Source organism: Tuber melanosporum (genome assembly GCF_000151645.1).
Source record: "Tuber melanosporum whole genome shotgun sequence assembly, scaffold_63, strain Mel28".
Classification (NCBI taxonomy): domain Eukaryota; kingdom Fungi; phylum Ascomycota; class Pezizomycetes; order Pezizales; family Tuberaceae; genus Tuber; species Tuber melanosporum.
The window spans coordinates 376,112-444,864 of NW_003299110.1; the positions used below are offsets into that span (position 1 = coordinate 376,112).

The 68,753-nt window shown below is 46.9% G+C and overlaps 12 protein-coding genes; 5 read left to right on the plus strand and 7 right to left on the minus strand.

Moving 5' to 3' along the window:
• Window positions 1–1,919: 1,919 nt before the first annotated feature.
• Window positions 1,920–3,442, minus strand: GSTUM_00009942001 (uncharacterized protein). XM_002840985.2 has 3 exons: window positions 3,149–3,442; window positions 2,942–3,072; window positions 1,920–2,874 (listed from the first exon to the last, which is right to left on the minus strand). The coding sequence occupies exons 1-3, from the start codon at window positions 3,372–3,374 to the stop codon at window positions 1,957–1,959; spliced, it is 1,275 nt and encodes a 424-aa protein (XP_002841031.1). The 5' UTR covers window positions 3,375–3,442; the 3' UTR covers window positions 1,920–1,956.
• Window positions 3,443–4,865: 1,423 nt separating this feature from the next.
• On the plus strand, window positions 4,866–7,510 carry GSTUM_00009943001 (uncharacterized protein; the record flags this gene model as incomplete). XM_002840986.2 has 3 exons in its annotated part: window positions 4,866–5,059; window positions 5,114–6,893; window positions 6,966–7,510. Exons 2-3 carry the CDS (start codon window positions 6,389–6,391, stop codon window positions 7,508–7,510), a joined length of 1,050 nt encoding a protein of 349 aa, XP_002841032.1. The 5' UTR covers window positions 4,866–5,059; window positions 5,114–6,388.
• A 4,948-nt stretch (window positions 7,511–12,458) lies between these two features.
• GSTUM_00009945001 (uncharacterized protein) lies at window positions 12,459–13,744 on the minus strand. XM_002840987.2 has 1 exon: window positions 12,459–13,744. Exon 1 carries the CDS (start codon window positions 13,619–13,621, stop codon window positions 12,566–12,568), a length of 1,056 nt encoding a protein of 351 aa, XP_002841033.1. The 5' UTR covers window positions 13,622–13,744; the 3' UTR covers window positions 12,459–12,565.
• A 429-nt stretch (window positions 13,745–14,173) lies between these two features.
• Window positions 14,174–14,989, plus strand: GSTUM_00009946001 (uncharacterized protein; the record flags this gene model as incomplete). XM_002840988.2 has 2 exons in its annotated part: window positions 14,174–14,670; window positions 14,730–14,989. 2 exons carry the CDS (start codon window positions 14,174–14,176, stop codon window positions 14,881–14,883), a joined length of 651 nt encoding a protein of 216 aa, XP_002841034.1. The 3' UTR covers window positions 14,884–14,989.
• Window positions 14,990–15,016: 27 nt separating this feature from the next.
• Window positions 15,017–15,942, minus strand: GSTUM_00009947001 (uncharacterized protein; the record flags this gene model as incomplete). XM_002840989.2 has 5 exons in its annotated part: window positions 15,017–15,197; window positions 15,270–15,447; window positions 15,473–15,589; window positions 15,665–15,827; window positions 15,875–15,942. 5 exons carry the CDS (start codon window positions 15,940–15,942, stop codon window positions 15,082–15,084), a joined length of 642 nt encoding a protein of 213 aa, XP_002841035.1. The 3' UTR covers window positions 15,017–15,081.
• A 19-nt stretch (window positions 15,943–15,961) lies between these two features.
• On the minus strand, window positions 15,962–17,523 carry GSTUM_00009948001 (uncharacterized protein; the record flags this gene model as incomplete). The annotated part of the gene is given in 8 exon segments (XM_002840990.1): window positions 15,962–15,970; window positions 16,096–16,115; window positions 16,175–16,404; window positions 16,461–16,586; window positions 16,654–17,249; window positions 17,267–17,319; window positions 17,385–17,419; window positions 17,465–17,523. 8 exon segments carry the CDS (start codon window positions 17,521–17,523, stop codon window positions 15,962–15,964), a joined length of 1,128 nt encoding a protein of 375 aa, XP_002841036.1.
• An 809-nt stretch (window positions 17,524–18,332) lies between these two features.
• Window positions 18,333–21,396, minus strand: GSTUM_00009949001 (uncharacterized protein; the record flags this gene model as incomplete). XM_002840991.2 has 7 exons in its annotated part: window positions 18,333–18,833; window positions 18,905–19,672; window positions 19,724–19,873; window positions 19,931–20,410; window positions 20,489–20,875; window positions 20,931–21,065; window positions 21,121–21,396. The coding sequence occupies 7 exons, from the start codon at window positions 21,394–21,396 to the stop codon at window positions 18,447–18,449; spliced, it is 2,583 nt and encodes an 860-aa protein (XP_002841037.1). The 3' UTR covers window positions 18,333–18,446.
• A 181-nt stretch (window positions 21,397–21,577) lies between these two features.
• GSTUM_00009950001 (uncharacterized protein) lies at window positions 21,578–24,584 on the plus strand. XM_002840992.2 has 6 exons: window positions 21,578–21,823; window positions 21,877–22,144; window positions 22,197–22,389; window positions 22,438–22,758; window positions 22,814–24,263; window positions 24,328–24,584. Exons 1-6 carry the CDS (start codon window positions 21,715–21,717, stop codon window positions 24,375–24,377), a joined length of 2,391 nt encoding a protein of 796 aa, XP_002841038.1. The 5' UTR covers window positions 21,578–21,714; the 3' UTR covers window positions 24,378–24,584.
• A 2,549-nt stretch (window positions 24,585–27,133) lies between these two features.
• On the minus strand, window positions 27,134–29,353 carry GSTUM_00009952001 (uncharacterized protein; the record flags this gene model as incomplete). Its single annotated transcript, XM_002840993.1, has 13 exons — window positions 27,134–27,310; window positions 27,379–27,561; window positions 27,625–27,692; window positions 27,755–27,776; window positions 27,866–27,965; window positions 28,049–28,364; window positions 28,414–28,494; window positions 28,567–28,788; window positions 28,843–29,001; window positions 29,057–29,091; window positions 29,148–29,209; window positions 29,271–29,294; window positions 29,348–29,353. 13 exons carry the CDS (start codon window positions 29,351–29,353, stop codon window positions 27,134–27,136), a joined length of 1,455 nt encoding a protein of 484 aa, XP_002841039.1.
• On the minus strand, window positions 29,354–30,138 carry GSTUM_00009953001 (uncharacterized protein; the record flags this gene model as incomplete). XM_002840994.2 has 4 exons in its annotated part: window positions 29,701–30,138; window positions 29,514–29,634; window positions 29,439–29,446; window positions 29,354–29,365 (listed from the first exon to the last, which is right to left on the minus strand). The coding sequence occupies exons 1-4, from the start codon at window positions 30,022–30,024 to the stop codon at window positions 29,354–29,356; spliced, it is 465 nt and encodes a 154-aa protein (XP_002841040.1). The 5' UTR covers window positions 30,025–30,138.
• Window positions 30,139–61,895: 31,757 nt separating this feature from the next.
• GSTUM_00009958001 (uncharacterized protein) lies at window positions 61,896–62,203 on the plus strand (the record flags this gene model as incomplete). XM_002840995.2 has 2 exons in its annotated part: window positions 61,896–62,105; window positions 62,172–62,203. Exons 1-2 carry the CDS (start codon window positions 62,030–62,032, stop codon window positions 62,201–62,203), a joined length of 108 nt encoding a protein of 35 aa, XP_002841041.1. The 5' UTR covers window positions 61,896–62,029.
• A 5,940-nt stretch (window positions 62,204–68,143) lies between these two features.
• The window catches only part of GSTUM_00009960001 (uncharacterized protein), a 1,753-nt gene continuing 1,143 nt past the window's right edge, over window positions 68,144–68,753 (plus strand). The window contains exons 1-3 of the mRNA XM_002840996.2: window positions 68,144–68,324; window positions 68,432–68,579; window positions 68,723–68,753. The exon at window positions 68,723–68,753 is cut by the window's right edge and continues 1,143 nt beyond it. Coding sequence (XP_002841042.1) covers window positions 68,246–68,324; window positions 68,432–68,579; window positions 68,723–68,753 — 258 coding nt within the window. The 5' untranslated portion in view covers window positions 68,144–68,245.

The window sequence follows — 68,753 nt, forward strand, 5'->3', positions numbered from 1 at the left end:
CAGTGTAATCATTTCCAGGCTTCTTCTGCCGGCCCTCCATATCCCAAATCTTCCACCCACCCTTCTCATCCAAAACACCAAACTGCCTCTCAAACCAAGGATTGAACTCAACATGGGCGTGGGCACTCCCGTACATATCCTCATTCTTGATCGTGAGCAACTTCTTTGGCCAGAAGCGATTGGTCATGCCCGGGAGCGGGGTCTGCAGCCTTGACGGCTTGAAAACAGTCATGCCGACCAGAGTCCTGACAGCAAGGTACGGCCTCCCCACCTCGTCGTCTGTGCCTCCAGCGAAGATGACCTGGCGTATGGGCGACCAGAATTTGTGCGCTATACAACCAGCCTCGCCCGGCCCGACAAGTACCTTGGGAACCACTATCTTCCCTTTCGTGCTCGGGTCCCCATCGTCGACTATCTTCCCGGCCACTCCTGCGATGCCCAATTCATCGCCCACACCACCCATCGCGAACGCGGTCGTATCCAGCATGCGCGTACGTTTGTTATCAGCGTCCGTGGCTTTGCCAAAGTCCAAGAGCTTCCCGATAGATGTGTCTGCTAATTCCGTGTAGGAAGACACCAATTGGGATTCCTCGAGTAGGTCGCCTAGGATATCCACTGCTGGGCCCATCTCCGGGGCGTCTATGGAAATGCACCGTGACCACCATGACCGGCGCCGGGTTTGGTTTGCTGTGTTTTGCTGCGAGGGCGAAGTGGAGAGGTGGCGGGTTGGAGGGAAGATTTCTTCGGGGGTGGTTACGGGGCGGAGCGTGCGCGTTGGCAAGGGTAGATCGGTTAATGTCTGGAGCCATTTCTTGTGACCGGGGGAGTATATTGCTGAGTGCGGGGGGTGGAGAGGGAGCATATTGGGTGGGGGGAGGTGGTTGGTATGGGTTTCGGCTACTACGGTAGACCGTTTACGGTTAGGAAAAGTGACTTGAGGCTCTGCGGGGTGGCACAAGGTCCATCTCCAGGATTGTCGACGGTGCTTGGAGGCACGGAAATGACCTTACGTTGCGAATTCCCCGCTCGATCTAAACCTTAGGGAACCAATGGAGCAGACACAAAAAGAGGGGCTTCCCCTAAGCGTAGTCTTTTCTTTTGCCTTAGGCAGTGGTCTATTACCGTATCGTAGAGGTCAGAGGTCCGAAGATTCCTGATACTTGTCTACTCCTTAAACCTAGGTGTCCTGCCCACGATACCGATAGTATCATAGTATCATAATATGATGTCATACTTCAGCCTATCTTAGCCAAGGGGTTTTAGTATAACCTCCACCAGCAGCTATGGTACTAGTACTATACCCGAAAACGCCATGATACTATGCGGCAATTTCTACATCTAGGAAGCCTCACAGAACCTAGATACTATCCTAATCCTAGTTGCGATTCCAGTCAACACAAGTCTCAATTTTGTCGAGTGTGCAATGAATGACATCGAACAAGAGGTTGCTAAGAGTTCGCACAGCTGTGGAGGTCGAATATTTGAAGGAAGGAAGGAAGGAAAAAGTTAGATGGATACATAGGAGAATGGCATCTGAAATCAAAGAGTGTTTAGAGAGAGGAAAGGGGGGTGAAGGTAGGATACCATAGTAGTACCGGTATTACATCTATGAGAGCTTAGACACGAGCACAGTGCAGTACGGAGGTTGGTCTTGCTTGGCACGATCGGTTTAGAATTAGATACCGTTCTGGTCGGCGTGGTGTGCTGGTAATGAGGTCAAAACAAGAGAAAAGAGTGTCGTGAAAGAGGGCGGTTTTTTTCTTCTGTGATTTAGCTCGTCTTGTTACTAGCGCCGTCGCTTCTTGTGGCAGACTTGTGAGTCTATAGGTCACCGTTTATGCCCAGATACCCAAGGACACGAGAAAACTCAATGTTCTAAACAGCCACCAGCATCTTATCAAACCTTGTATCATAAGACATCATTTGTAAGAGAAGGCCTCTATTATCAATCACGTTCTAGAGCGGCAAGGTCTTATGCACCTGGTCTTCTAGGGGCTTAACACCCTCCCTGTTCATCTTTCGAGAGACCTCCTCCACATCCTTCCAAACCCTCAATACATTCTCCCCCGCAATCATGCTAGCCTGGCGATCCGTGACCCCTCTCCTCAGTAACTCCTCAAACAACTTTGGATACTTGGAGACATCCTCCAGTCCCACCGGAACCTTCTCAATTCCATCGAAATCCGAACCAATACCAACATGTTCCCAGCCAATCTTCTTGCCAATGTACTCCACGTGATCAGCTACGTCTTCCAATCTCGCCTCGCCGCCATCGCACTTGACGAACGCTGGGTAAAAGTTCACCATCACTACGCCGTTGTTCTCCTTGACCTTCTCCAGCGCTTCGTCCTTGACGTTGCGGGGGTGGTCGCAGACAGCGTATGCGGAGGAATGGCTGTAGATCACGGGCGCGCCGGTAACCTTGAGCGTATCCATCTGTGTGTCGTGCGAGGTATGCGAGAGGTCGACGATCATGCCCAGACGATTCATCTCCTTGATGATATCTTTGCCGTCATCGCTTAGGCCTCCCCAGAGAGTATTGTTCACAGGAAGTGCGCTGTCGGCGTATTTGTTGTTACAGTTGTGTGTTAACGTCACGTAGCGGACTCCGAGGGAGTGATAGAGGCGAAGGTTAGAGGCCGAGTTGCCAATTTGGTGCAGGCCTTCAGCACCCATTACCGAGGCGATCTTGCCACGGTAATGTGCGTGTCTTGCGGCGAGGGGAGAAGACGTTAGAGCGAGGTCGGGGTATGCATCGGCTAGGCGGTGGACCAGGTCAATTTGTTGTAAAGTGATTTGCACACTTGGGTAGTAGACTTTATCGTCTATTCCCTTAGTGTCGGGACATGGAACGAACACGCTCCAGAAGGTACCCTAGAGAATAATCAATCGGTGCCCACTCAGGATGGAGGAGCAGGAGGAAGTAAATAATGGTTAATACCCCAACACGTCCCTTCCGTAATCTCGGAAGGTCAACCTGGGACGGCAATGAAGTGTCAAAGGTAAAATTGTCGTTGTAAATCTGATTCGCGAAAAGAACCCTTATCTTAAAGGGTAGATCATTGTGTCCATCTTTTTCCGACCAGGCAAGGAAGGTAAGTCATCCCGCTCCTCATGATTGCATCAGTTCAAGTCGCATATTACTCACCAATCAAGGGTGTAAACCGAAGAATATTTTCTACCCGTTTTTCAATTGGCCAATGCAACCTTCCACACCCATGAATGTTATCCCTCAGATGAAAACCTCCGAATGATATTGAACCGGCGAGGAGTACAAAGAAGATTCCTAAGAAGTGGTTTTTGCGGACCCGCCTCCTTCCCCCCTGATCCGGGGGCTGAACTGAGGGAGCTTGTTCTGGTATTGGCTTTTCCATGCTGTGATCGTGTTGGCTAATGGTGGAGTGGGCCAGCTCACGAATAATCGGACAAAGTGCTATATAAGTTATCGTTGGAGTTGCCTCCCTGGCAGGGTTTGGTGCTTTTTTGTTTTTTGTCTCTCAGAGGGGCTGGACAGCTCCCCTTTTTCTGTGTTTTTCGCTCCTTCCCCAGAGTCGGGAACTTTCGACTACCGGTACTGTACTGTACTGTACATTGCAGGTATCATACGTACGAGTACATTGCACATGGCTCGGATTTCTACGGCGCTGCGCTGTACCGATACGGTACCGGTACTATACTTGCGGATACTGTACCTGCGCCATACAGGTAAAATGGATCAACCCTGGAGGGGTGCCGTCCCGGACAGGGGTTGACGGAGGTTAAAAGCCTCGAATTGCTGCGCAGTAACCGGTATTGTCCCCGTATCCTACAACCGTATTGCCGCTGTATCATACTAGAGATCTCTAGTACAGTACACGTACAGTACAGCACCCTAGCGGTAAGGCATTGGGTGGAACAGTTGTACTATGCGGTACTATACTCGAGTACAGCTCTGCCATTTGCTGCTGGAATGTGCTAAAAATCCTCTTGGGAGCGTTTTTTTTTCAATATCATGAGTTTCTCAATAACCTAGTTAGGGAACACCTTCCACAACCCTAGCACGGTCAATGGGGGCTCTCACTGAATACTGTTATCATACCTGTGCCTATGGCCATCCGCTCTCGTATTTTGGGTGCCTAGAATGTCTCCATTTCTTTAGCCGCAACCGAACGACCGTCCTGGTGGTTTTTCAGCTATCACAAATTGGGCCGTCAAATGATGCCTAACTCACCCGAACATCCCGATAGTCCACCGAATCGCCCTGCAAGCAGAGTTTCTGGTGGTTAATGAAGTTGTCGGAAAGTTCCAACCATCCCCCTCCACGAATTTCCCAAAGAGTTCAATTGAGCCAGTGATCACATCACGTTCTCCTATTCTTGTCAGCAGCGCTGAGTGACCGAATTTGGCGATAAATAGTCTTTAAGAAACTTTCATGGGGTGTTTAGAACACCTTTCGAGTCTCTGGCTCTCGTTTAACTTATATTCGCAAACTTGTGGTTTTGATTGTCTGGGAATGGTTGCTGGGGACACTTTCTCACTGGATGTAAATTTACGGCGCTCGAGCATATTCAAGGGGCTTGCCCTAGGCTGTACTAGTACTTGTAGAGTATGATATCCTGTTAGAATTAATGAGGACCACCTTGGCGCCTCGGTTTCTTTACCTGCGGTTGACGGAGTTGGTTTTGCAGGTCGCTTGAATTTTGTCGATGAGGCTATGGACAACGAATATGGTCCGCAAAGCAGGACGCCACAATAGGCTGGGATAGCCCTCCTGGCCCGATACAGCCTACACAAGGTCGCCGAATCACATGTCCAAAGATACAAACTCCTCTCACTCCCGAGCCTTAGGGTGGCTAGTAGTATTTTGAGTCAATTGTGGGAGCAAGGCCACCGCATCCTTTGCACAGCGATCGGTTCCTCACCTGTGCGAACTCTCTTTTGTTGCTGGCATAACAGGCTCAGTTCGCATGCATATTGAATGCACTGAATACTTCCGGACAAATCACCGGCTTGCCGGTGGGATCCCGATGCGGTGGGAACTCAGTATCATACCTTATCACCACAACCCCCTACAGAAGATGTATTTGTGCCCGGGTTTCTATCAACTGCCGGTGGGCTGATTTCCCAGGGGTAGGTCTTTTGGGAATACGGGAAGAACTCGGACAAAGCTCTGCTTTCGCAGCAGCCGGGGATGTATCATTACCCATCACTCGAGACGCGCGGATAGGTGGCCTCGCCGAATACCCTCTAGGTATTCCATCAGTTATGTAGCAACTGGCTCGTCTACAGCACCCAGGGTTATTGTTCCAGGTCCGTAAGACACTTATTGTGGGTATGATATCAGAGTATGGGGGGGGGGGACTGGCTATCATACCAAAACGGGATGGGGATGGGATGTCGATAAAGTGTTTTCTGAGAAGGGGGGGTGGCAGATATGCCTAAGAGATACGATTCGAGGTTGCCGTGTTTCCCCCTTCTTCCCAAGGTGTCCCCAAGGACATATCTGAAGGACGGATGAGGAGATCACGAATCATTTGGTCCACCTCTCAAATGAATTTTGCCCCTCAGGAGTGCCAACGCTCTCATCGGTGGCTGCGTAAGCATCCAAGAGGTTACCCAAAGACCAACACTCCACTTGATCTTTCCCCCTTTCTCTCCACCGTTTCTCCCACTTCCTAACTTTCAACAGCTCAAACTACGAACAACCTGCCCCCCCTCTCTAACACCCACTCTCCACTCTCCCATTATTAGATCTTGATGTCATCTAAAGAGCAATATAATCCCGATACCAAATCCCCAACAATTTACCGCACACACTCCCCCACCCCGCACCTAGCCCCTCGCTCGAATTTGGACAATCTCCCTCCCGAGATTCTCCACCTCATAGTCAAATACTGTGTGAGCAGCCACAGATTCACAGCGATTTGTCTAATTAGCAGAAGGTTCTATCGTGCTGCTTGCTTGGTAATCTATTCCTCGATACGTTTGTGGTGGAACCAACACCCAAGCACCCCCACCTCTAATGAGGTCCCGACCTCCTTCGCATTGAGCATAGATCTCAAGGGACGCACTCCATGGAAGTCGCACTTGCGTACTATGGAGATCTTAGGAGACTCATGGTGGAACCAAACTAGATATTGGGCTATGGCTACGGTTGGGCGGGAGCTGGCAGAGTGCACAAATGTTTCTTTTTTCAGGTTTGTCCCATGGTCCGGCCCTCCCTTCAGAAAAATCTCTGCAGGACTGATAGAATAGATGGTGGTGCGCGGAGGGACCGCCGCCGGTGCTGGTCGACGGAGTTCTGGCGCTTAAAAACGCCCAAACTTTAATACTTAGTTCGTATTCCCATCGCCACCCACCGCTACCCGCGTTCTGCACTATGTTATCTCTGGGTTATCTCCTAAACAAGATGCGGAAGAACGATTATTCCTGTTTGCAAGATCTTAGGCTGGCTCCGATCTGCTCTAAAAAGAGCCTACGGCATCTTGGCGAGACAATCAGTAGATTACGCCTCCGCAAGCTGGTAGTGGTAGGATTGGCCACCAAGATGAGGCCGCTTCTCAGACTCAGACATTTAGTAAGGAGCGTAAAAATTGGCAGTCACAAACCATGGGTCCAAGATTATACCAACTTCGACTTTGAAGGTATACCAACATGCCGGGGAACTCTCTTGAGTGTGGAGAATCTGAGGGGTCTTGTGCTTCAAGATTGCACAAACGCCAACGGGCTAATATCCAAGCTGGGAAAGCAAGGTGAATCGCTTGGGAGTTTGCATTCCATAATTATCGAGTACATCAAGGGAAGCCAGCAAGTCAACCCCATCACCGCCATCACAACCGCCAACGAGCCCCCAGGGGAGCGCGTGGAAGTTGAAATGGGTCGTGCAAATCGCGAAATCCAACTGATCGACGCCTGTAAGTTTTTGGAGGGGCTAGAACTTGACCTCTCTTTCTTTAGTGTCTAGGAGGCTCGAGGAATGCTGGAAGCAATCAAAAATTCTATAAAAACCCTCAAATACCTCCGCCTTAACGTCTTAAGAAACACCCAATGGGGGGGAGTGGGGGCGCTCGGAACCACTCAGACTCCAACATTCTTCGCGGTACAGGACATCGCTCAGCTGAACACATACCAGAACCTCCGACAACTGAGCCTATGCCTTTGTTTACTCCCGAGCAAGATCTCATATGTGTGCCGCGCTCTCCCACCTGGCCTTGAGCTGTTGGAACTCTCGTACAGGAACAAGGGGTATCAGAACAGAGAAGTAGTGCGAGAGTTGATGTTAATGACATACGCACTGAAACGTCGAGCAGTGAATACCATGGAGGGATGTTTTCCCTTGAAATGTATTATAACGACGGAGCTGAGGCCCTGTCTGGATGGGGATTATTTGCATTCTAGGGTATGGCTAGTTGACGGAGGGAGTGGAAGAGTTTTTGTGTATGACGGGGGGTTGCAGGATTTATATATGGATGGGCAGCCATTTTCCAAGTTTGTGAAAATTAGAATGGGAATTATCGAGGATGTGCTGTGAAGGGAGCGGTAGGAAGGGAGAAGGGAAGAGTAGTTTGAACTTTTTTGTGAGAGTGATTCTTGTATCTTTGGTCCAATGTTTCGATCTATCGTTGACTGATTGATAGATTGGTGGGACGGCTATTCCTTTGTAAGAAAGTTATTGTATCACACTAGTTATGGAAATTGAGCCGCTGTATCACACCTAGGGGCATCGTATTCAATAACAAGAGTGATGGGAGTCCGTTTTTGAAGGAAACCCCTTAGAGGTTCTCGTCAGTGCGAGTGACATATTATGCTTTTATAAACAAATTTGATAAACAAAATATTCCCACACTCAAGTCTTCTAATTCCCATGTCCCACACTCTCCTTCGTATGATAGCCGAGACGCCCGCTTCTACGCTCACTTGCGCTAAACTATGATACCCATGGGTGCTTACCTGCTCCACACCCCTTGTCACTAAACCTTAGATGCCCAAACCCTAGCGCCTCACCACCCCCACGCTCAGCCCAAAAAACCCAAATCTTGAGCATCTTCTTCCAGGTATCACTATACCATACCGACCTCATGATTGATCAAAGATGCTGGGCACAATAACAAAACCTGTCTAGTTAGTAGGCAGAAGACTTGACCACATCGCCCACCCAAGACCCCGTGTCGCGGGGCGAGGAAACGGAGGAGGACTATGCCATATTTGAGGTACCCGTCGTCGATCTCCGTACGTGTTGGGGATCTTGGTGGTTTGGATTTTAGGAGGTGGGACTTTTTGCCTCTCCATTTTGCGAAGGGCTGAGGTGTGTACTGTGAAATGCGAGGGTGGGGCGAAAGGGGATGGAAGGGGTTTGGAGGAGGGGGGAGTTGTGTTGGTTGGGTTTTTGCGAGAATAGCATTTGTATCATACTGCACTTTTTGGTTAGGAGTTTTTATTATATTGGTGTTGGTATTTTGGTTGGTTGGTTGAGCGGGTGGTTGTTTTTCCAGAGGGAAATTTCATCATAAATTGTAGACATCAGCTCACTGTATCACACTTGAGAGTTATATTATAGCATTGGGAAAACCCGGTGTTTTCTTTCTTTTTTTTTAAAAAAAAAAAGGAAACCCATTTTAGAAATCCACATTTCAATATTCTACCGAGTGATATACTATGCGCCCCTAAACTAAACATTCTCAAACTCAAACCTCGGATTTCCAGGTTCTGCATTCTCAGCCATAGCCGGAACGTCCACTTCCTCTTCGCCGCCACCACCATCAACCCTCTTCCCCTTCCCATTCTCCTCAATAACCACAACCCTAACCTCCACCGCGCCAGCCGCCTTGCCGATCCCGGCAATGGCCTCCTTGAGCACGACGACTTCATCGAACACCAACTTCCTATCAAAAACCGTCTCGCACGGCTCCACCTGAAGCCTGCGCTTGATACCCTGCACGAAGGGCATAGCTTTCTTCATCTCGCCCATTCCCTTGATGCGCGCGTCCAACACTTTCTCGTCGGTGCGTAGCGTGAGTGTGTCGAAAGTCTCCCGGATGAGGTCGATATACTTTTCCTGCCAGGCCGGGTATGCCAGCGCGACGAAGATGGTGAGACGCTTGGGCTTGTCGGCGTCGTAGGCGAGGGACTTGCCCTTTGCTTTGCGCTTGGCTTGCGCGTTTCCGGTCGAGGTTATGTTTGAGGTTGTTGCATGCACGTAGGAGAGGGCGGCGGTGAGTTCGGTAGAGATTGGCGCACTGGGGGTCGGGAAGAGAGTGTTTTGAACGCTTGCTGGCTTCTGGAGGACTTCGCGGTAGATGTAGTCTGCCCAGTGGGGAGCGAAGGGGGTGATTAGTAGGGCTTGGACTTCGACAAAGCGGCATATCAGGTCCTTATGTGGGCGGATGGTGCCAGTAGCTTCGCGGTAGGTGTCACGCGCGGCCTGGAGTTCGTAAAAGCCGGTTTTTAGGGCGAGTTTGTAAGATGTTCTATGTTGGGATGGGTAGGTTAGCGAGTGATAGAGTGTGGAGGAGGAACGAGAGGTGGGAGATATTTACCTCTCGTAGTGTTCACGAGTTTGCTCAATCAATCGGTTCATTTCATTTTCAAAGACACGGTCCCAGAAGGTGTCTTTTGGCCCTTCTCTGAGTTTACCGGCTTCGGCATCGCGCACCATATCTTCGCACCATTCCTTCAGGGTGTACAAACGAAGGATGGCCGCATTAGCGACCTAGAGCAATTAGCCACCGTATTACGGATTAGAAGGACAAAACACACCTTCTCCTCAAAATTCGCATCCTCAACGCCATCGCCAGCGTCGGCAAACGCAATTCTAGCAGCATCGGCACCATACTTCTTCACCGTCTCCTCAAGAGTCAGGAAGTTACCAGTATGCTTACTCATCTTTTCGCCATTTAGCATCAAGTGACCGTTCGCACGGACTCCCTGGGGCCAGTACTGTGGCGGGAAGAGCGCTGTGTGAATGTACAAGAAGAAGGTCAAGTGGTTTTGGATAAGATCCTTGCCCGAAACACGGACATCAAGAGGGTAAAAGTATTCAAACTCTCTGCGCAGTTTCTTAAGCCATTCCTCCGAGATGCCGGACTCCTTGACACCCTCCTCGGAGAGATCACCGTGAGTAAAGATATAGTCCCAGACCTTATCGGTCATCTGCTCAGGCGTAATACCGGCAGGGCCAATACTAGCACCATCAATAGAAGTATGTAGGTAGTGTGCAATAGTGTAGTACGCCATGTAGATAGTTGAATCCGATAGACTCTCCACAAGGAATTGAGAATCCCATGGAAGCTTACTTCCGAGACCATAAGAGCGTGCACAAGCCCACTGGTTTAGCCAAGCAAGATTTGCCATGAAGCCGTTCTTTGTCTCCTCGTGGAACGTATTGAGTTCACCGCCAACCAGTGTCTCAACTTGCTCTCTCCAGTTCGTCTCTCCATAGTCAATATACCACTGATCGCAAAGAGCCACAACGCAAGTGTCTCCAGAGCGCGAAATAACGCGGCCCTCTGGTTCACTGTAAACGAATGCCTCTCCCCTGCTCACCAAGATCTCACGAACTTTAGGCTTGGCATTCTCAACCTTCTCGCCCTTAAAGTCACCAATGAGCATAGTCCCCTGGTAGAAACCCTCCTTATATGCAAGCTCCTTGGCCTCGGCCAATTGCTTGGCATCCCTTGGTGAATTGATCTTCATCTTCTTGACTAGGAACTCAGCCGTCAACTCTCCGTATGAAGGAGTCCTGATGATGGGAATAATCTCAAGCTCTGCCCATTCCCTCTTGATCTTGTAGTAGTCGGCCTTCTTAGCAAGGTCCTTGACGGTAGCATAGTCGTCTGGAGAATCAGATGGCACAGAAGTAACTACACCAGTGCCCTTGGTAGCAAGGACAGATTCCATAGGAAGAACATGGACACCACCTTTGTGTACTGAGAGAGGTGCGTGAACCAAAGTACCAACAAGAGACTGGCCCTGTAGGGTGCCAACGGATGGGAAGACACCACGTTTGAGGAAAATGCCCTGGAAAGCCATATTCTGGGCGGCGCGTTCGGTGCAGACATAGAACTCGGTAGATGAAATCTGGTAAACGCCATATGAAAGCTTAGGGCCGACAAAGCAGCAGGTTTGACCATACCTAATTTCGTCAATCAAAATTTATAACTAGGTATAGGAGGGGAAACCCACATAGTCTCGGGCCTCAGTGTAGCCGCAACTAAGAAAACTTCAGCACCTTCTGGGAGCTTGCCAGCAACCCCCATTTTCCCTTCCTCGGTCCACTCCAATACCTTTAGCTTAACAGCCGTATACTCCTGCGGCCCAAGCCCCTCGCCGTCACTTCTGTCATGATCCATACAGGGTTGACCATCCTTCGGCGAGTAAATAGTATACCTCTTACCAAACTTGATTTTATCCGAATCCTTCAACCTATTCATCTGCCAGCGTACAAAAGCGTCGTAATACGGATTCGCATCCGTAGTGATAAACGACCTCCTCCAGTCAATTCTCAACCCCAGACTCATGGAATCCCTCATGCAGACCGGCGGGAAGTACTTGAGCCAGTACTCCGATTCGGCAAACCGATGAATCTCCTCCAGGGGGATACCTAGTGCCAGCATAATCTGAAACTGATACCTCAAGTTAACCGCCTTCGCCGCGGCTTTACCCTTCTTTGCAGCGAATTTGGTAACGTCTTCGTTCGTCGCAAGATTTGTTGGTGGTGGTTGCGGTTCCCCGTCCTCCTCCTCAGGCACGTTTTCAAAATTCTTGCCGAAGAGCTCTACCTCCCTCTTGATCTTGTCGGAGGAGGACTTAATTGGCATACCCGTGCAGTGGAAGCCGAGGGGAAACAAGGCTCGCTTTCCTTTCATACGTTGGTAACCGGTCGCAAATTCTACTTTGCTGAGGGAAAAGGAGTGTCCGGCGTGCAGACTTCCATTCATGTATGGGTATGCCATGCAACTGAAGAATTTGGGGTGGTGGTCACGCAGGGTGCTCGGGTCGGTTGTGGGGTCTTCTTCCAGAGTAGGCGCATCGATTTCGAATATTTTGTCCTCCGCCCATTTTGCCTGATATTTCTTTTCTATCGCAATGAGGGTGTCTCGTTTTTCAGTCTGGTGGATGGTTGTTAGTCAGGATGCCCAGAGCAATACAGTAGTTTAGTTTGAGGGAAGAAGAGGCGGGGTAGTAAGAAATAAGCCATACATTCTCAAGCTTCAGGGTAGCCTTGGAGGCATTTGATGGATCTATAGCAATGGTGGTCGCCATGGTCGTGATTGTCTATCTATCCCTGTAGAGAGATGACCTTGGTTGTATTGTGTTGTCTTGTTGCTGAGACGAGAGGGGATGGGTCAGTTCCCAAATCGAGGAAATGCCCCACGTTGCCCCACCATGGCCAAGCAATGGTCACCTGACCCTCAGGTATCATCAAATTTCGAACCCTCACCCTGAACTAAGGTTACAAAAGATCCATTTACATGCAGGTGTTAGGGAATCGGGGGGAAGAAGTTGAGGGTTCATACAAGATTTCTAAGTCCAGAAGTGTGATATGAGATAGTACATGAAGAACTTCTACTCGACAAAAATCGAGAATCTACATGCTCCTCTCCAACTCCTCCAATTCCCTCCTCTGCGCTTCAGTTAAGCCATCATCGACTGCCTCTCCCTCCCCCTCCACAGCCTCCTCGTCTGCACCTTCTTCAGATGCCTCCTTGAACTCTCCTGCCTTCTTCTCCCTCTGTTGGATCAATTCCCCAGCAGCCCTATAATTACCAATACTCAACCTAGGAGAATCCGATAGAATATTCTTCTCGGAAGCCAGATGTTGCTTCCATCCTGCAACTCTCTCCGCAAGCCTTTCGCTCTGCTCCGACAGCCATGGGTATAAATCACTGATCCCGACAAGTATGTTCTTGGCCCCAAGCAACCCTTCAAGAACTGGGGTGTAGTCAACGACAGCCCCAAGGAGGTCGCGGGCATGCTGTTTCCGATTCATGATCGGGCTTCTGTGCTTGGTTGGCACCGGGGGCTCCCACTCGACCCGGTCCCAACACTGATCCTTCAGAAGGCGACACAATTTTTCCGTCTCACCCAGGAAGTCAACTTCGTCGTTATAGCGGAGGTAGTTGTCTGCAAAAACACCCAGCGCCGTTCCAACGACCACCGGGTCCCGCTTTAGCCGTTCGGCCGGATCAACTTTAATGGCAGTGTTAACAAAAATTTTCATAAAAAGGTTAGCATGCCGGACCGCTCTCGTGGAGAATTCCTTATCAGGCACCGCCTGCTCGACCAATGTACTACGCATGCATTCCCGGGCGATGGGCTTGGTGAGGTAGAAGTTGTATTTCTTCACATTCTGGACGATCCAGATTATCAAGTCCACCCGTCCCATAAGATTGCAAACCCGGATAATCTTCTGCTTGTGGCCTTCCCCTAGCGAGACTCTCGCCTGCCGGAGACCCAGAAGGAAGGGAAGGATGTTGTCAATCTCGTTCGGGTTGTTCATTGCGTTGATCACTTTCGTGATCTCTCGTGCGTGGAGAAAACCCAGTTTGCGGGTGTTTGGCAGAAGCCGGATCTTCTCATTGCCGATTTCGACGAAGGAGGGCTCATTGAGGAGTTTTTCGTGGTTACGTTTCAGCCGGATCATTTTTTTGTGCTCGCGCAAGAGGTGAAAGGGGACGACCAATTCTTGCCGAAATTTGGCGAGCTTTTCACTCAATTCTGGATCCACGGTTGGTTTGAATTGTGGGAGTGGTTCTATCGGGTAGGGGGGGGATGTCAGAACACCCTTGTCTGTTAGAAAGCAATTGGGGAAGAGGAGGGAAGATAAAATACCGATTAATCGTAGGAGCGAAGGACAAGAAACAAACCCCCGGGTCGCCACCGCTCTCTGTGATAAAACCCAGCGAGAATGGGTCGCAATCCGAAAATGCACTCCAAAAGCCATGGTGTTCAAAAGGTCCTGTAAAAACCTCCGGGAATTCCAAATGTATGGAGCAAATTTTTGGCTGTAGCCCTCTCTTCCCCGCTGCGAGCGCGAGTACTGCACTGTAACCCAAGCCCCATCACGCGTATTACCCATCACGCTTCCCACCATTGGGAACATCAACATACTCGTAGTATTATTATGCAACACCTTCAATTCTGAAAAAGATCCCCAATACGCAGAGCACATCACAATCACCACCACCCCGTAGCAATGGCCTCCTTCTGGCCACTAACCACCCTCCTCCACCATCGCACTGCCTCAACCCTCTCCAGAACCACCACCTACACCCCCGCGCCCCGAATCCACTTCGCAACCCGCCAGAACCCTACTCTCCCCCGTCGTCGCATAAAAATCTACCCGCCACCACCTAGACCGCCAACCACAGATCCAATATCCGCGCTCACAGCGGCTCAGATCAAAGCCCTGGACCCGGATGGTTCCCGCACGGAGCTCTTCTCCCGGAGAAACCCGCAGGCGATCCGACCGGGCGACATCGTCTACGTGCGGCGCAAAAATGGCGAACCATTTTCCGGGGTGCTGCTGAATATCCGGCGGCGCGGTGTTGACACCTCGATCCTGCTCAGGGACCAATTAACGAAGTTGGGGGTGGAGATGTGGTTGAAGATTTACTCGCCCATCATTGATAGTATTAACCTTGTGCAGCGAAAGGAGAAAATGGCGAGGAGGGCAAAGCTGTATTATATGCGGTATGTTGGAGCCCGTGCGGGGATGGGCGGGGGAAGGAAGACTGACGAATTGTGTTTAGGAAGCCGAAGCACGATTTCGGCCCAGTCAGGGGTATCGTGTCAGATTGGGTGCGGAGGAGTTACGCTGCGAAGAAGGGTTCGGTGGATAAGGCTAGCCAGAGTGCTGGGCAGAAAGGACAGAAGGCGAAGAAGGCGAAGACGGCGAAGAAATGATGATTATGCGCTTTTCCAAGCATCTCTTGATCTTGGTTTTCACGCGTGGTAAGGTAGTGAGTGACCTACGATGTACAGTACAATACTAGATCAAAAACGTAACCCCCTCTCTATAGGTATCATATCATATACACACCAAGTCGAATCAGGTATTCACAATTATCTACAATTAAATCACCCACCGCCCATCATATCATATCACAGCCCCTTTCCCTTAGCAACCAGTTCTGTCCCCATCTCTTGCAACACAAACTTTTGTATCTTCCCACTGGCAGTTTTGGGATAGGCGTCTATCCAGAATACGTACTTCGGGACTATCGCTTCGTTAGCCCTTTACCCTACCATATCTCAGGCGCTACCTGAGAGCATGCTATCATATATCATACCCAAATGATGTGATAGCTTCCCGCGAACCCACTCCCTAATCTCATCCGTTGTCAAACCCTCCTCCTTCCTCACAAATGCTGCGACAGCCTCTCCGTATCTCTCATCTTTAAGCCCTACAACCGAAGACTCGAGAACCTTTGGATGGCTGAGCAGGCAATTTTCGATCTCGAGAGGGTGCTTTGAGGATTAGTCCAATACCAACACTAGTCTGAGATTCTCGGGGACCTGCAATGTTCTCCCCCCCCCGAATAATCAAATCTTTTAATCTTCCGGTGATCTTGATATACCCGTTCTCGTCCATTTCTGCTTCGTCTCCGGTCTACCCGGTCCGTCCGATTCATTAACCCATGACAGAAGAGAACAAACATTAGAGGTGGCGCGGAAAATCACTTACATGCATCCAAAACTTCCCGTTCCCGTCTTTAGCCATGACTTCTGCTGTGCGGATTGGGTCATTCCAGTAGCCCTTTTGTAAGAGGTATCCCGATACTGCCAGTTCGCCGCGTTGGCCTATAGGGAGGATTTCGGTGCGGTCGGTGGCGGAGACCACTTTTGCTCTATCCGTGAATGTTAGCAGGAAGAGGGGGTGGGGGAGGAGACGCACTCGGTGTGTGGCATTAACCTGCCAACGCTATCGACTCGTTTCTCAAGTGGGTCATCGGTGGTAGTCATTGCAGAAACCGGTGAAGTTTCAGTCATTCTACGATCCCCATCAGCCATCAAACAATTACCCATCAGATCACAGTATCTCACTCACCCATAGCATATAGCTACACCCCCACCCCAACCAAACCCTTCATTAGCCCTCCCTTCCCCCGCACCAACCAAACTCGGGGAGTCATATACTCAGCTGTCAGATTCAGCCTCTTATGCAACTTCTTCATCAATTCCCTCGGAACATTACTCCCAGCCGCAATCCCAGTTCTGATATGCTCGAAACCTTTCTGTTCCACCTCCCCGCTGGCCAACAGCTCTAGCTCCGCCGTGAACATTGTCGGCACACCATACAGTGCTGTGCACTTTTCCTGTTGCACGGCATGAAGGGTTGCCTTCGCGTCGAAGCATTCGGCAGGGAATACGATGCAGGAGGCGTGTGTCGCAGAGGCCATGTAGCCTAGAACGCTACCAAAGCAGCTGGCCCTTCGTCAGCAGCGAGCGTGGGAAGGGGTGGATGGAGGAGTAAGGAATACTGGAATAACGGTGGAGGACAGCATATAACATCCTTATTCGTCAGGAGCATTCTATCACCAATGCTCTTCCCATTATTCAGTATAGAACGATGAGTCAAGCACGCGGCTTTCGGCAAACTCGTCGTCCTACCATACTCTCCCCTCATCAGCCTCCACATCCCCCTTTCCATCCCCCATATATACCACAACTCACCCACTAGTAAACTGGATATTAACAACGTCGTCAACCCCCATCCCCTCCTCAGTCAGATGTGCCTTTCCCTCTCCATCCTCCAGCACATCCGGAAACTTCGAAAACGCCTTAAAGCCATCCCCCCCTTTCCCCTTGTCCCTTGTATTATCAACAACAACAACCCTCCCCAACGACGGCACCAACTCACTAGCAACCACTCCCCCACTCTGACAACCGGGCACTAACTCCCTCAGCAATTTATAATTACTCCTCGGTGGCTTCCGAGGCAGATTCGTTTCTAGCCCTATGAGCAAGTGCGTGGCGGAAAGGTGGTTTAGGGCCGAGACTACTTGTGCGGTGTTGAATGAGGGGTTGAGAGGTACAAGAACAGCGCCGAGCTTAAATATGGCATACGTCGCGAGCGCAAACTCGATATTATTCCCTAGCGAGACGGCGACCCTGTCGCCGCGCTGCACGCCCAGGCTCTTGAGGCCGTGGGCGAGGGAGGTGGACTGTGTATGTAGGGAGGAATACGTGAGGCGGGTGTTTTGGTGTGAGGAAATTACGCTGGTCACATTAGCTTTGGAGGCTATGAGCAAGGAAGGAGGGAACGAGCGCTAGAGAGTCCCCGTACTCGCGGGTTATTCCCGCTAGGTGTGAGCCTGTGGTCAAGTCTAGTAACGGCGGCTGGTGTAGTAAGTTAAATACATTAGAGCTTTGGAATGCCTAGACACCTAAGATGGGATATGTACTTGTACCATACCTCTGTAGGTCCTCTGTAGTAACTCTCCGTCAACAGCGCCCTCTTTCCTACTGCCACCACCGCTCCCACTCCGCGGCAACGATGCCTATGCCTGAAAAGCCCAGCCCGCGCAAACGACATCCCAGCATTCAGCCCAGTCCTATCCAATCTCGGAAAAACAAGCAGAAGACGTAGTATATATAACTACACAACCCGAACGCAAGCAAGGCCAAAAACCAAGTTTAAACGGAAGGGCTTGTGGAGTTACCCACGTGCGCAGACTTTGTCCGCAAACAAGGGTGTTGCAAGCGCTAGAGTGAGATGCGGGATGCGAGGGAGCTGGGGCGGAGGTCGGTACTGTACATTGAGGCTCTATGAGGGGGGGGTTAGGGTGATCAATTTATTCGGGGTTCGTTTTCCTAGTTTGAGATAACTCTAGTGGTACAAGTATTACTGTATTACACTCGCAGTTGCTTAGGGGGGTGGGGGGGTACCGTGCTGTAGTGGGTTACCATAGCCCAGGCCAGGCGCCCGAATAGTACTCGAATAGGATATCGAACACCAGCACCCTAAGGGTGGTACGAGTACGGCACATGGTGGTGTTATTGTTGGCCTGGGTTCACAATTGAATTTATACTCCCTATTCTTACTGTTAACTCGTTTGGCATCTTTCACTCCCAATTATCATATTGTACATAGCAGAACGGGAGCTTGCCCAGTGGCATGCTAACTTGGAGTCAATGTCCAGTAACTTGATTCACTGCCAATGACCTTGAGTCAGGAATACTTTTTTTCTTTCGCCATGCATCACTCAGTGATTCGACAGCAGAAAGGCCGGATCCAGTGTAAATGGTCATCATCAGACAATATATTGTAGGTTTTGCCAGTGGTGTGCAGTGCTTTGTGCGCCAAGTATTTCGAGGGCATCGACCAGGACTTTATTTTGAAGGGACCAGCATTCAACCAACTAAACCACCCGGATACTATTAACCAAGAATCCGCGACACACTATATACAACCTTTCCCTTCCTCCTTCCATTTTTCCTTCAACTCACGCTGCCATACTATACACTCACTTCCTCCCCTTCGCCTTCTTATATTCATTCCCCGCCGCCCCTTCCTCCGTCTGAATCATGGCCGTGAGCTTCCTCATCTTCTCATGATACTCCTTACTCGTCTTCTTATCCTCCTTCAACTTCTCCCTAGCAATAAACCTTGAGTCCTTCCTCAACTCTCTCAAGGCGCCCTTCTTCTCACGCTTATGCTCCGCCTTTAACTTTGACAGAGCAACGCGATCCGCATTGGGGTCGTATGAGCGCTTGTCGAGGGAGTATGCCTCTTCGAATTTCGGTATGTAGGTTTTGATCGGGAGGGGGCGGTGGTAGTGGAGCGTTAGGGGCCGGAGGCTCTTGCGGGCGCGGAGGATCCTGCTTTCTAGATAGGATTTGGTCGCGAGGAGCTGCGGGGGAGGTGTTAGCTGGTTAAGCCACTATACTAGAAGTGAGAAGCTGTGACGGAAAGGAACGTAACCTTTTCTCGATAAGTACCTCCGATGGCGGATTTATTGCTCTTATGCAGGAGGTGTTCTATGATTTCCAAGGCTGGCTCGAAAATCATTGTGAAGGCAGTTTTACCCACCCAAAGGCCTGCCATGCTTTCTAGTAAACTTGCCAACGTTGCCAAAAGCGATAGTTGAATATCGCGCCTATCCGCTCCGCTCTCCTCCGCACCGAAGATGTCTGCGAAATTCATTTTGCGTGCTTCCACGGTTTCCCTCGGCGGGGGCTTTTGTATCCGTAGTGACACTTCCGGCTCCTCATACGGAAAAGTGCCTGATAGCTTCTCCTGCCTCACGGGCGCGAGGAGTGAAAGTGCGCGGAGGACGAAATGGGTAGCCTCGGGGACATATCGTTTCGATAGACGTTGGTATTGGACGCACATCGTTACCAGATATGTCCCCACTCCCAGTCTTGACAGTGAGTTGGGGGATACTTGCCCGAGCCATTGGCAGATTACAATCATTGCTGGAGTGACGACTTGGTGAAAGTGGTCACTTGTAGGAAATATTGTGCTAATCGCGGTGAAGAGGATCAAGTCCCCGGCTTTCAAGTCTCCCGTAGAGCGCTGTTCATGTATGATATTTAGGTGTTCGCGGAAGGCTCGTGACACAGTATCTGGATAGGATTTTGCTAGAGCATGGAGATGGCGGATTAGAGTTTCTAAGGGCTTGAAGGGCGGTGCGGATGGAGCTTTATTAGCAACTAGGAGTATGTGTTGAAGGAGAATTTCAGAGAACCGCTAGATATCTGTCAGTTATATACAACAGTCTGGTCGTAAGGGATTTCCTACAGCAAGCTTGTGCTTGTTCTCAGCATCAAGTTTGGGATGGTATAGGACTCTGATTCTCTGAACAACAGTTGGAAGATCATCTATTGGGATATCCCCGACAATCTCTAGAAACTCCCCATGCGTTTGCGGGCAGGGGAAGGTAAATGCAAGCTTGTTGTACTTGCCATCCACCTTTGAAAGATCGAAGACGCCAGGTCCCGTCCCCACTCTTCCCGATTGGCTCCCGAGGGTTTCAAGGAAATCATCATCTTCACCCTCCTCGGGTTCATCATCAGAACCACCTACACCACTATAATCAGAGTTATAGTCGTCTAACTGCTCTGTATCAGAGGCATTAGCTTCTCCGTTTTCGTCAACATCAATATACCCATCTTCCGAAGCTTCATAATCGCCGTCGACCAATTCATCGGGATTGAAGTTTCCCCCAACGGGCGCCATAGGGACACCAGCTCCTAGCCCGTATTCGGCCGCATCCCCCAAATCTACATCATCCCCACCCAGGGCTTCTTTCTCATCCCCACTGTCTTCTTCTCCTCTCATCCTCTTTTGGCGGACCTCCTCGAGCTTCCTCAATCTCTCGCTCTCCTCCTGTAGTTTTTCCTCCTCAGTTTTAGTTCTCTCGCTTGGCTTCGAGCGCTTGTCGAAGGCCATTTCCCGGACAGCCACATCATAATCATATTCTCTCCCCTCCATCCTCGCCAACCTCCCTGGGTTGATGCTAGGGTCTGCCTCAGACTTCGCCTTGACCTCTTCCCGCCCGGGCACAGGCTCATTATTAGCCCCTGTAGCCGGACCAGTAGCAGACGGTTTTTTAGCCCCCAAAAGTGCCCAGATGTCATTCATCTGCGCATCCAATTTCTCACGTTCCTCCTCGTCGTCCTCTTTTGCTTTTTGACGCTCATATTTGTGAAGTTTTGATTTTGCAATCACTTCTTTCATGACCTCAGTTTTACTCTTTTTGCGCCCGGGCGAGGCATCCTCATCCCCTAAACCTTCCGTATCTAACGGTCGTTTTCGGGTGGGCTCATCATCCGAGAGCATCAAGTCGTTCTGAGCGTCAAAATCATCTGTAAGACCGCCGAGGGATTGGCCGAAATGAGTCAGCTCGTCGTCATCGTCAAGGTTGAATATATCGCCGCCGCGGACTCGTTTCTGTCCAGGCACATAGCGAGTTAGCGAACACCGTAAACACCTTTCAGTAACGCACCTGCTTTTCTTTGGTGAATCGCTGGAGCATTTTCTCTTCCGGTGTTATTGTAGGGTCGTTCTCCCCGAAGCGTCTATCCAAAATCCCACCGGCTTTATTCCTCTTCTGCATTTCGACCAACAATGTCCGTTTTCTCTGTACACAATTACGTTAGTCACCTAGCACTCCCGAGATAACTCACAGAACGCACATTTTCCTCTCCAATCTGCTTGCTCAAACTTGGTCGCCCTTGCGCGCCCTTAGCTTTGCCCCTCCCAATCACCGCATGTTTCTCCCGGGTCGTCTTAATTTCGAAAGGATTGAACTCCTCTCGAATTGTCTGTAACGTAGCATGTCGATCAAGTCTAGAGTCGTGTTTAATAGTCGATTTCCTCTGTTTCTTGGCTGCTTTCTTTGATTTCTGCTGGCCGGTTATGCCCGCAGTTCGGAGCGATGCCTTTAGGCGTTTGAGTTGGGACTCCGGCATTGTTCATAGAGTAAAGGAAAAGGCCCGAAGGTGAAATTTCAGGGAAATAATTTAGTGTAGATCCCGCCAAGACCTCAAAATTTCTACTTGCGGTAATTGGCCGGGTAACTCTTTTCTTCCTCCATACAATAGGATATACAAAAAAAATTCAACCAAGAAAAGTGGGACTGCTGAGCATTTCCCCACAATTGCATACAACCACCTGTTGCTGGAACGGCATCGACTCAAAAGCCCAACTACGAAAACCGTTAAAGGGCGATTATTGAAACGGAGAGATCACCGTCCTAGAGAATTTTCTACTCAGCTATAAATCACAATATGAGCGCCTCCGTTGTGCATCGTCACAGGTCCACTACGAAACAATCTCACAAATCATTCAAGAGTCGACATGCGACAAAATCTTCTCTGAAAACTAAGAGTAGAGGTGGTTTGTCTGTGGCCGTATAGATTACAGGTAAACCAAGCTAAATTTATGTACAGGCAAGGTCGATGAGCCAGATACCTTCAACCGGAGAAGTCCCCACCAGCATATGATGTCGAAAATGGATCGCCGAAATAAAAATCGCCAAATAGCGCAAAACAAGCACAAGGATCTTATCCGTGAGACCAAAATATTTGATGGGCGGAATGGTGCTCCAAGAATTGTTGCTGTGGTGCCATTGTGTGAGGATGGGGATGCGCAAGCTGCGATTAAGCAATTGAAGGAGGTGGAAGGTGATATTCCAGAAGTTGGGGCGATTACGACTAGGTATGTGTGCCCCCTAGGCAATGGGATAAATCACTCAGGCTAACGAAGTTAGAATTGAGAGGTTCAAGCAGAAGATACAATGGATTGTGGTGAAGCGGGATTTGTTATCCGTACTAGACGCTTGTAAGGTGGCCGACTTCGTAGTATTAGTACTTTCCGCCAAGCAAGAGGTCGACGAGCATGGGGAACTCCTTTTACGCAGTATTGAAGGGCAGGGAATCTCAAACACCATCCCAGTGGCTCAGGTAATAGCTCGACACTCTAAAAGGCTGAACTTGCATTAATAATTCCAGCATCTCGAAACCACCGAACCGGTTAAACGGCGACCAGATGTCAAGAAATCTCTCCTTAGCTATATTTCACATTTCTTCCCTACCTCAAACAAAATTTACGCCCTCGAGTCTGAACAGGAGTCATCGAACATCATCCGCACACTTTGCACGTCAACTCCAAAAGGTGTTCATTGGAGAGATACAAGAAGTTATCTGCTTGCCGATGATGTGCGATGGAGCGAGGAAGAAGGTCTCGTAATCGGTGGTGTGGTCCGCGGGAAAGGCCTGAAAGCAGACAGACTAGTACACATTCCCGGACACGGGGATTTCCAGATTGAAAAGGTTGGAACAGCTCCGCAAATTCTTCCATAAACAGGCAACTAACCACCCATTCTAGATCTGTGAATACCTTGATTCTCCAGAATCCGTAGACGCAATGGCCATAGACACCGACACGCCAAGCCCCAAAGTCCTTGACGCTCCCACAGCATCGCAAGACGACCTGGCAGACCTTGCTCCAGAAGAGACCCACATGTCAGACACCGACATCCCAGACACAATATCCGAAGCCCCTACATCAATGACCGCCACATCCCGAAAGGGAGTCCTCCTAGATGACCACCATTATTTCGATGACGAAATCGACGAACCCGTCACCGCCACCCCAGGGTGTCCAAGAAAACTCCCCAAGGGAACATCTGCCTACCAAGCTGCCTGGATACTAGACGACGACATTGACAGCGAAGACTCTGGGGTAGAAGACAACAATGAAGTCATGAATGTGACCTTTGATGAGCCCCCCGTCCGGCCCGAAGACGGCGAGGAAGGTTTTGCGCCACGGGCGATGACTGAAGCCGGCACCGGGTTCGGTGACGGCGCTGAGTCCGAGATGTTCCTGGACCCTGCGCCGGAGCAAGAACTCCAGCAAATTGCGGAATTCCGCAAGTCCCGGGCGACCGAGTTAGCCGAAGATCGGGAATTCCCTGACGAGATAGAGCTTCATCCAAACGTGCTTGTCCGCGAGCGTCTCAGCCGATATAGAGGATTAAAGTCCCTCCGCACATCTCCCTGGGAAATAGAGGAAGACCACCCCTTCCAGCCCACAGACTGGGACCGCCTGGCGAAAATCACAGACTACAAATCCGCCAAAAACAAGCTCACCCGTGAAGCCCTCGTAGGTGGCGTCTCAGCGGGCACAAAAGTCCAAATCTACATCCGAAACGGCCCCACGAACCTCGCCGACTCCCCTGCCCCCACCAACAAGCCACTAACAATATTCTCCCTCCTAAGACACGAACACAAACAAGCCGTTGTAAACCTCTCCATAACTCCCTCTTCAGACCTCCTCACCCCCGTAAAATCCAAAGACCAACTTTTGGTGCAAGTCGGCCCCTGCCGCCTCCTCACATCCCCACTCTACAGCCAATCCAACGCCGCAGGAAGAAACAACGTGACGAAGTTCGAACGCTTCCTAATCCCCGGCAGAACTTCAATCGCAACATTCGTCGGTCCCCTGCTCTGGGGCAACGCTCCAGCTATCTACTTCCAACGCTCTGAGCCCTCCGAGGCCTGGAACCTAGTAGGAACAGGCAGCTTCCTATCAGCAGACCAAAGTCGCATAATAGCGAAACGCATAGTTCTTACCGGCCACCCCTTCAAGATCCACAAAAAGTTGGTGACGGTGCGATACATGTTCTTCAACGCGGAGGATGTGGCGTGGTTTAAAGCGCTGCCGCTGTTCACGAAGCGCGGGAGGAGTGGATTTATCAAGGAAAGTCTGGGAACGCATGGGTATTTTAAGGCTACTTTTGACGGGAGGATTAATCCGCAGGATGCTGTTGCTATAAGTAAGTTTCCTCTTGCCCTCGGTGGTGGTGGCGGTGGTGGAATCTGGAGCTAATGTGGTGGTAGGCCTTTACAAGAGGGTTTTCCCGAGAGGTTCTGTGGAATTTAGGGAGTAGGTGGCGGGGTTAACAGTGAGGTGGGAAAGTCAGCTATACAGGCCTTTTCTTCGGCAAAAGTTATTTATGGGTGATGATTATGGATTGGGTTCCCTTCTTTTTTCTTCTTTTTCCGTATCTCACTTGGCTTTCTGAATTCCCATCACTGGCTACTTGTGCTCGTGTCTTTTATGTTGTATGATAAAGTTATAGTCAATAAGTCTGTACACACACACACCCACACACCTTCACCACATATTTCAACCGCAACGTAAATCAATCAATTATACAACCAAAACTGAACCTAAAAATACAATGAAAATACAGATAGAGAGCCATTTCCATGGTGTTTAATACTTGGTGTACCATCCCCGATTTTTTCGCACTGCGTAGTAGCGCCTGGGCATTGAATTGATCAAGTGGTCGATCAACTCTTCAGGGACTGCCCACCATGCCGCCTTCAGCGCCGTGATGAAAATTACTCTACTTGGTGCGTTATCTTTGAGGTCTTTCAAGTATCCATGATTCTTTCGAAGAATACTCTTTATGGCTTTCCAGACATGCTCAATCGGGTTTAAATCCGGACTATGTGGAGGGTGTTCGGGGACCCAGATGCCATGCAATTCAAACCACTCCTTAGTGATCTTTGCAGTGTGAATTTTCACGTTATCTTGCAAAAAGAATTTCCCAGGAGCATAATGAGGCAATAAACTATCCTCCAAGACCTGAATATAGGAGCGCGCGCTATATCCATTCTTTGCAGAGTCCTCATCACGTTGCATGACCTGCAATTCTGACCGCCCCCCCTTCCAGATGGTCCCCCAAACCATAAACGAGAGTGAAGACTTAACATGTTCACTCTCGTTGACAGCCCATTGCTTCCATTTATCACTTGGAAGTCGAAAAACCCATCCATCGGGAGAATTGGGGGAGTTTTGCACGGAAGATTCGTCACTGTAGATGCCCTAGAAAAAACCTTAGCGAGGATCATCTAAGAAGGAACTGACACCTGTCCGCACCTTCAACAATTCTTGGTCTTTTTCACGATAGTTACGTGCAATACGTAGCCTTTCCTTCACATCTTTCGCCTGCAGTCGAATTCTTTTACACCATCTTTATTTGCGGCGTAAATTGGGCCCAAGAGCACGACGGATGGTGTTGATGCATACATTAGCACCACTCTCGTCAATGAGGTCGCAAAAGTATATATTTGGGAAACTTCTGACAAGACGAAGTAAAGAGCGAATAATTTGACGATTCAGCTTCTTGGGACAACCCTTCCGAGGCCTAGAACCAAAGTGGTTGAGTTCCTGCGCCCGTTTCACAGTCCGGTAGATTGTCTGCCGAGTACACCGAAATTCCAACGCGACAGCGGATGGACTCAAACCCAAACTTATTGCCTCGAAAATACGAGCCCTGTCGTGAGAATTCAATTCTTTCCGCCGTTGCTGGGGAGTTTGCCGATCTCTGCTTATAACTGTACCAAAAACTCGTGAAGAAGGCATTTTTTGATGGTGTTGTGAAGAAGAAAAAAAAGTATGGGGGTCAGGAGGGAGTGGTGTAAAAATGCGTTGCATGTTAAATTAAGTGGGCTGGAGTGGGGTTGGTGTACAGACTTATTGATCATGACTGTATCACACATTCGCCCGTCAATTGGCTCATCCCAAGCCTGCTCATACTCCCGAACCAGGCACTCATACCCTGAGTCAAATTCACCCAAACATCTATGATACACAAGGAGAGGCATCAATCCACCCCTATTAGCATGATATATACGATAATATGATATCGTATCGTACGTATGGTGCGATAAAAAAATCCACTTTTGTCTATCATAGTCCGCCCAGAACCGTCCGTACATACCTAGCCGCTATAGGCGCCGTCCCCCCGACACGCCCTCCGGTTCCATGATGACACCCGGCAACGCGACAGACCTATCCTACACCCCTACAGTGCCAAGGAAGGGCAAGTCACATCTTCCAATCTTCTGGTTCCCATAGGGTATGATTTCTTTTTGCTTCCCTATCAATAATACCATACTCCACAGGATGGGGGGAACCAAACTTGAACTTCGGGCTGATCTTCCAACAATTGCCCAGGGACAAATTGATTCTTGAACGCCTTAATCAGCGTACCGCGCCAGACATTTATTTATGGAATACGGTCGTGGGAAAGGAACATCGGTGTTTCTCCCCTTTCTTGCTTTCTTTCGCCGGGGGCTGGGAATAAGGGTTTAGCTTAACTTACTATCCACTGGAGTTGGTGAATTCCCGAGAGAGAGAAGGGAATATAGGCGTTTATCGCTGACTGGTAGCGACGAGATTGCTTTGAGTGTGAAGGGATAATCATATCGTAGCTGGAAAGTCGGCGGTGGAGGAGGGTTTGGTTGGGGGTGGGACGGGATTTGGACGGGTGCCGCTGTGATACATAGGAGTGCTAATATTCCTGACTTGTGGTAACCCAGTCTGAGGTATTGCCAACTTCAAAGCCATGCGTCACGAATATCGGGCTCAACATTACCGGTAAGTTTACTGTATACCGAGATCTCGGTCCAGTGGCTTCGAGTGATTTTTGGTGATAAGGACCTCTAGCATACGAATAAAACCCCCTATCCAGAGTCCAAGCTCGGAATTCTATGCAAGAAATCGGGAGTAGTCACACGATTGCGCCGGACACCCAAAACCAAAAACACAAGAAAGATCGTATCTTCATTCCATAAAAAAAAATTAAAAAAAAAACAAAGGAGAAAACCTCCAATCTATAGGAAACCATACCCTTCAGACCCCAGAATCATCCTGTTCCACATTCCTAGTAGCGTTCCATGTATTCCACGCATCGCAAGTCTCCTGGATAGCCCTCTTGTCCCTAATCGTCCGTTCGATGTTCTCCTGATCTTCCATGATCTGCATTGCGAGGCCACTGCTAGCATGCCAGGCGATGTGGCAATGTATAAGCTGGGGAATAGTAAAAATCGTCAGTCATGTCATTATGGGTATGTGGGAGGGCATGTTATGAAACTAACCCATGGTCCCGGATTATCGGTTTTGAAGGCTATAACGATATACCCATTCCTTGGCAGAAGGGCGACGTCACGGCGAGGGGGGTTATTGTAGTTCATGTTGTTGAAGGCGTCGGCAGCGGTCCAGTCGCTGGCGTCCCATTGTGTATCATTTTGGGCCAAGAGGATGAAGTCATGGCCGTGAAGCTATTGGCATATCACATGTTCTTAGTTGATCGGGGGGTGGAAGAGTTTGGGGATAGGACTGACGTGGATAGGGTGCCTGGTAGGGATAGACTGCTTTCCAGCGCTATGTCCGGACGGGAGCGTCAAATTGCCTAGGATCTATTAGCATCTCGGAAGCTAATAATATGATCAAATATGGGCACCCCAAACCTACCGACAACCACTAGAACAACCCACTATTAATAAAAAAAACATTGTCAGCGGTTTGAGAAACTCTTTAAAGGAGAAAAAAAAAACCCCTCGAGGAGAGACGTAGTAAACATACCCTATTCTGATAATCCTCGGGGACAATCGACAATTCTTGACTCATATTGCTAACATTCTTATCAAGATTCAATATGGTTGGGTTTCCCCATTCGAGCCACCTGAGTGAGTAACATCACGCAAGTCAGCCCCTGTTTCCTAACGAACGAGCGACTACCGCCAGCTAGCTAAAACAAGAACTTACATAGGAAGCGTGGCAATATCCCATCGGCTATAGTTACCATGGGGCATGGGATTCTCGATTGTCGGCTCTGTCAGGCCAACTTCATAGGTATCGGAGGAATAGTTATTTGCATAATCCCCGGGGACCAAACTCTTTGGCACGACGGGTACGAGATTTTTCATGTCCTCGTCGTCGCAGTCATCAGGCTCCGTCGTTTGACCTTTTTGTGTTACCCAGAAGCTGGATACAGGGAGGGTGTATGTGGAGTTAGAGAAGTATCTAATTATGCCAGTTTGCTTGACGGGGAATTGGATGTTATTACAACCCGCTGCAGGGACTTGAGGGTTGTTAGCTATGTATATCAGTGAAGAGAAGAGGGAGGTCACTTGTTCGAATCCAGTAGTCCCTGTTTACAGATACATCTGGGCCAGAGGGGTTCGCTTCAACAATTACGCTGTATCTTTGGCCTAAGAGGCGAAGTGAGCTTCTATTTATTCGGCATTGCCGTAACTGGTGGCCAACGGATAGGCGATACTCACCGATACCGATGTTCAAATACTTTGTCTGATAAGGGTGTATAGGCACAAAGTCCGCAGAAACAACCGTGAGGATATGGTTATCAATTGAGAACTTGAATTGCGACGCAGTGGATGTATTGATCAATCTCAATAGGTACTTCTTCCCTTTTTCAAAATTAAGCTCGTAGTAATTGCCAGGAGGCCCAACACATCTGGGGTCTCCTTGGAAACAAGGGAATCGGCCTATGGAGAGTCAGCCTGTTATATTAGGCGCGTTTCGGTATGATATGCACACACCCCTGCCTTGAAGCAGATTGCTTTGCATTGGCGGGGGGTTGCCTGTGAGCTCTCCGAAGAAGTCAATAAACGCTGTCTCATGCGACCAGTCGCTGACGAGGACAGTGCCGACATCGACATCGTAGTTTGCGCTTTGAGGACCGTGAATGATCATTGGTCCTGGGTCAATCTATGTCAGAATAGGATATCAGAGTAGGGCGAAGCAATCGCTTACCGAGAACTCCATCGGGATATTGCAGGGAGTAATGGCTAAGGCCATTAGAACGAACTTGACCTTTCGGATGAAAGCCTGATTTTAGCCTTACCTATGATACCATGTGTGCCCATACTCCGTTGCACGGAATTTGTATGTGTAGGTGTGTTCCGGCTACGAGAGTTTTGAGTCTTAAGTACTATGCCACCATAACACGGGCTTCAGGCAAACTTACGGCAATTGGGCATTGAGTGATTCCCTGTGATTTTCAGTTAGCCACCAGAGAGTATATAGTTGTTCATGGGGTACCACATGCATTCACACCATCAGCTTCACTGGTGTTCCACTGCCGGAAGCCATGCCAATGGATAGTGGTGCCGTTATCCCTCATCTTATTGGTAACATGGATAGCTATATTTCACTTAGTCATAATTCCGCCCAGAAATCTTATCATCCAGATAATAGGGGGCCAACTTACTAAGTTGATCGCCCCAACACGCCTCGATGAGTGGTCCTGGGTATGTCCCATTCACTAGCTTCGCCTTGGTTTTAACATATCCGTCAGGTGCAGTCTTGCCATCAGTGACCTCAAGCCAATACTAAATCAGGTTTAATCAATTTCCATTGCCTACCACGCCAAAAGAAAAGAAAGATAGATTGAATACCTCTCTATGCGTCCCATCCGGCCAACTAAACTCATAATCCGTATTGATATCGTAACCCCTTGGGGCCCACCACTTATTTGGCTTAAACCAGCACGACCGATTGTCAGGAGTATTGCAAGATATTAGGTCCTCCTTGATTCCCCGAGGGCTATAATTTGGACACTTGAAGCCGGTGGAAGGAATCAGTGCGTTTGCTCCCGCAACCCCAGACAGGTCAGGAAGGAGGCCGCCAGCATCCAGTATCTCCTGGTTGAGATCATTACCCCCACGCCCCAGAAGGCCAAAGGACTGAAGGATATGAAGTAGAAATTTGAGTAGTTCCATTTCCGAAGGGTAATTCAGAATTTTGGAGTTTATCCCTATTCTAGCCGGTCTAAAGAGAGGCTTTTTAAAGGATACAAAAAATGTTTTTATTTTTCTTCTCCCCTCCCCCCATCCATCCCCTACACACCGCACAGGACATGCTGCCAGCACCAGTAATTGATAGTGGGGGAGTATGATACTCTATGTGTTGTGGGGCAACTTAACCAGTCTAACCTCCGAAAAGACGACCCCCTGTGGGTTAAGCCCTAATGGGCAGCAAGATACGTATGTTCAGCTGGAATATCGGCATATCTGCATTCGGTACTCTCCGTAGCTGAAGAAATTTCGAAGGTGGAGTGGTGATACTGTCAGACGCCAACAAGCGGGTTGGTGTGTGGAAAGTATGAGCAGCACTCTATTATTTTCCGTGCGAGTTCACTGGGGGCTTGAAGTTCAAGGTTGACGCAGCCTCCCAGTAGGATAGAGGTCCACTGGTATTCGAGCGGAAAACAAAGGTGAGACATTAATGGTTCCACAGCTTTCAACAGCACCTCTTGTGTTGCTCGAGCACCGGTACCCACAAAATGACCCGCACGTACCACAAAACAAAGGGATGGCGGTGCAGGAAAAAGAGGGGAAGCCGATTGAGGACGGCAGCGCAAGAGGAATCCCGGTGCGCGTATGTTGACCGAATGCGACATTGAACTATGATTAGTGTCGAAACATTACAAGTAGAGCAAATCATGCCCGAGATCTACGAGTACAGTACTCAATCTGTCGATCAACCAAATACAAATTAACTTACAGAGACACCGAAATTAGAGCACCGCTACTAAGATCGACGTGCTCGCATGTTATGTACAGTACAAGTACGACACCATGTGAGAACTCTCTACAAAACTCTCAACCCAATCCTCATACTAATATCACAAGAGATAGCCATAAGTGCAAAAGTTCTAGTAGGACTAACAAAGGCAGAGATGTTACCAATCCTAAGTCATAATTAAAATAAAAGAAAAACATTTAGGGCTGAAACATAAGCACAATCCAACCATCTGCTTGCCGCAGTTCCCGGAGTTGTCAAATCTCGTTCTCCCCTCCGCCCTGACTGCTACTGTACTGTACTCGTACTCGAGTACCGTACGAGTACAAGTACAGGTCCCCAGCATAAAGAACCCGAGCATTTGAGCCTGAATTTAGTACGAGTACGGCCCCCAGATGCGCAGACAATTCGCCATACCCCCATGTTCGGGTTCTATGCCGGGGACCCGTACAGTAGATACGAGTACAGTACTCGAGTCCTCGAGTAAGCCTGGCAGAGAGAAAAACAAAAAAAGGACAAACTTGGTCAAAAATAGAAAAGAAAGCCACCTGGAGGGCCTCCCAATAGCCAGACTAGGTGCTATTGGGCTGAAGATCTCGGACCAACTGTCATACAAAAAGTGCGAATCGTTTCCAGCTTCCTCGAGGAGCCCACGCTAGGTTTATTATGTACTGTACTAGTACTGCGCAACTTATCGAAAAGTTCCGACCTGATCATTTGATAACCCCTCTAAGACTGAGTACTATAACACTTACCATTTATAATGCAACATCGGCTACGCAAGCTGAAGCCTTTTACGGTACCATTCCAGCCAATCCAAGATCTTCTTTAAGTATCAGGATAATAAATTTGATCGAATCGAGACATAGAGAAGCTGCAAGCAAGCTTGTTTTCGGCATGGTTAAAATTATCCGGCACTACTACCATCCACTCACATGGTGGGGTATTTGCGAAGCTTTTTTACCCCACGTGCAACAGGCGTGGTTGGAAATTGTAGGTTGGTCACTCGTCAATGCTATCTTGCTAAAATCCCGCTACCAGAGCCAATCCTGTCCTGACTGATTTGAACTCCCACCCCCCGTGGCCCACATGAGGGGGGGGGGTAATTCAAAGCACCAAGGGTGCTTATTCTCGTACCAAATTCCCGGAGTTGGACGATTCTGTCTCCTTGTTCTTGCAATATAAATGTATCATGATTTGGATAACTCTTGTCAGCCGGCCCGGCGTGAGGAGACAAGAGGAGTAGACTCAAAAAATCTGCTAAACAAGAAGAGAATGAAAAAAAAATCGATGGCGGAGCCAATCTGATATTACTGGGGCATCAAGAACAAACAGAAGGACAAGCTGAGACTCTCCAAAACCTACAGAAATTTACATTCCCACCTCATTAATGACTTTAGTCTACCCCTCTTTCTACCTCTCTTAACATTGAGTTCATCCCAACCGATAATAATCATTCAACCCACAACATTCAGACCGTAATAGCAGCACATTATATCAATTTTCGAGCAATTGTTCAAAGGAGGCCTCACATTCTTCCCGTCATCCCAATGACGGCATGAAATCAAAGTCCCAACACAATTTCAGGTTGAAAGTGGCTCCCAAGTCAACGGCGGATCCGGTAGACGTTCAACAAGCTATTAGCCAAGAAATAGATTTAGTTGAGGTTAAGGTTAGTCTAAATAGACATATGGGCAGCACGGTCACATTTCTGCTCCTCACAGCCAAGATGGGTCTCAAAAGAAAAACAAGAGCCCCGGATCGGGTACAGTACAGTACCTTCCAAGGTCTTTGAATAGAAGTGAAAGATTGAGGCGATACCGTCCTCGTTTTATTTACTAGAGCTCCACGTCGTAGATTTGCAGAAGCATTGAGGTCGCCGTGAGCGTGGAACATGATATACTCAATTCCAGTAAAATAGAGATTAGATGAATGACCTTCAAAAGAAACCAACGTCCGCTAGCTAGTGCACCGGTAGTGGGTCTTTTCTGAAGTTAAGAAATACCCCGTCTCGACGGAAAGCCAGTAAGCCCATGAACCTCGGTCAGAGCTGGAAGAATACCCTAACTTCTGCCCTTCTTAAACTTATGCGCCGATATTGGCAACTTGCCCCGTTGCTTTTCCCGTAGGGTACCCCAAGACCTGGATGCCTCGGATTGAGGCTCAACAAACCACTGCTGGATCATACTCATAGGGCTTAACCCTCACACCCAGTCAGTGTTGCCAAGACATATCATCCCCTCTCGGTTTTTCCTCCATCAAACTTCTCCCTGACATCTACCATTCACCTTCTTCCATTTTCATCCATAACACTTCCCTCGACCCCCAATTCCACCACATGGCGTTCTACTAACGTATGTCTCCCATCTACCCCGTGCGTCCTTCATCCCTTCCCCCCCTGTCATGAGGAAATTTTATCACATTTGTTTCGGAGAAATTTCATGATCCATTAACAAACATGCACTACCATCTGATCTGTCCTTTATTTCGTCCATATAGCTATTTCCCACAGAATACGGAGGCCAATTTGCTGACTTGGCTCCCCAGTCAATAAAATAGACCCCATCAGCGTACTCACCAGAAAAATTGAATTGTAAGTCCGTCATCCTCTCTCCTTCATTACCCCCCGCTGTTTCATGATGAACCAAAAAAAATACAGTTCTGCTTCTGAACTTTATTGAGGAGAACTTAAAATTACCAAAACTTTTCTGAACACGCCTTCTGCCCATCTTATCACATCTACCACCTGCTTTCTTGTCATTGAACATAACTTACATAAGATGTCGCAGGCTCTCGGTAAATACACCTTTTCCCCCTTGCAGCCAATCGATACCCTATGCTATGATGACAACAGTCAATCCATTCAACTAGTTATCCAGCCCGCCCTCTTCCCCCCCTGTTTTCCCTTATCTAGCTTGACTCATCCTCCTGCTGCGGCTGCGACGGGGGTCCCACTCAAGGCAGATCGGGATGAGGAGGACGGCCGGTGAGAGGATATGCAGGGGTGGGATCCAAGAGGGCTCATGTCAATACCGAAGCGGATGGGTCTTTCAGTTATTGGGAGGCTCGGATGTGATGGTGGCGATGGGGTTTGGGGGGGAGTAAACTGGCTTTTCTGAGAATATTTGGGGTGTTGAATTGGTTTCTAAACATTACCCGGTGGAATGCGCGCTAATATCGATATTTCAGGTCCCTCAAGATTCTATCGAACTCACAACCGAATCGGAGTTGGCTACCCCGGAGGGCAGTCATCGCCAGACCAATAACGAGCCCATGTACGAGTAAAGCAAGACAATTAATAATCATATACGATACAAAAACGGCAGCTTCACATAATTTTCTTTCTGTGCTGTGCATGACCTGGAAACCATCGTATACCCATATAACGTGGAATGTAGCCATTGAAATTATTATCTCCATCATGAAATATCACCCTTTGAAGCTTCTCATGAAATGTTTGACGCTTTTGATCGATCGTAGACTGAGGATCTTTCCAAATCCTCACAAGTACTTGTTTGACCCCGTATGCTACCACTTACTTCCCACTATATGAAATTATCATACATCGCACACCGGTAGCTTGTTACTTCGGAGACATCCACCCAAAGCCCGGCAATCACTACGCTATGTAAATGTCCAACTTCAACTCGGCCGCGCGAGTAGAAAAGACCAATAATTACCACAGACACCATATCCCTTCATGCAAAAAACCGCACCTTTCCCCGCTGGATAATCCAACGTTTCACTAACAACCCCAGAACCCACTCACAAGATGCCATGCCGGAACTCGAATATACCTTCACCAGAAGCCACCGTAAAAGCACATTCCCGCCTCACCTCTACACACAAACTTTAGTACTAATCATCTTCGAAATCTCCACTTCCAAAAAAAAAAATAGGTGACAAGGGAAGGTAGATTAACTTGGTAATCTTAGCTTCAACCCGCACAATCCTCGCGAATTTTTGACCGAGGTTGGGCTTAACTTCTGAGCCGAAGTTCTCCACTACTGGTAATCGAGATTGCATCCGGTTGGTAAACGCTCCCATGCTGATGTTTTAGATCTCCCATCGCCCGATGGGTTAGTATCCCGGGCGGGAAGGCCGCCAGGAGAATCAAGTTGTTGGTTATTAATGCCGCACAATGATTACGGGAGAGAGGGTAGCGGTCAGCGGCTGGGTTGATTGACTGGTCGTGCTTTGGCATAGTATGAGTTTTGGAAAGTTGGGAGCTTTTTTCACATGTAAGAGTAGCATACGCAAGAAGCTCTGGGTTCAATATATTCATTATCCTGGTATAGTATCACACCACCGAACCGGTATACGACCGGGAGGGTCGAAAACCCTGGTGAGCAGCCTGAAGGTCCATTTCTGGGCGTTGTGATATTTCTCCGGACATGGGGCTGAGGTCTAGGTGCTGTGAAAAGCCTAAGTATTACGATAGATAGGTATGGTAGTCGACTGTAAGGTATCCCCACAGCCTTAGGAGTACATTCACTACTCAAAAGCCTCGGTGAAACAGGGTTTCTCCTTGCCTTCCCAACGGCCGTACTCGAGTACCGGTACAGGCCACCAATTGCTGGTAATACCGGGTAGGTGCGTCGGAGCAATATATTGGATCAAGCACCAATTGCGCAATACCCCCCCCCCTAATAGTAGCACGGTAATCCGGCAAAGTGGAGCTTCGTTTCACAAAGGCTTTTGTCTGACTGTACAGTACCTCCACGCACGCAGCACGTTTGGAGCATCCGGTCCTGATACGTTGTTCCCATGGTTGTGTATTCCGCTCAATCAGTTGAGAAAAGAGGATATAGGGCTCCCAATACCAAGTTCCGGGCATTGTAGAAATCCCATGTATGATAGATCTATCAACACCATATCTTGCGCCATCCTCTCAAGGACAATGAAAGCATCCAAAGCTAGGACTACCGTGCAGGGATATCATCACTTTCCGGATGCGGTCACGCTCGGCAATGGCGCTCGCTCGCCAATATACCGGTAGTGGGTCTTGTATCTTTCGACTCGAACGGCAGACCCAAGAGTAGAATGATGCTGATGCCGGTGTTGTTGCGAGAAAGCAGCAGGGCGCCAGCCATGGTGTTTTGTCCGACGGGGAAGGAGGTCTATCCCAGCACGCTTATGAAGCTCCAAGTTGAGTGGACGGGAAGGATCGTGAGGTCTCCGCGTGTCTGTATTGTTGAACAAACATTCTGACCTTCCTAAATAAGAAGGCGAAAAGTGGGGTAAAGAAAATTGCGTCGCGGGGCTTGGACACCACCTCTTACTCGTACAAGTATCTGTATGCTCGATCACAGTACAGTACCAGCTATCATACTTGTATTATATATCCTGGACGCCCGTGTCATCGTCCTCAGCAAGTAACACTTTTACTAGTTACTGTACTGTACCGGTACTGCGAGTAGAGAGCTTCGCAGTTGCGTATATTTCAGGACGCGCTCGTTGTGAAAAGCACGCCGACATATCATGAGAACTACAGCAGTGACCCAAAGCACCCCATCTCGGGAGATGACAGGGGTGGCAAGAAATTTTCAAAGTTTCAGCAGTCCAAGAGATAGTGTCCGACACCTAAAACCAACCTCTCGTTCCCCTAGTTTTACTTGGTAAAAATCTGTCCCTTGGCATAAGTCTGTATGTATGTTCGCCTACCAAGAGACGCACTCCTTCCTGTCCTCAACCAATACTGACTCAATAAAAGATTAGTGTCCATACAATTGAGAAGGAACCGATTCTGAGTGGTTCTATATAGTTTGTTTCTCAAAAACCCTTATCGTCGTTGTAGAGTGTTCATTGTGATTTTCACTCTGCGGAGGGCTGGTCTGAGGCGCCTGGCACCATAAAGCCATAAGGCCTCACAAGATCAAAACTCTTCGTCCTGCATTTAAGAACCGCACCGGATTCTGCTCGTTACCACAACCATCTTTGATCCTAACTCCCTCCAACTTCAGCCTATATCCTTCCAAGGGCCAACCAAGAATATTGAAAGCAAGCAGAGAGAACCCCCACTTCTTCAGGTGTCCAATTCCGCACAGGTCTGTCCTTTTTCATAAGTATTCGTGCACGGGCACCAAAGGTTCGCCATTGCTAAGCTACCGGTAACTGAACAGGGTTACGAACAATCGTCAACCCGGGGTGCAATTAGCTCATCTAAGCTCTGAGCCGGAGGAAACCCGGGCGCAGATCATGCCAATGCCTACCAGCGGGATTCACGATTCGGCCCCAGCCCGCGAGGGCTGGTTGATAGTAGAAATACTGTGCAACTTGTTGGTTTAAAAAGCAAAAATATGCCCCTCTTGACTCTAGCCATATGCTTACCATGTATCCCCCAACCCCGGGTTTCCGAGGATATAGGCTCGAGTGGCTACTTGATATCGTCGTGTTCGGGACACGCCAGCAAAACAATTTCGAGAGACCCCGGGCCCCGGGCCCCCCTCAACCCGAACACTCATCCTGTATGGGTGTGAGCGCCAGCATTGGTAACCAAAATTGCGGCAACACTTATGATAGTTACGATATCCACACCTGGAGTACTGGCACCTACCGCCCGACGCAAAGGTCCCCGGTCGAGCAACCGGGGGAGACTGCCGGAGGTCCACGTCCTGCGAGGCCACGCGATTCTACCAGCTAACTCGGCTCGTTTTGCTCCCAATTGAACGACGTTTGTGAACACGATCACTATTGCATGACACCAATATCCAAGCAAAAGGCCCAAGTTTTGGCAGTGTTCAATAGTAGTTATGCCTACAAACATCACTCAATTACGAGTAGGTGAGAGGACGTGCGGGTTCCATGCCCCGTGGGATGCGTTGTGTTATTCGTTTCGGTCGGTCTAACTATCCGGAGGCCAGATACCATCGCCAACAGCCGCCGAGGAAACATTTTCTTTGAGATTTTCGCAGAATTCTTCGATCTGGTCACTCGCTTCTTTGCTTTGCTCGGTTTTTCTTTAGTTTTGTGGATTTTACTTTGTTTTATGTCCCATGATATTCCACGACGTCTCGCTCCTTTCATCATCGCAATTCCCCTTCTACCCCCGACTTTTTCCAGAAAAACCCCCCAAAAAAATACCCGCCGTTTTGCACAGAGTAGTATCACTTCGTTTTCCTTTTTTTCCTTTTTGCCCCATCTATAGTGCCATCAGTTTACTACCGCTACCACCAATTTACATCATGACGGTTGCTGTTTTACAATTAGACCCCAGTGCGAAACCTACTCATACCGCGCCGCTTAGGTTGCAGGAACAATACTTTTCCATATGATACCTCCCAGAGCCACCTGATACGGTATTCCCCAAGCCTCCGGACACACTGCACAGGAGAACTTTAGGTAAGAGAATTAAATTCATATTGGTGATTGCGCCACAGTTTCCCTAACTTAACCTGATTTCATTCCCCGACAGCCAACTAGTGAAAGCTATCGATGTATGATACGTCGTAGGATACTCCTCCCAGCCTTAGGCCCCTTAAAGCAATCATACTCCATCACTCGCCCCTCCCGGAGTCCAACAAAGGAAACCCCCTTCCCACACCCTTCCCCCATCGTAAAAGATGCCTAATAGAAGGGACCCACCCCGCCGGCTCCGCGCCCAGTGGTCGTAGGCAAGTCGGGCTCTAGCTCGGAAATAGGGATGTGAAAAACTTTCTTCCGCCGTTGTCTAGGTAGCACTATAGTAGAACCACTACTCCACGTTACTTTCACCCATGGGGGGAGGGTACTTTATTTCTCCCTGTCGGTAAATAGCCGGACAGATAGTAATCCAGGGCCTTCTACCCGCAATTCAGATGGCGGACCGCTTGTTGATCGACCTCACCCGCTAAGCACATCAGCCCCCCATAAGTGCCGGTGGAGCTCAAAATTACTGGCCGACGTCACTCAACTGAAACGAAACAAACCAGCTATCTCCATACCGGTACCTTCTGCCATCCAAAACAAGGCTGCTGTTGCGAGCCTCTCCTAACCTCCCCTGAAGTCTGCCCGCTCCGATCAGAAATATTGCGCCACTTATATCTCCCACTACCCCATTAGCAGGGATGTAACCAGGCCCGGACTATTTACTTGATCAAAAACAAGGGCTCTTCCTATCAGTATCAGGAGTGCCTGAAATCCCAGCGTAACTCGAACAATCGAACCTTGTGCTAGGACGCCGGGATTGCGCCTCTCCTAGTACAAGCACAACCGGGCGCCTTTCTTTTTTTTATATACACAAGGAATGTGTTAGAAATCATAGCTGTACCGTTGCCATAGTCTCAAGCGAGACTCTGTCACCACTTACATCACCTTCTTGTTCATGAGCTTATCCTCCTGGATACCATACTCTCCTCTCTTTTCACTCTCTCCTTTTTCTTCTAGTTAGGATCATTGTCGTCTACAATACAATTTCATCTCCTCTTTCTCTCTTCTAACAGAATGGTCGAAAAACACAAGCTTTCTTCTGCCAGGACACTTACATCCCCCGAAAAGGCGTTGCAAGATCACCACTCTAGAGTCCTAGTCTAAGTCATGTACGTATGGCCATACGGTGCAAACCGTGCAATGGTTTGGTCCAGGAGACCCCTAGCGCGGCACCCGGCCAGGCTAACCCACTTGAAAGGGCTTGGAGTTGTGTTGTCAACCACTCGCGCCGAATTCTCGATATTCCCATCCTTTTTTTGTTTTATTTTGTGGAGATGAGGTGGAGGAGCCGGGTTGGGATTCTTCTGAGGCAGACTGAGTGGTGTTTGCTATCGGCGGAGCCTAACCTTGAGCCTGGCCTAGCTCAGTTCATGGAAGGGATGTGCCCGGGCTGCTCGAACCTGGTAATTATATTCAAATATCTCCACACTAACAGGCTGCTATTGAATAGGGTTATGCTCCTTTCTCCTTTCCCAGGGTTGGCAGAACATACAGTGGTGTTAAACATTTTAAAGAATTTCTTGTTCCACCGACACAACACAAAACCCCTGGTGAGTCCCACTTTCACTAAAAACAAATTCAGAAAGTATAGTGCAAAGTGACACAAACCGGGTCCTCAAAACAGGCCAAATGCGATTTTGAACTAGTCACTCAAAAGAAATAAAAGAAATAAAAAAAAACCACTGAGAGAAAGCGATCTGCAAGGAGAAGAGGCCAGTGGTTTTTTTATTAAAATTAAGAAGCTTATGGGAAAGTAGTTCCAGTTTGAAAAGTGAAAATTTTGGTGAGAGTGAAACAAGTGATAGATTCTACTTAGTAGCAGGATAAAATATAATGTAGAAAAAGGAGATTACTAAGACATAATAATATTGAAAAAGAAATAGAGTAAGGATTGTAATAGACATAATAATTAATAATGAATTTCAACTTCAGCAAACCTTCAACAATAATATGCCTCCTCCAAACGATAAGCAAAAGCGCTTGCGTGCTGCTGGCTTCCAAGGGGGCCATTCCAAAAAGCTATGCAATCTTTCCAATCTCCAATTCACTCTTCCAATATCCCTCATGACAAATCTGGATCCGAAGACCAGCAGGTCAATTCTGATCCAGCTACCACAAAGTCAGTTATGCCAAAAATATCAAACAAACCTGCCACCCCATCCAAAATAAATTCCAATAATGCTGGAAGTAGTAGCAATACTAGTAGTGGTAATGGACTCTCAAGAAGCAGATTGTGGCGCAGAGCAGAGCAAGAGAGAGAGCAGTTAAAACAGCAGGAGGAGCTAGATATAAACGGGAATGATAATAATTGGAAGGATCTGGTAAGAAAAGTTGAAGAGAAATGGCCAATGGTCAGCAAAGAAATGAGAGCTACTGTTTTACAAAAAGGTATAACTCAATATTATAAATTAAAAATCTAAAATAGGTATAAAGATAAACTAAGAGCTAATAATATATAAAGGAATTACAGATATATGTAGAGTTCTGTATTGGAAAAAGCGAAGCTCCTCCAATAATCACGATCTTGACCGTTACTTTCAAGTATTCCAGTTCATGAACTCACAATTGAAGTATCCAGATCTTCCTCGGAAGAGTACATCACTAAATACTGCTATTAGCTGGAGAAGAAGCAAGCATACAGCAGAAAATATCATTCGGTAGGAAAAGAGTTAGATTAAGACTAGAACCATTGTTGCTAGTGTGAGGGGCAAACATGCAAAGTCACAAAGTATGCTAAATGATGAAAGCACATTAATTGCAGTATATGAGTACATAGAAGGTGCTGGTGAGAGTAAGTATTTCTATATTGTACTTTTAACTTGCTAATGCTAAGTATATAGGTACTAATTGATAATAATTTAGATATTTCAGGATACGGACTTGCAAAGACAGTCACAGAGTATTGGGCAACTCGTACAAGTCACCAAAATGCAGAACTTCGGGTATCTTGTATTTATCAAGCCTTGATTGACAAGCATACAAAGGGACGAATGAGTGTAACTGTGTAACCAGTATAGGTACTCAGTTATTGGTTTTGTTTTATGTTTTGTTTTAAGTATCACTTTGATACTTGGTTTGTTTTAAATATTGTTTAATGCTTGGTTTTGTTTTATGTTTTGTTTTAAGTATCGCTTTGATACTTGGTTTGTTTTAAGTATCATTTAATACTTGGTTTTGTTTTATATTTTGTTTTAAGTATCTCTTTGATACTTAGTATGTTTTATGTTTTGTTTTAAGTATCGCTTTGATACTTAAATTAGTTTTACCAAAGTGTGTCAATTAATGCCTTTGATTAGTTTCATTCATGTTAGACATGAACAGATTTGTGTATTTAAAGACCGCCTGATTCCACTATGGAAAAGGCAGACTTCGACAGACAGTATTTCAATATACTTGGTTAAACGGTTACTTCTTTGTTCCTCAGTATACCTTCAAAATCTCCTTTAGTTCTCAGCTCTCACCTTCTCTCTGGTGGAGCACGCCCCCTACCAACTATCGTATCTTTACCGATAACGTGACTAGTACCTTGCAAACACGTCACAAACTGCATCAAGTAGAATTCGCTGGTTGAAAAAGTTAGGTTTTGAGTAGAAGGAGGTTAGAAAAGGTATCTATATTGATGGACATGAGAAGTCAGAGGTGGTTTTTTATCAGCAGCACTGCTTTCTTCCAAGGTGGAAGGAGCTGGAACCAAGAATGCCAAAATGGTCCTCTGCAGGAATTTTGAATCAAACTCTCTTACCAGCTGGAAAGAGACTTCTAATTCCATGTACACATGATGCATGCACATTCCACTCAAATGATGAAGTGTATCATCGTTGGGTCCATAAGAATAAGCATCTCATCAGAAAGAAATCAAAGGGACAAGGTCTCATGGCGTCTAATTTTATTCTTTCCTGCCATAGGTGTCACGAATATGGCTTGGCAAGGAAAAGGTTTTCACGTGATACATGGTTATGAGTTACAGGTATGTTATTATTTCACATATACAACTCATTCGAGTCATATGATTTGTTATATGTGGAATTAGTAATGCTTTCGCACATGGCTCAAATATGAGTCATAGGACATGCGCCTGACAAGCATGCCATGCTTGTCTGTACCTTGCGGGTATGCCTTGCGCATATGATTTATGTTTCACACATGACCTCGTTATGAGGTCATAGGTTTTACTCATATGACTCAGTCAAGTCATATGATTTGTTTATTGTGTTTTGATTGGTTTATGAGTTTTTGCAGATGACCTCACTATGAGGTCATGGGTTTTGAGCATGTGACCATTTTGGTCACATGACTAGTTTGTTATGATTTGGTTTCACACATGTGACCACTTTGGGTCACATGACTATGGGCGGAAAGAACACTATATAAGCAGGCCGATGCGGCCGAGGAGGATAGGTTCTTCACACTTTGTTCTAAGTACTTTTCCTACTTATTACTTTAACGAATATAAAACCCCTTACAATCTTTATCTTTATTGCAATGTTATCATTATGCCAAGGAAAGTTCATCATAAAGAAGAGTTAGAGAAAGCTTATGATAGGAGTTCTCAATAGAAGACAGAGGTGTTGTACTATCAGTAACATTGGCATAGGCCTAGTGCTATCGTAAGACGAAGAAAGAAAAAGAAGAAGAAGAGAAGTATCATTTCCCTACACCAAGAACTAACTATCCAACGAGGGATTGTTACAATAGGCTTAAAATACTATCCACAATTCCACTTCCTTCAATACTCACAACTAGAAATATGGAGCCAATCCCTAGCCTTCAGATCAATCCAGGACAAGCTACAGAATACATTAAAGTTGGCAATGGATCTTGATGGAAAGGCGATAATCTAGTTAATCATATTCTCAATATTGCAATCCCTATATTTAAAGCGACATTGTCACGAATGTGGCTTAGTGAAAAAAGGGTTTTCACGTGACACATAGTTATGAGTCACAGGTATGTTATTGTTTCACACATATGACTCATTAGGGTCATATGATTCGTTATGTGTGGGATTTGTAATGCTTTCGCACATGGCTCAAGTATGAGTCATGGGACGTGCGCCTGACAAGTACGCCTTGCGAGTAGGCCTTGCGGGTAAGCCTTGCGCATATGATTTATGTTTTGCACATGACCTCATTATGAGGTCATGGGTTTTGTGCATATGACTCAGTCGAGTCATATGACTTGTTTATTGTGTTATGATTGGTTTATGAGTTTTGTACATGACCTCGCTATAAGGTCATGGGTTTTGAGCATGTGATCACTTTGGTCACATGACTAGTTTGTTATGATTTGGTTTCGCACATGTGACCACTTTAGGTCACATGACTACAGGCGGGAAGAATACTATATAAGGAGGCCGATGCGGCCAAGGAAGATAGGTTCTTCACGCTTTGTTCTAAGTACTTTTCCTACTAATTACTTTAACGAATATAAAACACCTTTACGATCTTTATCTTTATTGCAACGTTATCATTACCCCAAGAAGTGCTCGTCACGAAGACAAGTTAGAGAAAGCTTACGATAGGCGTTTCCGATAGAAGACAAAGGTCTTGTACTATCGGTAACGTAGGCAGAGGCCTAGAGCTATCGTAAGACAAAGAAAGAAGGAGACAGAAAAGATCAGTATTGTTCCCCGTCGCCAAGAACTAACTATCTAAAAGGGGATCGCTACATTACAAAGCGCCACCTAGTGCGACACCAAACGATACAAGAGGGCATCCTTCAACCCAGACAGGGAAGGAGATATTGACATCGACGATCAAAATCTTAATATAGGAGGATTCAGCGACGCCCTAGATCACGTCTCAGCAGAACTCTCGAGAGCAGCAAGCCCAGTAATCCCAGAGAAAGGATCACCAGTTGATAGCTCTCCTGCTGGAACTCCACGACCTAAGAGAATGTCGGGATCCGCAGTACCTGGGCCACCGGCCACAGACGCTCCGGCACCAGGAACCAGCATACTTGGAATGACTGAAAATCAGTTTCAGGCATTTCTCGCAGCCACACGAAATACAGGGCAAGGAAATGTCCAACGACCAAAAGCAAAAGAGCCCGACACATACGAAGGAGCTGAAGATAAGCTACGAATATTCTTAGCACAATGCGAAGGATATTTTGCTGTTAAAGGGTATGGAGATCAACATGATGAGATTAAGATTCCATATGTGGAATCTCTGCTCAGAGGACTCGCGGGGCAATGGATCATGCCTTTCCAAGATAGAAGGAAGCAGAGGGAATGGGTCACATACGAAGAGTTCAAAGCGACACTCTTCGAACAGTTTGGAGATCCCAACACCAAAGAAACAGCAAGACGAAAGCTAGAAAAACTCCAGCAAGGAAAACAAACATTTTCAGCATACTGGAACGAATGCCGACTATTGGAATACAAGGTCGAGTTTGATGATGCTACTCTCTACATCATCCTCCTGAGAAACTGCAGCGAGAGACTCCAAGAGGCATGGGGAATCTCTGACCTGCGCTATACGACAGCTAAATGATTTGCAAGATGGGCAATAGATAAAGAAAGCAAATTGAACATGGTTCGAAGCAACTCGGAAAACACTATAGCGTACAGAGTGGTCCAATCATCCAGGAATGTGGATGGGACCTTCAAACCACAAGCACCTCGAGGAGAAAACAGAGCATTACCACCGGGCGAGCCAATGGAGTTAGACAAATCAACAGCAGGATCAGCTCTGAACCTGTCTAAGGAAGAGTACTCCAGAAGAATGAATGGGAAACTCTGCCTAAGGTGCGGAAAAGCAGGACATCGGATACGAGAATGCAGAAGCCAACTGGACAACGGATACCAAGGAAACAGAGCTGCTGGAAATAATCATTTCCAAAATCAAAAAAGAAGCAACATCCGCGAAATGATAGCAGAAGATTCACCGGCGGAAAACGACGAGGGTCCCCAGTAAACAGTGGTCTGGGAGACCCAAGATGTGGACCTGGAAAACCCATCAGATTAGCAAACTACTACACGGCACTACACACACAAAGAGGGGAAGAAGATAGAGATCACGTGATGATCAAAACGAAGATATACAACGAAGAAAACAAAGAAATAACAATATATGCAATGCTCGACTCTGGAGCCACCGAAGACTTCATCGACAAAGAAATACGTGACAAATACGGCCTCCACACCAAACAAGCGAAGAAAGCAAGACAAGTCTACTTAGCGGAGGGAAAACCGAGTGCTATGGGTCCTATAACCCATACGGCGACAGTACCTATGGACATTGACAGCCATAGAGAAACGGCAACCTTCCAGGTAGCTGTCATGAACATGGCTTAGCATAAAAAAGGTTTTCACGTGACACATAGTTATAAGTCACAGGTATGTTATTGTTTCGCGCAATTGACCTATTCGGGTTATATGATTTGTTATGTATGGGATTTGTGATGCTTTCGCACATGGCTCAAGTATGAGTCATGGGACATGCGCCTGACGAGTATGCCTTGCGAGTGTGCCTTGCGGGTAAGCCTTGCGCATATGATTTATGTTTTGCACATGACCTCATTATGAGGTCATGGGTTTTACTCATATGACTCAGTCAAGTCATATGACTTGTTTATTGTGTTATGATTGGTTTATGAGTTTTGCACATGACCTCGCTATGAGGTCATGGGTTTTGAGCATGTGATCACTTTGGTCATATGACTAGTTTGTTATGATTTGGTTTCGCACATGTGACCACTTTAGGTCACATGACTAAAGGCGAGAAGAACACTATATAAGGAGGCCGATGCGGCCGAGGAAGATAGGTTCTTCATGCTTTGTTCTAAGTACTTTTCCTACTTATTACTTTAACGAATATAAAACACCTTTGCGATCTTTATCGTTATTGCAACGTTATCCTTGCGCTGAGGAAGGGCTTCAAGAAGACAAGTTAGAGAAAGCTTACGATAGGCATTCCCGATAGAAGACAAAGGTCTTGTACTATCAGTAACGTGGGCATAGGCCTATAGCTATCGTAAGACAAAGAAAGAAGAAGACAGAAAAGATAAGTATCGTTCCCCGTCGCCAAGAACTAACTATCTAAGAAAGGGATCATTACAGTAGCAGACCTGAAAAACCATGAGATAGTCCTAGGGATGCCATGGTTACGAAAACCTAATCCGACAATCGATTGGAACGAGAACAAGATGACCTTTACAAGCGAAATATGTGTGACACGATGTCTCAACAGTTTGCCTGTGGTCTACTCAATACCGATACGGGAAGCGGAAGAAGAAACTTTGCATGCAAAGTTCGCCGAGATGCAGCAAGATAAGAGAGTCCAGATACAAAGGCTGGACCAAGGGGCAAAAGTGCCTACCAAGGGTTCCAAAGGGGCAGCAGGGCTCGACCTATATGCCAACGAGGGAATCAAGATACCGGCCAACGGGCAGGCAATTATAACGACAGGAATAGCAATTGGACTCCCAGAAGGCACCTATGGAAGAATAGCACCCTGCAGTGGTCTAGCGGTCAAGCATCGGCTCATGACCATGGCAGGAGTGATCGACGTCGACTATACAGGTGAAATCAAAGTGGTCCTGGCCAACCTATCTCAAGAGGACTACCAAGTCCAAAAAGGCGATCAAATCGCACAGTTGATAATTGAGAAAATCAACCAAAAGGATCTGCATGAAGTAGATCAACTGGAAGAAACCACAACAGGAAAAAAGGGATTTGGAAGTACAGACCAAAACCAGCTCGATACAACAAAAAGTATTGAGATCAAAGAGATCACAGCACAAGCTTTTGGACGGTACTATAGAAGAGGAGATACTACAGGAATTCTCAAATGGACATACGAAGACGATAAAGCAGTTCTAGCAAAAATCAACATCAGCACAGAGCTAGCAATCCAGGACAAGAAATACCAGAGCAAAAAAGGATGGAAAGAATTGGTTCCAAAAGAATATCACCAATTCACAAATCTATTCCAAGAAGAGGAAGCTACAGAGCTACCACCTCGAAGACCAGGAATCGATCACAAAGTTCAGCTGGACAAAGATGAAAAAACGGAAAAGACAAAAGAGATTCCCTACAAGAGGTTATACCACATAGGAGAAGCAGAGCTTGAAGAACTTAGGAAGTACATTGAGCAAAACCTAAAGCGAGGATGGATCAGAGACTCTTTCGCGTCAGGAGGATCCCCAATACTATTCGTCAAAAGGAAAGACGGAAAAATGAGACTTTGCATGGACTACAAAGCCCTCAATTCAGTTACCAAGAAAGACTGATATCCGCTACCCTTGATTGGAGAAGCACTGGACAGACTACGGTCAGCAAAATACTTCACCAAACTCGACATCAAAGATGCATACCACAATATACACATCAAGGCAGGAGACAAAGGGAAGACTACATTCGCCTCAAGATACGGAATGTTTGAATACTTGGTTATGCCCTTCGGGCTAACCAACACGCCGGCTTCATTCCAGAGATGGATCAACAAAGTACTTAATAAGTACCTCGACATATGTTGTATCATATACTTGGACGATGTACTCATATACTCGGAAAACATACAACAACACCAAAAAGATATCAGCAATATCATGGCCGCAATACCAGGATCAGGAATGAAGATCAAACCGACAAAATGTGAATTCCATAAGGAAGAAACAGAATACCTAGGATTTATCATCAATCGAAATGGGGTCAAGGTTGACCCTGTTAAAACATCAGCCATATGGGATTGGGCCAAACCAAACAACAAGACAGATGTTCAATGCTTTATGGGATTCTGCAACTTTTATCAAAGGTTCATAGAGGGATTTAGCAGGCTTGCAAAACCACTCTATAACCTAACCAAGAAAGACAAAAAATGGGAATGGGGAGAAACCGAACAAAAAGCATATGATGCAATACGAATGCATCTAACATCGGCACCCATACTGGTTCATTTCAACCCAATCAGAAGGACAATGATCAAAACGGATGCCTTAAAATATGTATGCTCAGGCATACTATCACAACAATGTGACGATGGAAAATGGAGGCCAGTGTCCTAACGATCCAAGACAATGACCCCCGCAGAGTGCAACTACGATGTTGCAAATAAAGAACTATTAGCAATAGTTCAAGCATTAAAAGAATGGAGAAGATACGTTTCGAACAACCACCATCCAGTCCGAGTTCTAACTGACTACAAGAACCTGGTGCCGTTCATAACTATGAAAGAACTGAACGACCGCCAGATAAGATAGATGGAACACCTCAGCAAATACAACTTCAAAATCGAATACCGACCAGGCAAAGAGAGTGGAAAACCAGATGCTCTCACAAGGATTGCAAGCGACAAACTACAAACGAAAGAAGATGAAAGAATCAAACAAAAACATGAACACTATTACCAAAAACCTACTTTGAGGTAATGGAGGTTATACAATTCACATCAACAGAGGAAAGAGGAATCGAGAACGCAAATGAGAAAGACAAAACAATTCAGACAATAAGAGAAGCCTTGGAAGAAGGAAAAAAAGAGATGAAAGGAATTGCTCTGGGTTTATGCCAATGGAAGGACGGAAATATGTGGTACGATGGAAAACAATGGATCCCGGAAGAAGAGGAGATAAGGACAAACATCATACGACAACACCACGATATCTGAATGGCAGGACACGGAGGAACGGCTAAAACCACGGAATTCATTACGAGGTCATTCTATTGGCCAGGACTGTGCAAAGACGTCAAACGATATGTCAAAAACTGCGACATATGCCAAAGGACGAAAACGGCTAAACACACACTATATGGATTACTAAAATCAAACGAAGTTCCCGAACAATCATGGGAAACAATTACTATAGATTTCATCACGGACCTACCAGCATCGGAGAATTGCGATAGTATCCTGGTCGTCGTGGATCTTCTGACCAAAATGAGCCATTTCATTCCGGTTAGAAAAGATATCAACACGAGGGATTTTATACAAACCTTCTTCAGAGAAGTTTTCCGACTTCATGGCCTACCCAAGAATATCATCACCGATCGAGAAACACTATTCACATCGGGAATATGGAAAAAAGTAACCGGAGAAATAGGAATACAAAACAGAATAAGCACAGCGTTCCACCCACAAATGGATGGACAAACGGAATGAGTAAATGCGATACTCGAACAATATTTAAGGACTTACGTCAACTATCAACAAGATGATTGGTACAAACTGTTATCGATGGCCGAATTCACATACAACAATGGAAAGCAAGAAAGGATCAGCACCACACCATTCTTCGCGAATTACGGACAACATCCACAAAGTCAGACCACATATCATATGATTAATGATGTGATACCGGAGAAAGCGGATATGGGAAAACTACACGAAACCTTACAATAAGAGATGAGTCAAGCACAACAACGGCAAAAAGAACAATACGATAAGTACCAATGACCGGATCCGAACATACAACCAGGAGATATGGTATGGCTAATACCACGCAATATCCATACGACATGACCATCAAAGAAACTGGACTACAAACAAATCGGACCCTTCAGGATATTGGAAAAAGTGGGCAGCCGAGCTTATAAACTCGACCTTCCTCCCTCAATGCGAATACACAATACATTCCACATCTCACTCCTGGAATTATATAACGACAATAAGTTTTCTTCCCAAACACTTATTCCTCCCCCTCCGATCGAACTCAACGGAGAACCAGAATACGAGCTTAACGAAATAGTTGATTCCCGCTTCTTCCACGGTCACCTCCAATTCCGAGCCAAGTGGACAGGATATTCTCCTGAACATGATAAAACTTAGTACTTCGCATACAACTTCGAAAACGCACAAGATGCCATCTCAACCTTCCACCAGCGATACCCAGGCAAGCCTGGCCCAGGTGACAATCACGTTCAACCAAGACAAAGGCGAGGAAAAGACTCCCACGCCATTGCAGCAACACGAGGGCTGGGGTGATAGCCCCCGCCAAACTACACCTACCAGCCCTGAATACTCATTCACGGGGCCAACCAACGAAGAACTCAAGGAAAGGGAAAAACAAGCACAGCATAACGCCATGTCATGGAAGGTATGCTACGATGACGGTTGCCAAACACACTTTGGTGACAAAGAAGGCTCGAGATGGTTCCCGAGGGAATGTCGAAAGCGTGGCCCACACCCGGACCACGTTCTGAAGTATTGGCAACAATGCCACAGAAACGGGTGCAGGATGCACAGGGCACCGAAAATATCCGTGGGATACTACCCGCAGAAGGATGGAAGCACAAAAGAGTTGGAAGGAGAAGATGCCAGAAAGGCATGGGCCGTGAGGACGTGGTCCAGGGAAGGAGGGGCCCAAAACTCCTCTGCAGACACGGAACCAGATGTCAGGAGCCTACACAGGCAGATCTGGGGACTCCGAGAACAACTGGGCCAAGCCGAGGCCACAATTTCGGCAAACAACAAAATGATCGCAGAGCTAAGACAGCTGAACAACAATCAGCGGCACACGATCGAAATGGCGAATCTGACTCTGGAATCGGTGAGGGTCAAATGGAGGACGGCTGACGAAAGGTTCCACAAGCTGAGAAGGACCATGCGCTCGGCAGGACGGGAACTATCGAAACTGGGAGAAAAGGCCTGATGGGACTCAGGCTTATGAGGAGGGGAGCTAATGTCACGAATGTGGCTTAGCGAAAAAAGGGTTTTCACGTGACGCATAGTTATGAGTCACAAGTATGTTATTGTTTCACACATATGACTCATTAGGGTCATATGATTTGTTATGTATGGGATTTGTGATGCTTTCGCACATGGCTCAAGTATGAGTCATGGGACGTGCGCCTGACAAGTACGCCTTGCGAGTAGGCCTTGCGGGTAAGCCTTGCACATATGATTTATGTTTTGCACATGACCTCATTATGAGGTCATGGGTTTCGCGCATATGACTCAGTTGAGTCATATGAGTTGTTTATTGTGTTATGATTGGTTTATGAGTTTAATACATGACCTCGCTATAAGGTCATGGGTTTTGAGCATGTGATCACTTTGGTCACATGACTAGTTTGTTATGATTTGGTTTCGCACATGTGACCACTTTAGGTCACATGACTACAGGCGGGAAGAATACTATATAAGGAGGCCGATGCGGCCAAGGAAGATAGGTTCTTCACGCTTTGTTCTAAGTACTTTTCCTACTAATTACTTTAACGAATATAAAACACCTTTACGATCTTTATCTTTATTGCAACGTTATCATTACCCCAAGAAGTGCTCGTCACGAAGACAAGTTAGAGAAAGCTTACGATAGGCGTTTCCGATAGAAGACAAAGGTCTTGTACTATCGGTAACGTAGGCAGAGGCCTAGAGCTATCGTAAGACAAAGAAAGAAGGAGACAGAAAAGATCAGTATCGTTCCCCGTCGCCGAGAACTAACTATCTAAAAGAGGATCGTTACAGACATTTCCCAATGCCCAAGCTCTCTTCCTTTTTGATCATGCCACCTTTCATACTGCAGATGCTGTAGATGCCCTTCGAGTATCTCATATGAATATGGATTCTGCTGGAAAGCAGCCTCAAATGCGAAATGGATGGTATTATAAACTAGATGGAGTTACCCTACATACCCAGTAAATGAGCTTTAACAAGAATGACCTGTCTATACCTGAAGGTTGAAGAGGAAAGCCTAAAGAGTGTAAGTAAGTTTCGCAGGAATGTGGTTTATGGCTACAGAGTGGATTGTGACTTGACTGTAAGAGCAGAAAATTGAAGCAGGATAAAAGCTACTCTAGCAATTCTTGTTGTGCAAGAAGGCTGCTGTAACGTGTTCGCAAGGTGCTAATCACGTTTACAGTAAAAGGTACGATAGTTGGCAGGTGGCCTGCTCTTCCAGAGAGGAGGCGAGAGCTGATAACTAAAGGAGGCTTCGAGGGCGTACTGAGGAACAAAGAAGTAACCGTTCAACCAAGTATATTGAAATACTGTCTGTCGAAGTCTGCCTTTTCTATCATAGAAACAGGCGGTCTTTAAATATACAAATCTGTTCATGTCTAGCATGAACGAAACTAATCAAAGGTATCAATCGATACACTTTGGTAAAACTCTTTAAGTATCAAAGCGATACTTAAAACAAAACATAAAACAAAACTAAGTATCAAACGATACCTAAAACAAACCAAGTATCAAAGCGATACTTAAAACAAAACATAAAACAAAACCAAGTATCAAACGATACTTAAAACAAACCAAGTATCAAAGCGATACTTAAAACAAAACATAAAACAAAACCAAGTATCAAACGATACTTAAAACAAACCAAGTATCAAAGCGATACTTAAAACAAACCAAGTATCAAAGCGATACTTAAAACAAACCAAGTAACCGAGTACCCATACCGGTTACATTCCCCAAAACAAAACAGCTGTTTAAAGAAACAAAATCTAATAATCATCAAAAGCGGATTCCGAGAAACTCATGGCTTCAGTTTCTGCAAGAAATTCTTCATCATAAGTATCACACCAGGGGCAAGAAGAAACCCTAAGGAAACACTTAGACTCGAAGAACTCTAAATCACAGTAGTCACGAATACCAGATTCGTGCTGTACATCAACCCAAGCATGATCACAATCAGGACAGTAGTCAATCCAGAGAATTTCGAAGTAGTCTTCAAGTTGGATAGCATCGCGGTTCAACAACAGTCCAACAACCTGTTGTCGCTGCCTCACATTGAGCTCCACATAGTTTGACATTGTTATGGTATTCGGATGGTGATTGGTGACTAGATAAGGTTGTCGAGGGCCTGCTCCATAGCTTGGTTTTCCTCATCGCTACTTTCGAACTCCGTCTCAAAGTATGGTGCCCAAAACCCATCTCTAGCTTCGAGTTCTGCGTGCCATCGCTCAGTTTCTGGCATTGTAGGTGTCCAACACATGGTGATATAATTGATTGTTGGGGGGAGGGATTCATTTGGCATGTTGTCTTTCCACCATTCGTTCACCATATCCATAGCGTGCTCAAGTCCTTCCAGTGGTTCCCAACTGTTTTCGCTTGTCGGATATCCTTTCCATTTGACTAGGAACTGATCATTTCCATGCCAAAGGCGGTGGTCTCAGATTTCTTCAACTTCCCCTTCATCCTTCTTATCGATGATGATAGGTACAGGCCGAGAGTGGGTCCTTCCAGGAAACTTGGAGTCGTCATTTGGATGGAATCGCTTCAGGCTGAGGCGTGGAAGACTGCAGTATTGCGGCGGTACATGCGTCCATCCATCTGGACAGTGTAGTTCTCCGTTTGCTCGTCAAAGGATATGACTCTGAAGGGTCCGCGCTATCGGGGTTGTAGTTTCTTGCTGCGTCCGACATTGGTAATGAACATGTTACCATGTACCATGAGCATGTCTCCTGGTGAGATGGGGACATGTTTGCATCGTCGTTTCTAGGCAGTAGTGGTGCTTCGGAATCGGGCAGCCTTAACAGCTTGGAAGACATCGTTCCGAATTGCTTGGTGGCGGTTTAGATGGTCATCAGAGGCAGGGACTGAGGAGTTCTTGAATAGAGTTGTAGGTAAGAGAGGATATTGGCGGCCAAAAACTGCCTTGTATAGTAACATCCCCAAGGTATCTGAAAATCCGGCGTTGATATATGCAGCGAGCTCAACAAGGGCTGGTTCCCAATTAGTTTGTCGTTCATTGATCATATTCCTAATTCCGGTCTTAACTTCGCGAATCTTTCTCTCTGCTTGGCCATTCGTCTCATGATGTCCAGGGGCAGCCATGATGTGGTTTATTCCGAGAGAGGTCAAGGTTTGCTTCCAGAATCTGGCGGTAAAGTGGGGATCAGCATCACTGACAATAGATAAGGAGTACCCGTGGGGGGTAAACAAGTATCGTTGTAGGTTATTCCAGGTGTCTTTGGAGGAGTCGGTAATCTTCATTGGTATTAACCAGGTGTATCCAGAGAATCGATCCACAGCTACCAAGATGGTGTCAAATCCAGTGGAATTGTTGAATGGTCCTGCGAAATCGATGGCATATGATTCAAATATTTCACATGGTAGTTGGAGGGTCTGTGCCTTTCCTTCAGGTAGTTGTGTTCGCTCCTTGTTTGCCTGGCAGAGTTCACATTGCTTGACGAAATCACGGAAATCTTTGCGCATCTCAGGCCAGTAAACATATTCAGAAGCATATTGAAGGTTGCGGTCCACGCTATGGTCGTCCTTTGTTGTGGATTTCGGATATAAGATATTCTCTAATTGTCATTCCGTTGAACATATGGCCTTTTGGTATGTATAGGCAATGTTCACCGTAACGGGTGCTGGTAAAAACCATTCCGTTGCATATGTTATAAGGGGCGAGATCTCCATGCCTGGAGCTATCCATGGCTTTGAAGTAAATCAGGTCATGGCGATATCCTGCTATCATTTGGCTTCGGAATGAGGAGGTTAATTCTTCTGTGGTTGATCTAACATCTCATTCATCCTCGATTAGGGATCCTCTTGTTGGTTCGATAGGGGCTTCCTCTTCCTCAAAGGTTTCATAGAGTTGACGCCGATGCTCGGGAATAGTAGGGGGTATGACCGAGACAATGGTTTCATTGTTGTATACTCGTAAGGGTCTACCATATAGTGGTCGTGAATCGATTATGGGAGGAGAGGATGGCGGGGCTGACTGTAGGGGTTGTAAATAGGACATTGCATCCACGTAGGCTGCTGCTTGTTCGAGTTCTTCAAGACCTTGGTATCGTGTTGGAACAGGATTAAAGGTATGAGGAGGTTGGGTCGATTCATCTTCATTGATCATCTCTTCTGCTCCTTCTATCGAGTCGAAGCTGGTGTCTTTGGAATCGTCAGCAGGCATATAGTATGGTCGCTGGTATCTGTTGCCGAACTTGATCTCAGTCTGGTGAAAAGGGCAGGTGTCATGATAACAGTGAGACCAGTGGAGTCTGCTTTGTTCAAGTTCGTGAGGAGGTGTGCTGCGGAGCGTGCAATTGTCTTTCCATTCTTCATTAATGTCCTTTCCTCGTTCTGTTCCGGCAGCACTGTACATGGTGTAAGAGAAAGGATTGGTGGGAGTAGCAGAGCTGGCGGTAGCCATCGATGGTTCTTGTTCATAAGAGGTGTCGTCGGGGCTGTCCTCGCCTTGTCTTGTGTGGTCGTGAACAAGGGGAGGGTTTGTGAGGTCTTGATTCTCGTATAGGCGGGAGAGAGCATCTGCTAAATAGTTCGTTCTTCCAGGAGTATAGATGATTTTTGCATCGTATTTGCTGATCTCGTCTATCCATCTTGTTCTTCTTCTTCCCAGTATCTTTTCTGTTTTAAGATTAGTGAGAGGTTGGTGGTCGGTAACAATAGTGAAGGTATTGCCTATCAGGATGTGATTGAAAGCGGCGAGAGCATCAATCACAGCAAGGGCTTCCTTGTCTGTTGTTCCATAGTTCATCTGTGAGTTAGTGAACTTTCTGCTGTGTAATGCCGCCGGCCTTGCCGTTTCATGGGAGGCCCCTTGTCCAACCCATGCTCCAACTCCAACATCCGATGCATCAGTAATCAACCATATCGGTTCTGGTTTACTATAGTCTATAGGTTGAATAACGTTGGCGTTTTTAATCAAATCCTTGATGTTGGTAAAGGCTTGGTCATGAGTGTGGGTCCAGGCAAATTCTGCATTGCCGGTAAGGTCTGTGAGCGGCGCTGTCACAGTGGCGTGGTGTGGGAGGAACTGGGAAATGTAGTTGACTAGTCCTAGGAATCGCATGAGTTCTTTTTGATTCTGGGGTGTTGACCATTCCGTTAAACAGGCTATTTTTCCTGGGGCTGCGTGTATTCCTTCATCATCTATAACATGACCTAGAATATCGAGTTTGTCTGCAAACAGGATTGATTTGTTTTTGCTAGCGTAGAATTTAGCTTCCCTTAGTTTGGTACAAACCAATCCTATGTGGTAAGCATGTTCTATTTCGGTGTTTGAGAAGATGAGAATATCATCAATGTAGACCCAAACAAAATGGTGGAGGTATTCGCTTAGGAGGTTCTCCATAATTCGCATAAAGGTGGCGGGCGCATTCATATCACCTTGTAACATAACTCGGCTAATGAAACTTCCGAAGGGTGTTTTGAAACTGTTGTAGCGTTCGCTTTCTGGGTCTAACCTTGTTTGGAAGTAGGCATCGCTTAGGTCAATCTTACTTTGGAATCTAGCCCGTCCAACTGCATTTAGGATCTGGGTTTGGTTTGGGATAGCGGAGCTGTCCATAACCGTGTTTTCATTCCGTAGTTTGAGATCAACCAAGGGGCGGATTCTTTTGCCATCTGCTTTGGGTTGAACAAACATAGGAGCGGCACCAGGGGCCTCTGCCCGGTAGATGACTCCTCTTCTTTGTTGTTGGTTGATCCAATCACAAAGTGGGCTTTTGTATGCGTCAGGAATAGAGTAGGTGGGTTGGTTCTTGAGATTGGAGGGGTCTCGAAGGCGGATGTAGTGATTCACCTCTCTCATAGGTGGCAGTTCTTCGGGTATTTGATCAGGGAAAACATCAGAATACTCACCCAATAGTCGTAGGGCAGTTGTTTCACAGACTGCGGCTCGGTATTCTCCACTTGTTGGCTTGCATGAGACTCTGACCTTCTGATCAGGGAAATTGATAGTTGATTCCCCACACCTGATTATAGCTTTGTGACGATTCAGGAATGGCATGCCTATTAGGGCATCGTATTTGGCTAAATTTCCAACCAGCATTTCCTGGGGGGGTAGGACTGCAGAACCAAGTCGAATGGTCGCACTACAGGTTTTATGGCTTGTGGATCGTGATCCTTTTACTGCCATATTGACTGGTATGGGTTGGTTAAGGTCTCGGGTAGGGAGTCCATGGACAGAGACAAAGGCATTACTGATCATATCTCTTCCAATTGCACCAGTGTCAAATAGGACTCGAGCCTTTTTGCCATTGATCAGGATAGTGCCTTCTAGAGCGGTGTGTGTTTTGAATGTAGCCGGAGGTCGAATACTGTTGCATTCCACATCGATGTATCCAATGTGGATCTCTTCATATTCACTGGATGAAACGTAATCGCTTTCAATATTGTTGGCCGACGCCTCTTTTTTTATAGCTTTTCCTTTTCCTTTCTTCATAGGACAGTTCTTTGCCATGTGCCCTGTTTTTCCACATTCCAAGCATTCTCCCTTTTGCCGTCTCGATTCTTTGGAGGATTTTGTTTTCTTCTTGAAAACTCGTGGGGTATTGTCTTCAGAGTTGCTGGAGGCTTTGTGTCGTGGCTGGCTGTTCCTATTAGAGGATGTCTGTGTTTTGTAGGCCTTGGTCTCATGGAGAATGGCGTCCTTTCGTTCTGCTCTAGCAATTATTACTGCAATATCATCGCCGTCTTCCTCGAGTGGTTCTACCTCTCGCCGGAGCCTGGTAACGGGTGACTCATAGTGTCGTAGAATCGTCGCTTCAGGATGTATTTGGAGATACTTCCTCTCTCCATTCAGTCCTTATACATTATTAGGTCCGTAGCCACATCGGTGATTCGCTTGACATGTGTTCCGTTAACTTGCTGGAGCTGGTTGAATTTGTTGTATAGGAGGTCGTTGGTTATAGAGGATTGGAATCGTCCTTTCAAGTAATCGAGAACTGTAGATCCTCTTAATCTTACATTCCCGCCGAAGTCGTTATAGCATTGGTGGTATGCGTCGGTTGCCTTTCCTTTATAGAATGATCCAATGATAAGTCCGGTTGTAGGATCTTCCACATCTTTTCCTTGTAAGAGTAGGAAGTGTGAGAGTTCTGTGGCCCATCGTTCAAAAGCTTCAGGTTTGAGGTCTTTCCCTTCGCCTGTGAACTTCGCTGGGAGGTGAAGTTTAAACTTAGGGGGTTCAAATGCTGCGGGTACCTCTTCTTCTTCAGGCCTTGCCCGAGATTTCCCTCCTCCAGAAGGCGCTCCTCCTGTGCTAGCCATATCTGAATCGCTACTAGATTCGGGGTCGATTGGAGGTTCAAAGGAAGGCTTCTTTGCTGGAGTAGAAGGGAATTCTCCTGGAGGTTGTGTATCTTCCGTGTTTTCTGGATCGCCGGGCTCTTTAGCAGAGCGCCGGGGTTGTTTCTTCCTTGTAAGGTCTTGCCGTGGGATTTGCTTCCCACTCCTGGTCGTCAAAGACTCTATCTTGGGTTTGAGATGAAGCCGAATATACTGAAATTCTGCCGCTTCTCTCCGCTAGCGTTCTGAGGTGGATATCGATAGGTTGATCAGGCCTAAATCCGGGGACAGGTTCTTAACCACTTGCTGAGGTTAAAAAAATGTAACGTGTTCGCAAGGTGCTAATCACGTTTACGGTAAAAGGTACGATAGTTGGCAGGTGGCCTGCTCTTCCAGAGAGGAGGCGAGAGCTGATAACTAAAGGAGGCTTCGAGGGCGTACTGAGGAACAAAGAAGTAACCGTTCAACCAAGTATATTGAAATACTGTCTGTCGAAGTCTGCCTTTTCTATCATAGAAACAGGCGGTCTTTAAATATACAAATCTGTTCATGTCTAGCATGAACGAAACTAATCAAAGGTATCAATCGATACACTTTGGTAAAACTCTTTAAGTATCAAAGCGATACTTAAAACTAAACATAAAACAAAACTAAGTATCAAACGATACTTAAAACAAACCAAGTATCAAAGCGATACTTAAAACAAAACATAAAACAAAACCAAGTATCAAACGATACTTAAAACAAACCAAGTATCAAAGCGATACTTAAAACAAAACATAAAACAAAACCAAGTATCAAACGATACTTAAAACAAACCAAGTATCAAAGCGATACTTAAAACAAAACATAAAACAAAACCAAGTATCAAATGATACTTAAAACAAACCAAGTATCAAAGCGATACTTAAAACAAACCAAGTAACCGAGTACCCGTACCGGTTACAGCTGCTCTCTGTACAGCCTGACTTTTTAGAGCAAAAGTCATGCTTGAAGGAAGAGATTGACAAACGTGGTCATCTTTGCTTATTCTTTTCCAAGTTTCATTGTGAGCTCAATTGGATAGAATACAGATGGGGAAGGGCCAAGTGGTTTACTTGCAAGTATTGTCAATACAATTGGCCCTCGTTGGTTAAAACTGTTCCCAAGGCCTTAGAGGAAGTACCTCCACTTTTGCTTCTCAAGTATTGGTGGAAGTGTATTCGAATACTGGATGCTTACTATAATGGACTCCAGTATGGGACTAATCAATTTACCAATGTTGTATATAAAAGTCATTGTCGTGTTCCTTTAGCTTAAGCCACTTATTAGATAGTTTCTGCATATATAAATATCTTTTTACAATTCAGAAGGTATAAACTTCTCTTCCCACTTCATTCCACATGTTTTCATTTTTGGCCCAGTGAACTGTAAAGTCTCCAATATTATTAGACATCCACTTGGGCCATTCAAAGCACTGAAAAGTACTGTGCATCTAGAATCGGCAAGTTGTGATTCTTTAGTTATTGTTATATCGTAGTAAATATCATTGCACATTACTAATCATGCCTTGGCAACTCTTGGCTGAATCCCGATCGGCAGCAACGGAATTTCCGTTTCACCGGAGGTCCCACCTTTAGGCACTTTCCACCGTATCCGTCTTAGTGCAAGATGCTCTATGTAATTAGTTTTAGTGGCCCGGGGGTACTGAATTGCGGGCAGAAATTCGCGAAGTAGATATAAACTTGCTGAGTATCATAGCTTCCCCCCCTCGTTTTTCCCTCCCCTAACACCTTGATGGCCTAGGATTGTCTTTGCGTACTCGTATGTATCGGTTGTGGAGGGATTACAGGGGTACTGGGTGTTAAATAAGTGCTCACATTGGAATAAGTGGATGGGACACGGAACTTGACTATCAAATTCTGTATGATAAGGCGTGCCAGTTCTAATCGCACTCACTCCAATCACGCAATGAGACCAGCAGCTTATGGTGTCCCCTTGAGTAGCCTTAATGTGATCTCAGAGGGTCCGCCTTGCCACGAACTGCAAGCCAATTTTCCGCACTTTTTGACCAGGTGATTTCAGTAGCACGATACCGAGTATTACAGATATGATGCTGTACTACTTGTCCCGGAAAAAGGCAAGCGTTCCAGCGCCCCTCTCGCCCCTATTCCCTAGGAGGAAATTTCAGACTACCAACCACATGCTCTATCTATCATATCCCAGCCCTTACGGTAGCTAGCCTCCGAGAGAACCAACGCAGAAATCTAAGCAAGGCACCTCCCACAACGAGGATCTATCAGTTCCGACATGATACTAAGTTGGGTCCGTAGTTAGGGTAGCGAATATCACAGAAGCTAATCCAAATTAGTGCATCTGGCCCATCCAGTGATCTCCCAAATTTAAGGTATTACCCGCGGTAGTGGAGACGTGGCAATGTCAGATCTTAGAGCACATTTCTCAGATATGTACTCATACCGCTCATTGAAAGCTTGGTATCCGTCCAAGTCTCTCACTCATGGCATTTGCGATGGACCTGATATCTTTCGCTGTTTTGTTGGATCGAAACTGGTTCTTGACCGGTGTCGCATAAGATTATGAACCAGAGGGAGTAGTAATCCTAGCAAGCTCCCTGGCATGCTATTGGCAGCATGACACCAGGTACCACAGCAGAATGACTAAACCTATGATATCCAGAGCCGGGGTGAACCTAGAAGGCTAATCAATTCATTGACAGCTGCGCTCGTACTGTGCCGGTACTTTATATAATAATTATTCGGTGATAAAAAAATAAGAATAAAAACCTAGGACTTCCTAGGAAGACTTCTCTGCATTGAATATATCCCGAAGGCTGGGCCTGAAGGCTTCCACGTTGAAGTGCCATTAATGCCCGTGAATCCCAGACAAATCGCAACGGAATGCCAATAAATACTCGAGCACAGTTAATCCTGCCGTTATCATTCAGCAGCTAACCCTCATATTGGTGGGATCTCGATTAAAATACATTTCGGCGGCGAATCGCAAGAGTAAGTCTTACTTGGATCCCCGAGAAGGCATGGCAAATCCTCTCTCCTCCCGCATAGGTTGTGGTACAGTACCGTACATACCAGGCCAGGAATGGGGCTCTGAAGCCGACAACGACACATCAAAGCTTATGGCAACGTTGCACGACAGCAGCCTTCGAAATCCCGGCGTCGTACGGCCGGGGGAAAGCCTAAAACCGGATCACTCACGACATTCATTTCGCTTAAGAATACATGTTTATCAACACTCCGAGGCGGTTAAGTATCAGTTAATTTGGCTTTCTTGGCGATACGGACTGGCATCTTGGCAGTCGGTAGAGGCATTGTGTTTCACTTGCCTGGCCTTAAACCCCTTTAGCTCATCCAAAAGTTAGCATTTTAAAAATGCCTTTCTGTTTTTCAAATCCCCAGCTTATTGTATACGGAGAAGTCAAGAGAAAACAAAAATAAATGTTGCTGTCGAGGAGCCTTAGCGGTTTGAAGTTGGGCATTTTTCTGATCGGATGCGCTCCGGTTACAAAGTTTCCCCTACCGTGATGGAAACCCTGAGCATGAAATTTTTCCGGCGAGTGATAGGGCGTGCCACGGAGTCAGAAGAAGGCTTGGTTCCAATTCTGGAAACCTTCCAGCCGCGCTAGTCCCTTTTCTTTCTCCCCCCAAAAATTTTTGCCTTTCTATCCTTTGCCTCTCTGTCCTTTTCCTCTCTGTCCTTTTCCTCTGTCTTTTTCCTCTGTCTTTTTCCTCCCCGCCCTACATCTACCTCCTGGCAACAAATCCACCTCCGCACAAAAAGAAAAAAGTGCTTTACCTCTCTCAAACATCCTCTGCGCGCCTTTACACAAGGTTCGCCCATTATAATCAAACGCGCACTCATCTCTATGGAATTCGTGGTCAACAGACAATCAAAGACCGTCTTCTCCCAGCCAGTCAAGTTCGCCATCCAGATCCAAGCCGGTACTTACATTCTCTTCTCCAGTCCTCTGGTGCTCTTCCCTTGGCTAACCCTAAGGTTTCTTGCAGGTCCGACGGATAGTTTCAGTGCCAGGGATTAACGCAACCACAAGAAAATGGGTTTGCTTTACTTCCCTGATGAGCTATTGCTCCTTGTAGCGGAGAACCTAGAGGATGCCCGTGACCTCAGCTCTCTTCTCAGGACGAACACTCGCCTCGCTTTTACGCTGTCTCCGCTCCTCTGCAAGCTCGCCGCAGCCCCCAAGTATTCCACCAGAGCTATATACTACGCTGCAGCGAACCGAGATGCGGATATGGTGCAATACATTCTTGAGAAAGGAGCTACCATCGGGCTGGCCAAGTTGGATGGCGAAAAGATCGGTGATGAGGAGAAAATGTGCTCGAAAGATATTGTGGATTTTGTAGTGAAGAAAGGGGCCAACCTTGTCCTCAACAATAACGACAACAATGGAGATTTCCGCGCAATCAACTGGGCTGCGTGGAACAGAAAATTGGCCATGACGAAATTCTTGGTGTCTAGAGGTGCAGATATCACCTTCGTTCCTACGACTGACGACGAGAGTGTTCTCAGTGACGCTATTAAGGGTGGCGAACCCGAGATTGTCGAATTCCTCCTTGATAACGGTCTCAGCATGGAAATCAACGATTACCTCGGAACTGGCCTACACGTCGCAGCCCAAGTGGGCCAACTCTTGGTAGCCCAGCTATTGGTGGACCGTGGCATCAATGTCTCTTCTCATAACGGAGATGGGGAAACTGCTCTCCACTGCGCTGTCACCACTGGCAAAGTGGAAATGGTCGAGCTCCTCCTCCGTAACAAGGCAAACCCCAATATCGGAGCCAAGTTCGGAGGAAACATCCTACCTCTACACATCGCGGCACAGAACAAAAGGTACGATATCGTTCGCCTCCTCCTTTCTCACGGCGCAGACATCAATGCTACGGATTCGGAAGGGCGAACAGCTCTCAGCTTTGCCGTCTCAGCTGAAGACGAGCAGATGGTCAAACTCCTCCTCGATAAAGCCGCCGACATTAGACTCGATGACTATCATGGCGCCACACCCTTGCACTTTGCCTGTGAGAAGCCGGATGTCTCCATGGTTAAACTACTCCTTGATAACGGCGCCGACATCAATGCTCAGGACGGTGACCTTTGGACCCCACTTCATTGGGCCGGTCAACACGTCAACGTTGTCAATTTTCTCGTGGAGAGAGGAGCTAAAGTCACACTTAAAACTAAATCCGGCCATATGCCTCTTGATCTCGTGAGTGAGAACGAAAACATTTGCGCAATCTTGGGAAACGCTGCGAGAGCAGCTAGTGTTGATGTTTAGACTTTTTTTCCTTTTCTCTTTTTTCCTTTGGATTTGCATAGATTACCCGAGTAGAATATCCCGCGAGATGATGATAATGATGATGGATAGGTTAGACTGTGGGTTAGACCATTAGGGAGCTTTCTTTTGGGTTACCGTATTGCTGTGTTTTTAATTGCCATTCTTGCGCTTTTATTTCCGTTTGTCTGTTTGCTTCCCTTCCCGTTGTTTAGATGTTTAGATTTTCACTATAGACCACCATACAACTGTATATACCCTGGCATACGTTAGATTCATGTACTCAGACATCGGAACAACAAAAGCTTTTTTCATGACGGATATAATACCATGCTCGAACTTTGAAATCGGCTCGGCGTCTCCCACGCATAATAACTTAGAGTGCCAAAAGGCATGGGGAAGTCTCCATTGTTTGTCCTGCGTCGTGTCATACCGATCCTACTCAAGACTACCATCCAAATATATATCATACCCAAATAACTGACCCGTCGGTCATTTCCCCCCCACCACTATGATTTCCAGCTATCATACCTTCACTATCCCTCCAACCCGCCGTGTTTGAGAGAACCCGTAGTTGGAGCGACCACTCCCAAAGGCGAAAAAGCACGAAAAACGCACTTTGATCACACATTATCACTCTAAGATTTTCTTATGACATCGTACTCGTCCGATGATCCCATACCATCCGTTTCTTTTTTTTTTTTTTTTTCGCAAGTATGATACTGTACAAGTATGATACCGTTTCCGTGACGTATCCACCGTTTAAGTTAAGGTTAACGAGTCGGATTCGTTCAATTCCTCGAGAGACCGAGCACGGTTTACTACATAATAAACGTGACCTGGGCAAAATCGTGCAAGAATGCATAAATAACGAAGTTGCTCTTCCCCTTAATAAAAAAGACCGAAACATAATAGCCTCCTCACCCCCGTTCTTCTATCATAGGCCGGATTCAGAGTATCACAGGTAGACAGAATGCCCATCACGAATTCACCACCCGCTAGAAATTTTGTCACCGTGGCCGCTATCAGAGCGCTGAGAGTTTCCGACCGATGTTAGTCCGTTGCGGTAAGTTTGCTATCATTCTTTTATCGGTACCGAGGGTCGAACGTGTGTGGAGGAGGAGACGTATGATACCGTATTCTATGTACTCAATGGTTAATTGAAAGAATCTAGCGTGGAGATTTCTCGAATTGAGTTGGAAGCCTTGACGTTCTCACATCTCTATAATGCCCCGTTCGGCAAAAATGGAGCCATTTCATTTCCCTCATAATATTTATCATACAAAGTGACCATTTCCTTCCATTTCAAAATTTCCGAACACACACAACTAGCCATGAAATTTTTTCATATCAGTATAATACACTGTTTCAAGAAATTATACAATAGGATAAGTTTATAATAATATTATTATTTTAATACTTCATAGTAACAACTTTCCTATGATTACCACAAGCCATCAAACAATATGGATCGCCAAATTAGTACCGTAATTGATCAGTGATGCATACCGATTACAATAGGTGCTCTAGTATATAATCACTTATTTCTTTCAAACCAGTATTATTATTCTTCTTTTTTTCTTAGGGTAAGTCCCTATTTTGTGCAAATGGAGCCATTTCCATACAAACAGACTTGGTGGGAACCAATGGGGAGAGAAATGGAAGACAATTTCACGTCTCGAACTATTTTGAAATGGAACCATTTCTTATAGCTCCATGCCAAACGGGGCCTAATTTTCTGATCGCCCCTTGTATTGTATTGTATTGCATACCCGGGTTTATCCTAGAATTTCATCGTAGATAGCTAATTGTACCCTACTGTAATTAACTAGTAGCAGCTATCTATCTACTATGCAACTATCACGACATCAAGTTACTATCATATAAAACCCACTAACTCACCCTTCTATTATAAAGCCCCAACAGCGACAGTAACTCAACCATCCGTCCCGTATAACTCACTTGGCCAACGATGTGATGCTAAAACTCGTTCAATTAACTAATTACGACCAAAACCACGTGCCCCGCAACTCAGACCTCCATCAATTTCACCCATAAGCGCCACTAATAGCCATTCCAGTAGCCTAGCCACTAGGGCGCAGTATGATACCCACAAACTGACCATCCAGCTTAGAGTACGGTACTCGTACTCGTACGATAGTAGTACTAGCTAGCTAGCTAGCAACACGGCGCATCTGGGGTAAACCAGCTAGTCCAGTCAAGCCCACTCGTCATTGGAGTTTTTAGTGAGTGACTGAAATCCCCTCGCACGTTTCCAAAAGCACCGGAACAGCCCCGCTTAATATTAACCCGCGCGAGCGCAAAGGATGAGTCGGCGAAACAGCCCAAAAAATCCCCTAATAAAATCGTGTACTCCCCTCAGAGAACTAACCATTGTCTAATCTTCCATCTCTCGTATGATACTCGTGTACCAACAGCAATGTGCGCGATCCAAAATGCGCTAGCTAGCATGGTGAAACGAAGGAAGGACTAGCGTTAGGCGCCGTTGCGATCACGCAAGATCACTCGCGGATCATCCAGACATGTTCTCTTTTTTTTCTTCCCGAAAAACAGATGGATCGGCGTGGAGATTGGCGGTGAAATGGCGGTCGGTGATTGGAGAATCGTTTCCGACAAGTCGCTAGCTAGCTAGTCACTGTAGCTCCCTTTCTCCGCTCGGAGGTTGTCACCGGTGGGTGGTTGTGAGAAGCCGTAGGCTATCGCTTGTCTCGGCCGGGGGGGCCCTTTTTCGAATAACTTGTCGATGCACACCGCCGCCTGCGGATAGCAAGCCGTGTTCAAATGCTTCTTCCCTCTACGGTACTCGAGTAGTCTACCCTGCCTGAAGATCTTCGTTCCCTCGATTGCTTCACGTGTCGGCGGTGGTTATTACTAGCGATGGATGGATGATTCCGACAATCATACATAGTTTTCGCCGGACCCGTCGCGTGTCGAGCATCGGTCATGAACCCGACCCCGGTCCTGGCCACTGGCCCCCAGTCACGGGCGGCCAGGGTGACGGGAGGTGGCGGAGGTAGATTGGGCTTGGTATTCCATTGAAGATTTTAAAATTAATAGACCATACCGGTACAAGTACTACTCAAATCCAAATTAACTATCAATCCTAATCAAATAACCCTAACCCTCGAAGAAAAAACCCTAGCCCTCTCATCATCTTCCAATCTAGGTGACGGGTCAGGGCACAGCCCCAGTCGTCAACGGGATACAGTAAAAACAAAACCAGCCCCCCATCGGCGGGAGTTTTTCTAAAAGTGGGTGTTTTCGGCTGACGCAGAAATCCTCCTCCCCTTATCCGATCCTTCTTTCCCCTTTCCCTTTCCTTTTTTTTCCCCCCCCTTCAAAAGCACCGTGGTGTAGGGACTTCCGGTGTTGGTTTAGTTAACTTTAGTTACTTCTACTTGTAGTACGAGTAAAGTAAAGAGGTGGTTGGGTTGTTTCTTTTTCCCTCTTTTTTTTCTTTCCTTTTTCCTTCGTTACGTTCCACTACGGTGAGATAAGTCCTCAACGCTATCTGAGTTATGTCTTCTAATAACTCTTGGCGAAGGCTATTTGTCCGACGATACTTGGAGGTTATGTAAATCGGTGACGTATCGGCCGGGACTGACATGGCGATGGGGACCAGGCGGTCAAAAACGGAGAAGCACGAGGGGGAGAGCACGTGTTTGTGGATTTTAGGAAGGAAGGAAGGAAGTGTGTAGGATTGAGGAAGGATTGCCGGTAAGTGGGATATAAGTCTGAGCGCTATTATTCCTGTAAAAATTTATTGTGCATGATAGTTGATCCCAGTGATGCCCGGCGACTGCGCTGAGTAGACTTCTATCGCGAACCAATTGGCGCCGTTCTGTGGTGTCGTTGGTCTCAGTCCACTGCTCGGTATCCCAGAGAGGGATTAGGGGGTTCGAGTGACACGATATGATTTCAAACTGATACGATATCCTTCCCAGAACCAGAGGTCAGGCTACAAAGCCCCAGTGGGTGTTGATCACGAATGCGTGCTGGCCAGTTTCAAAAGTGACCGGACACCACGGCACCCTTGCTGCCTCACTTGGTGCGATGGTGTCCGGGCACTTTCTTGGACGGCTGATAGGGTCGAAGAGTTGACCCACCGAAAAGGTGCCAAGATGGGGTAAACTTGAGGTATCATAATTTCATTTTCTCTCTATCAGCGAGTAGGAAATCACCTACTATATTGCCTAATAGAGCCATAATTATCATCAGATTGATTGTCGGGGAGCCATTGTGGTTTGAGGTTGGCCAAGTATTCCGGCTACAGACGTCCCTCACCGCTTCCCCCCACTCTTGCTTGGACGTTTTCGGCTTTTCGGTAGATTTCGGAGGTTTTTACTCTTTTCGTTGGGAGCGGGCGGGGGTGGACGGGATCGCAGGGTGAGAGCTTAAACCCGCAAGTAAAGGGATCTCTAACGTTTATTCCGATCTTGAAGAAAGGCTTCATCCGGATCAGAGCTCCATATACTTGGGAAAGGTGGTGGCGAGGAGATAATGTAGCAACGGGAGCTCTCCTGTCATGGTGAAACGTAAATGGCCTTCTTTAAACTGCTTTTCGAATGAGATTCCATGACACTGACTAATCAGATGGTAACTGAAAGAAGAAAAATGTGAATTAGTAAGGTACACCCACAACCCCCCCACCCCACCTTGGATTGGCCCCGCAACGACGTCTATCCATCTCTTCGCATCTCTCAACATCGACGTCTGTTCCCCCCTTCTCCCAGTTAGCTGTTTCACCTCCAAACGACACATATTGCACCCATGGCAAACGTCAGCATCATAACGTCTCCAGAACAGTTCGAAGAGCTCAAGAAGACCTCCACTCTCCTCATTATCGATTGTGTGTTGACCCCTCCCCTCATCCGTTATCCTGGCTGCATCCGCCTAGTATCATGTTGCCGGTTTGAAGTTTCAGTAATTTCGCTGACTGGCAATTTTCCCTTGCAGTTCATGCCATCTGGTGTGCCCCATGTAAAATCGTCAACCCGGTCTTCATGAAGCTAGCCGAGAAGTTTGCGTCTCCCGGAAAAATAGTCTTCGCAAAGTGTGATGTCGATGACAACCAACAGATATCCAAGGACCTTGATGTTACAGTGTAGGTAGCACACCGAACGAGCCGTGTTCGCTTTTTTGTTTCTTTTCCTTCTCCCCGGGTCCAGTATTGCCAGGCGCGGGGGGGGCTTTGCTTTTTTGGGATGGAAATGATGGGGGCTAACTCGAACTCATTTTACTCTGCAGGATGCCATCCTTCCTTGTGTTCAACAATGGA

What these genes read in the sequence shown, in the direction of transcription:
- GSTUM_00009945001 (XM_002840987.2), bottom strand. Translation starts at nt 13,621, where the DNA reads ATGATCCGGCTGAAACGTAACCACGAAAAACTCCTCAATGAGCCCTCC.
- GSTUM_00009942001 (XM_002840985.2), bottom strand. Translation starts at nt 3,374, where the DNA reads ATGGAAAAGCCAATACCAGAACAAGCTCCCTCAGTTCAGCCCCCGGAT. An exon ending in TCGGTTTACACCCTTGATTG is followed by an intron (nt 3,073 to 3,148) that starts GTGAGTAATATG and finishes GGTCGGAAAAAG; the next exon opens with ATGGACACAATGATCTACCC. An exon ending in TACGGAAGGGACGTGTTGGG is followed by an intron (nt 2,875 to 2,941) that starts GTATTAACCATT and finishes ATTATTCTCTAG; the next exon opens with GGTACCTTCTGGAGCGTGTT.
- GSTUM_00009950001 (XM_002840992.2), top strand. Translation starts at nt 21,715, where the DNA reads ATGAGCGCCTCCGTTGTGCATCGTCACAGGTCCACTACGAAACAATCT. An exon ending in GAAAACTAAGAGTAGAGGTG is followed by an intron (nt 21,824 to 21,876) that starts GTTTGTCTGTGG and finishes ATTTATGTACAG; the next exon opens with GCAAGGTCGATGAGCCAGAT. An exon ending in ACACCATCCCAGTGGCTCAG is followed by an intron (nt 22,390 to 22,437) that starts GTAATAGCTCGA and finishes TAATAATTCCAG; the next exon opens with CATCTCGAAACCACCGAACC.